The sequence below is a fragment of the Pongo abelii genome, chromosome 21 (genome assembly GCF_028885655.2).
Source record: "Pongo abelii isolate AG06213 chromosome 21, NHGRI_mPonAbe1-v2.0_pri, whole genome shotgun sequence".
NCBI lineage: Eukaryota > Metazoa > Chordata > Mammalia > Primates > Hominidae > Pongo > Pongo abelii.
In genome coordinates, this window is record NC_072006.2 from 63,356,167 (window position 1) to 63,413,665 (window position 57,499).

The following is a 57,499-nucleotide window of genomic DNA, read 5'->3' on the forward strand; positions in this document are numbered from 1 at the left end:
GCCCAGACTGGTCTCAAACTCCGGGACCCAAGCAATCCTCTTGTCCCAGCCTCCCAAAGTGCTGAGATTATAGGCTTGAGCCATCACACCCAACAGAGGATACTTTTTCTGGCTGTTCTGCACCACAGCCTCCTTGGACGGGTAGGAGTGTGTTCATTTATCATCTAGCACACAGGCTGCTGAAACAAGAGGAATAATGTTCAAACATGATCAAAAGGAGTATGCATCTCACACAGTGAAGCTGGGCTTGGAGCTATGTTTTAACTGAATGTGACTGAACATGGTCTTAATTTGTAAAAGAAGGGAGGTTTTGAGTTATTTAAAAGATGCATATGGGAAAAATTTTCAACTTTGTACACGTTGGGATTATGAACATGTGCACAGGTATAGGTGTGCATGAGCCCTTGAAAGTCAAAGCACAGGCCAGGAACAGTGGCTCACACCTGCAATCCCAGCACTTTGGGAGGCCAAGGCTGGTGGATAGCTTCAGTCCAGGAGTTTGCTTAAGTCAGGCAGTTTGAGACCAGCCTGGGCAACATGGGGAAACTCCATCTCCATAAAATAAATAAATAATTTTTTAAAGTTAAAATTAAAAATTAATAAAAAAGAAACTCAAAGGGTGGACTGCAGTGAGCATTTTATTGTTTTTGTCTGGTCAGCAGCCCAGATGCCTTTGGAGAAAAGTTACCCTCAACTCTAGCCATGCGATACGGAAGAGGGTGCCAATCAGATCACCTTGGACTTGGGCAAACAATCCAGGCCGATAACAGTTTTTTTTTTGTTTGTTTGTTGTTGTTGTTTTGTTTGTTTTTGAGACGCAGTCTCGCTGTGTCACCCAGGCTGGAGTGCCGTGGCACAATCTCGGCTCACTGCACCCTCTGTCTTCTCTGCCTCCTGGGTTCAAGCTATTCTCCTGCCTCAACCTCTCAAGTAGCTGGGATTACAGGCATGTGCCACCATGCCCAGCTAATTTTTGTATTTTTAGTAGAGACTGGGTTTCATTATGTTGGCCTGGCTGGTCTCGAACTCCTGACCTCAGGTGATCTACCTGCCTTGGCCTCCCATAAGTACTGGGATTACAGGCGTGAACCACCGTGCCCAGCCTGATGATAGGTTCTTATTGGTAGAAACATTTTAAATGACAAGACATAGAATATCTAACAAAAATGTCTTATGAATGAAAGAAACATAAGTGGCATTTATAAAACACTACTCACAACAAAAACAGAACACACTTTTTTTTTTTTTCAAATGCTTGTAGTACATATGCCAGGATAGTTCACATTCTAGGAAATAAAGCAAACCTCAACAATTTTTAAAGAATTGCAATTAAATAGAGTATGTTATCTGAACACAAAGGAATTAAAAACTAAAAACCAATAAAAAGAAGTCTGGATTATCCCGAAATATTTGGAAATTAACACACTTCATATAACCCATGAGTCAAAGTCAAAAGGGCAATTATAGATATTTTGCATTGAATTAAAATGAACAAACAACTTATCAAAAGTATAGGATGCAATTCAAGCAGTGCTTAGAGGAAAACTAATAGCATTTTATATATATGCTATCAAATTAATGACCTAAGCTACCACCTTAAGAAACTATAAAAAGAAGAGTAAACTAAACCCAAAGCAAGTAGAAATAAGCAAATAATAAAGAGAAAAGCAGAAACTCATGACAGTGAAAACAAAAATAATAAAGAAAATCAAACATAAAACTGGTTCCTCAGAAAGAGGAACAAAATTTATAAGCCTCTAGCCTGACCAGGAAAAAGAAGAAAACAGATTACTAATGTCAAGAATGAAAAATATTACATTATAGATCTTAGACATTAAAAGGATAAAGGAATATTTAATACAATATTATGACTATAAGTTTGATAAATTAGATGAAACGGGCAAATTCCTTGGAAAACGCAAACTCCCTAAGCTCACTAAAGAGAAAATAAATAACTTACGTATTCCTGTGTATATCAAAGAAATTGCATTTGTCATTTAAAATATTTCACTAGCCTGGCCAACATGGTGAAACTCCACCTCTACTAAAAATACAAAAATTAGCTGGGCGTGGTGGCGGACGCCTGTAATCCCAGCTACTCGGAATACTGAGGCAGGAGAATCATTTGAACCTGAGAGGTGGACGTTGCAGTGAGCGGAGATCACACCACTGTGCTCCAGCCTCGGGGACAGGGCAAGACTCCGTCTCAAAAAAAAAAAAAAATTTTCAACAAAAACACTCCAGACCTAGATCGCTTCAGTGGTGAATTCCAGTAAACATTTAGGGAAGCAATAATACAATTTCCCACAGATTCTTCCAGATAATTGAAAAGAAGAAATGTTTCCCAACTAATTTTATGAGGCCATTATACCAATACCCAAACCAGAAATAAACACTGCAAGAAAAAAAATCCTTTAGACCATTATCCCTCATAAACATAGGTAACAAAAATCCTCAACAAAATATTGGCAAACTGTGTTCAGCAACATATAAAAAGAATAATGCATCATGACAAAGTGGGGGAGTTATCCCGGAAATGCAAAATTGGTTCAACATTTAAGAATCAATGAATGTAATTCAATTGACCCAAGAAGAAAAACTATATAAACTTCTCAATAGAAGAAAAAAAAGATAATTGAACAATTCAGCATCAATTCATTATAAAAACGCTCCAAAACTAGGAACAGAAGGGAACTTTCACAATCAAACAAAGGGCAATTACACAAAACCTACAACTAATGTCATACTTCATGATTAAAGACTGAAAACTTTCTCCTAAAATCAAGAACAATGCAATGATGTTCACTCTCACCATTTATATTTAACATCATACTGAAGGCCCTAGTCAGTGGAATAAAGCAAGAACAAGAAAAAAAAAAAGTAATATAGATGGGTGATAAAGAAATAAAACTTGATTCAAAGGTGACATGATTGTCTATGTAGAAAATACAAAAGATTCTATTTTAAAATCTCCCAGAACTAGTAAAGGCATTTAGCAAGGTCATAGTCTGCAAGGCCGGTTCAGTTAATTGAATGTCTATAGACTAGCAATAAATAACTACAAAATGAAAAAATTGTAATACCATTTATAAGAACACTGAAAATAATGAAATATGTAGGCTAAAATCTAACAAAATATGTGCAAGATCAGCATACTGAGAAGTACCAAACACTGATGAAAGAAAGAAAATAGGATCTAAATAAATGGTGAGATAATCCATATTTTTGAATTGGCAGATTCAATATTATTAAGATATAGATTCCATCAAAATAACCTATAAGTTCAGTGCAATCCCAAACAAAATCCTAGAATTTTGTAGAAGTAAATAACCTGATTTTAAAACTTGTATGTAAAGGCAAGGGAACTAGAAGCGCCAAAATAACAGAACAAAGTTGAAAGACTCAAAATACCTGATGATTTCAAGAGTTACTTCAAAGTCACAATAATCAATACAGTTTGTTATTGCTGAAAGGATGGATACATAGATCAATGTATACATAGATTAATGGAATAGAATAGAATCCAAAGAAAGATCCACACCTATATGGCCAATTGATTTTTGACAAAGAGATGAAGGCAATTCAATGGAAAAATGATCGTCTTTTTGACAAATGATGCAGGAATAATTGGATATCCATATGAAAAAATAGGAAAGTTGACCCAGATGTTACACCATACTCAAAAATCAACTCAAAATGAATCATTGGTGTAAACATAAAAGCCAAAACTACAAAACTTCTAGGAGAAAACGTATGTCACTATGGGTTAGGCGAAGATTTCTAAGATAACATCAAAACACAATCCATAAAAGAAAAATATGAATAAATTGGACTTCATTAAAATTTTGAACCTCTGCTCTTTGAAAGTTACTACTAAAGAAAATGAAAAAAGAAACCACAGACTTGGAGAAAATATTTGCAAAGTGTGTGTATGGTAAAAGACATATCCAGAATATATAAAGATCTCTCAAATTCAGTATCACAAATTATCAGGGAAATGAAAATTAGAACCACAATGAGATACCACTTTACTCCTGCAAGAACAGCCATAATTAAAAAAAAAAAGTAGATGTGGTATGGTATGAATGTGGTGAAAGGGAACACTTTTACACTGCTGGTGGGAATGCAAACTAGTACAACCACTATGAAAACAGTATGGAGATTCCTTAAAGAACTAAAAGTAGAACTACCATTTGATTGAGCAATCCCACTACTGGGTATCTACCCAGAGGAAAATAAGTCATTATATGAAAAAGACATGGCCAGGCTCAATGACTCATGCCTGTAATCCCAGCACTTTGGGAGGCCAAGGCGGGTGGATCACTTGAGGTCAGGAGTTCAAGACCAGCCTGGCCAACACTGTGAAACCCAGTCTCTACTAAAAATACAAAAATTAGCCGGGCGTGGTGGCGGACACCTGTAATCCCCGCTACTCAGAAGGCTGAGGCAGGAGAATCGCTGGAACCCAGGAGGCGGAGGTTGCAGTGAGCCAAGATCACACCATTGCACTCCAGTCTAGGTGACAGAACAAGACTCTGTCTCAAAAAGAAAAAATAGAAAAAGACACTTGCACAGGCATGTTTATAGCAGCACAATTCATAATTGCAAAAATATGGAACCAGCCTAAATGCCCATCAACCAACAAAGTGGATAAGGAAAATGTGATATATACATACACACACACACACACACACACACACACGCACACCATGGAATTCTACTCAGCCATAAAAAGGATTGAAATAATGGCATTCACAGCAACCTGGATGGAATTGGAGACCATTATTCTAAGTGAGGTAACTCAGGAATGGAAAACCAAATATCGTACGTTCTCACTTATAAGTGGGAGCTAAGCTATGAGAACACAAAGGCATAAGAATGATACAATGGATGTCAGAGACTAGGGGCGGGTGAGGGATAAAAGACTATACATTGGGTACAGTGTATACTGCTCAGGTGATGGGTACACCAAAATCTCAGATATCACCACTAAAGTACTTATCTATGTAACCAAAAACCACCCCTTCCCCCAAAACTATTGAAATAAAATTTAAAAAATGAGAACAAACAAGCAAAGACCTCAATACAAAAATGGGCAAAATGTTTGAACAAGCATTTGAATTAAGAAAAAACAGCAAATATGCACATAAAATGATGCTCCATGGCTCAGTTTTGTTACTCTGTGCAAAAAAGAAAAAAAAAGAAAAAAAGATGCTCAATGCCATTAGTCGTTAGGGAATTGCAAATTAAAGCCACAGTATGATACAGCTATTGCAAAGACAAAACTAAAAAGCAAAAAAAATCGAGAAAAAACCTGATGATATCAAAGATGACAAGGATGTAGGGCAGCTGGAACTCTCATTTGCTGCTGTCGGGGATGCACAATGATACATCCACTTGAAAAAACAATCTGGGGCCAGTGCAGTGGCTCACACCACTATAATCCTAGCACTCTGGGGCGTGGAGGCAGGAGGATCACTTGAGTCCAGGAGTTCAAGACCAGTCTGGACAACATAGTACAACCTAGTGAGACCCTGTCTCTATTTTTAAAAAATTAAAAATAAACAAACATTTTGGCGGTTCCTATAAAGTTAAACCTGTATTTTCCATATGACTCAAAAAACCAAATTCTAGATATTCAAGAGGAATGAAATTCAATTCAAGAGGAATGAAAGCTTATGTTCACACATCAGTGTTTCTGTCTCAAAAAAAAAAAAAGATGTTACGTAACTCCTACTGGAACCACACAACACTACACAGGAAATAGTTAGCCTTAAAAAATTAAATCTATTAGCCAGGCGTGGTGGTATGTGCCTTTAGTTCCAGCTACTCATGTGAGGTTGAGGTGGGAAGATCACTTGAGCCCAGAAGATGGAGGTTACAGTGAGCTATGACAGTGTCACTGCACTCCAGCCTGGGCAACAGAATTAGATCCTATCTTAAAAGAAACAAAAATTCTGAATCTGACCGAGTTTCTAGATCAACATAGTGATTTCATGGAAATACAAGGGACAAAGGAACATGTTAAAACACACCATGGGAGCTAACACAAACATGCATATGTATGCATGTTTGTATGCATGTACGTGTATACGTCTATACATTATTTTATAGGCAGTCATGTGGTGCTTAATGATGGGGATGTATACTGAGAAACATGTCATTAGGCAATTTCATCATTGTGCAAACATCCTAGAGTGTACTTATGCAACCCTAGATGGTATAGCCTACTACATACCTAGGCTGCAAACCTGTAGGGCGTGTTACTGTAATGAACACTGTAGGCACAATGGTAAGTATCTGTGTATCTAAACATAGAAAAGATACAGTAAAAATACAGTATAAATGATTATATAAAATAGTACACCTGTGTAGGGTACTTACCATGAATGGAGTCTGCAGGACTGGAGGCTGCTCTGGCTGAGTCAGTGAGAGGGTGATGGGTGAATGTGAAGATCTAGGACATCACTGTTCACTACTGTAGACTTTATCAACACTGTACACATAGGCTACACGACATTCATTTTATAACATTTCTTTCTTCAATAATAAATTAACCTTAGCATACTGTAACTTTTTTGCTTTATAAACTTTAAAATTTTTTTAACTTTTTTTTTTTTTTGAGACAGAGTCTTGCTTTGTCATCCAGGCTAAGGTACAGTGGTGTGATCTCGGCTCACTGCAACCTCTGCCTCCCAGGTTCAAGTGATTCTCCTGCCTCAGCCTCCTGAGTAGCTGGGATTACAGGTGCCCGCCACCACGCCTGGGTAATTTTTTGTATTTTTAGTAGAGACGGGGCTTCACCATGTCGGCCAGGCTGGTCTTGAACTCCTGACCTCAGGTGGTTCGCCCTCCTAGACCTCACAAAGTGTTGAGATTTTACAGGCGTGAGCCACCGCGCCGGGACTTTTGTTTAACTTTTTGACTCTTTTGTAATACCACTTAGCTTAAAACACAAACACATCGTACAGCCATACAAAATATTTTCTTCCTTTGTATCTTTATTTTATAAGCGTTCTTCTCTTTTAATTTTTTTTAACTTCTTAAACTTTTTGTTAAAAACTAAGACACACTTTAAAATAAAGTAAAAACTAAGACTCACACATACACATTAGTCTAGGCCTATGCAGGGTCAGAATCATGAAAGTCACTGTCTTCCACCTCCATGTCTTGTCTCACTGGAAGGTCTTTGGGGTCAATAACAGGTATGGAGCTGGCATCTCCTATGATAACAATACCCTCTTCTGGAATATCTTTAGAAGAACCTGCCTGGGGCTGTTTTGCAGTTAACTTTGCTTTTTTTAATCAGTAGAAGGAGTACACTCTAAAATAATGATAAAAAAATATAGTATAGGCCATCATAGTGGCTCATGCCAGTAATCCCAGCACTTTGGGAGGCTGAGGCAGGAGAATTGCTCGAACCCAGAAGGTGGGGGTTGCAGTGAGCTGAGATGGTGCCACTGCACTCCAGCCTGAACAACAAGAGAGAAACTCCATCTCAAATAAATAAATAAATAAATAAATAAATAAATAAATAAATAAAACTTTAAAAAAGCATAGTAAATACATAAACGAGCAATGTTGTTTTTTATTATGATTAAGTATTATATATTGTATATGTTATAGTTTGATATGGATGGTGGTGCAGTAGGTTTGTTTATGCCAGCATCACCACAAATACGTGAGGAATGCCTTGTGCTACAACTTTCTGACAGCCACGAGGTCACTAGGCGAGAGGAACTTTTCAGCTCCATTATAATCCCATGGACTGTCATCTATGCAGTCCACCCATGACCAAAATGTCATGTGGCACATGACTGTAGTGTGCATATATATTTCTTTTCTAATTAAATGTGTATGAGTTCAGATACTGAAAGAGCTCTGTATCAATGAGCAGGCCTAGTGGTCACATCTTAGTTCCTAAATGCTGTTCGCCCCCAAACAAATCAGGGCTCCTACAGCATATACAAGATTTGATGATAGTAAACAACAATGTTCCTGGTTTTATGATTATACCAGAGGGCTGGTTCAGGGAGCCTAGAGCACTTTCTTGTACCAGAAAGTAAGGAAGTTCCAAAGAAGATGGAGACATATTTAGATGACACAGAAACTGGCTTGAAAGTCTTCCCACTTGGGATAATTTCAATATAAAAAAAATGGATAATTATAAAAATAATAATATGAGGCTGGGCATAGTGGCTCACGCTTGTAATCCCAGCACTTTAGGAGGCCAAGGCGGGTGGATCACCTGAGGTCAGGAGTTCAAGATCACCCTGGCAAACATGGTAAAACCTCGTCTCTACTAAAAATACAAAAATTAGCCAGGTGTGGTGGTGTGCACCTGTAGTCCCAGCTACTCAGGAGGCTGAAGCAGGAGAATTGCTTGAACCTGGGAGGCCAAGGTTGCAGCGAGCTGAGACTGCACCACTGTACTCCAGCCCAGGCAACAGAGTGAGACTCTGTTTCAAAAATAATAATAATAGTAATAATAATAATAATGACTCCTCACTGGTATAAACAGACAAGGGAGAACGGAGATCTTCTTGACAATAGAAAGCCAATGATGACATATAGAAGATATGATGAAATTAGAAAATTATTTTATGGCCCTTGTAATAATGAATTGAGGGAAGATGTATTGATGCACGCTAAAACCAGTGAATGAGGTCAGGACAGAGGAGCAAACCCTCCCGTATGTAACAAAAGTAAAAACTGGATAAAACAACAAAAAACCCCAACTATTTAAAGACACTGAAAATGTCCAAAACCAGGCAGAAACTGGAGGAGAGTTTAATATAAAACACAACTGGAAGTGGCAAAACTTGTACATTTGTAACTTTCTGACCTGAGCTTATTCCCTAATCCCTACAGCTACTAGCTGTGGAAATCTGTGGTGAAACCACAGCCTTAGTGTTTCAAGGAAGTATCAATCAGAGTTCAAGCGGAGAAACGCAGCTGGGATTTTTTTTTTAATTAATTAATTTTTTTTTTTTTGAGACCGAATCTTGCCGTGCCCAGGCCGGAGTACAGTGGCATGATCTTGGCTCACTGCAACCTCTGTCTCCTGGGTTCAAGCAATTCTCCTGTCTCAGCCTCGCAAGTAGCTGGGATTACAGGCGCATGCCACCATGCCTGGCTAATTTTTGTATTTTTAGTAGAGACAAGTTTTCACCATATTGGTCAGGCTGGTCTTGAACTCCTGACCTCAGGTGATCCACCCGCCTTGGCCTCCCACAGTGCTGGGATTACAGGCATGAGCTACCGCGCCCAGCCCGCAGCTGGGAATTTTAACAGGAAATACTGCCACTGAAAGACTCACTGAAGGAGCGAGACAACTTCTGAATGTAAACTTTGCCCGATTCCCTGGCTGGAAAACAAGCCACACAGGGGAAACCTCTCAGGGTCCTGGTGAAAAAGGAGGCAGAGACCAAGGAGAAATCTCTTGAAGAATAAGCTATGTAGGAGGTGAGATCTGTGAGTTTGCTTTCTGTTTCCTGTTCCTTCTGAGTCCATTCCCCGACCATACACAGACTGAATGAACAAGCACTAAAGTCTTACAGGCACGCAATTATCTTAAGACAGACCCGAAAGCCCGCAGAGCAGCTGGAAATTAGGCAGGAACCTGCACAAACAAGAAGCCACAGAGATGCTGAGTTTCATCACCAAGTTAAGCAGGGACAAGGCTGATCACAAAGTTAAGCAGGGACAAGGGAGACCCCCATGGCCCAGGCTGAAAAAGCAGCAGTGAGGAGCTTGAACAGGACAGAGGTATCAGGTGCTGAACACTACAGGGGAAAAAACACTTGGTAGTTTGGATCCAGGCAAGTTAATTGCCTGTTAGAACAACAACAAGACAATGACCCTCAGAAAAACACAACAAAATCCACAGTCCACATTGTACTACTTACAATGTCCAATTTTGAACCCAAAATTATCAAACATGCCCCCCCAAGACCCCGAAAACAAAACAGAACAACCACCACCAAAAAATACCCAGAAAACAAGACAGTCAATAAAAACCGAATGTGATTGAACTCAGGTGTTGGATTTAGCAGACAAAGGCTTCCAAGAAGATAGAAAGATGTTCAAATAATTAAAGGAAAATATGGTATAAATGAATAAGCTGATATAAAATCACAATAGAGAAATGGAAGCTATTTGGGGGGACATTCTAGAGCTCTGAAGTATAATAAATGAAATTAAAATTTTACTAGATGGGCTCAAAACCGTATTTGAGATGGCAGAAGGAAGATCAATGGAAATTACTGATCCAAAGGACATAAACATTGAAGAAAAATGTGGGAAATGTAGCACTGATTAGATATTTGATGATATTAAGAAATTATTCTTGGCCAGGCACAGTGACTCACGCTTGTAATCTCCGTACTTTGGGAGGCTGAGGTGGGAGGATCACTTGAGGTCAGGAGTTCAAGACCAGCCTGGACAACATGATGAATCCCCATCTCTACTAAAAATACAAAAATTAGCTGGGCATGGTGGTGGGCACTTGTAATCCCAGCTACTTGGGAGGCTGAGACAGGAGAATTGCCTGAACCCAGGAGGTGGAGGTTGCAGCAAACTGAGATCGTGCCACTGCACTTCAGCCTGGGCGACAGAGCGAGACTCCATCTCAGAAAACACAAAGAAATTATTCTCTTTGGTATCATAATATCATAGTTAATATAATATGTATCACTGTTAATATATATTATGTGTAATGTCTCATGGTATGTGTTTTAAATAGTTATTTGACATACATTAAGATGAAGATGTTTGATAGAAATTTGCTTCAAATAATTATGTAGGGAGGATTAGTAAGTACTAAATCAAACGCAGATGGCATAGATTAGCTGAATTGATAATTATTGAAGATTTATTATTATTACCAATTTTCTATATGTTTGAAATTTCCTACAATAAAAAATTAAACAAAATTAGCTCAAAAGCAAAAATGTCCAGAAGTAGACTTTAGGCAAGTTTGATACAGCAACTTAATAACATCATCAAGAACCTGCCCACCTCATTTGCCTCCTCTCCTGCTCTGCCCCTCCCCTCCCTGTCGCTCTCCCCTCTTTTTCTGCAGTATTGATATCACCTTCTGGCTCCATGTAACGTGCCCCCAGCAGTTCTAAAATCCCCTTTCAGTTTGGCAAAAGGTACAGTTGACCAGATGCAGTGGCTCACACCTGTAATCCCAGCCCTCTGGGAGGCTGAGGCGGGTGAATTGCTTGAGCTCAGGAGTTCAAGAACAGCCTGAGCAACAAGGCAAGGCCTCATCTCTACAAAAAAAAAAAAAAAAAAAAAATTAGCTGGGTGTGGTGGTGCACACTTGTGTTCCCAGCTACTGGGGAGGCTGAGGATGAAGTTAGCTGAGATTATGCCACTGCACTCCAGCCTGGGTGACAGAGCAAGACCCTGTCTGAAAAGAAAAAAAAAAAAGACTGTTCCAGTTTACCAAGGTAACAACCCTATGCCACTCTTCCCTGGGAAAGAGAGTGCCCTGTTGGCTCTCACAGAAGGAAAAGGAAACTTCCCTTTCTCAGGAGGCCCCAGTGTAATTCTCCTGCCAGGCCCCGATTGGGCTGCACACCCATCCTGAACCAGTCACTGCATTCCTGTTGATGGGATACATTGATGGGGGAGAGTGAGTTTCTAAAGGAAATGGGAGGCTATAGAAGGAGGGGAAATGGATGCTGGACAGCAATCCACAAGTAACCTTAAAAACTGCCCCCATGGCCGGATAGATTGGTCCAGAGAGGACATCTAACCTTTGCTGCCACAATCAAATTCCTTCCTTACCTGGACACTGGAGTTAGAGAATAATCAGCCTTACCTTTGTGTTATAGGCATGGGGGTATGTGGACTGGCTGAAGCCATCTTCCCTGGTGTGTAGACAAAGTCCGCCTGCCATTAGAGAAGAGGATGCCAACTAAGAGCAAGAAACTGAAGTAATACATACAGGACGAGGCAGGTTCCTAATTTCTTGTTTGAGTTTCTGGACCTATTCATGCATGAAGCTGGGTCAGCCCACAGACTTCCCAGATACATTAGCCAATATTTGGTTTTCTACTTTTTTTTTTTTTTTTTTCTCTTTTTGAGACGGAGTCTTACTCTGTCACCTGGGCTAGAGTGCAGTGGCGCCATCTCGGCTCACTGCCACCTCTGCCCTCCCGGGTTCATGTGATTCTCCTGCCTCAGCCTTCCCAGTAGCTGGGATTACAGGTGCACACCACCACACCCTGCTAATTTTTTGTATTTTTAGTAGAGACGGGGTTTCACTATGTTGGCCAGACTGGTCTTGAACTCTTGACCTCATGATCCACCCGCCTCGGCCTCCCAAAGTGCTGGGATTACAGGCGTAGGCCACAGCGCCCAGCCGATTTTCTACTTCTTATAGCTCAAAGAGCCTGAATGAATACATATGCACTGTGCAGTGCAAGCATGACTGTCTTAGGTCAGGTTCTTCCTAAAGCAGACCCTGAGATGACAATTCACATGCAAATAATTATTTACTCCCAGGAGAAGTTGATTAGTGAAGTGAGGTGTCATATCTTGCAAAATCCCACTTCATCATGATCCTCTAGGTATCTCTAGAGCATAAATTACACTTCAGAATTGGTCCTACGTTGAGGTTGGTTTTCATACTCCTGCATGTGTCAGTCATTGGCTAAGAACTCTGCCCCAAGGACATATAAACTTTCCAGCGTCTCTGCTCTTGGAGAGTTCTGGGAGGCGGCATCAGTAACCCAAGATAGACTGAAGATAGTTGCAAGTGCAAGCCGGTAGAAACAGAGACCTCAGAAGCTGGGAGATGCATGTGCCAAGCTGGTCAGGGGTTCTCAGAGAACCCGGCTGGAGCACCACAGTATCCACTACAGAAAGAAAAGCAAGGAAAGAGGCCAAACGGAGAGTCAGGAATTGCTGGGGGCTCCATGCCAACAAGTCTAAGAGATAAAAATGCCAGGGGGACCCAGGTGTCAGGGCACCCCACCGCTCCCCGCCCCCCACCGCCACTTCTGTGTTTGACCTCCAGGAGCGCTACTGGGTCCTCACAGTGAATGTCAGAGAAAAATCCACTCAGGCTCCTGGCAGAGGGATGGGAAAAGGAATCGTTTTGAAATATACCAGGGCATTCTGTTCTTTTTAACAAGGTCTGTCAACAGGAGAAACTGACCAGAGCCTAACCAGTTGGGCTTTTATCAGAACCTAACTGACCCAGGCAAAATAAAACAAAACGAAACAAAACAAAAAAACTCAAAACCTCGGTGGCCCCAGCCTTCCACACGGGAGAAGGGAAATCACCAACTCCAGCCCACTCTGGCTGTTCTATCCCCCCTAAGGAGGAGAGGGGGACTGAGAAGCACTTGTGAAACTCAGTCTGAGAACACAGGCTCATTGAGAGACTGAGACCTAGTCACAGGACTACAGAATGCTTCTCCTCTCCCTACACCTTACCAACACATTAATAAAGGCCTATTTACAACAGTTCCGTTTATCTAGTACATCATGTCCAGCAACCAAGAAAAAATTACAAGATATACTAAAAGGCAAAAAACCAAAACAAACAAACAAAAAAACACACGGTTTGAAGACACAGAGCAAGCATCGAAACCAGACTCATATGTGGTAAGGATGTTGGATGATCAGAACAGAAATCTAAAAGAGCCTAAGGCCACCAATGGACACAGTATACATCTTGCAAGAACAGATGGGCAATGTAAGCAGAGTTAGAAATTCTATGAAAGAATCAAAAAGAAATGCTAGAGATCAAAAACACTGTAACAGAAAAAAAGAATCCCTTTGAGGGTCTTATTAGTAGACTGGACACAACTGAGGAAAGAATCTTTGAGGCTGAGGATATCTCAAGAAAAGCCTCCAAAAATGAGGCCAGGCGCAGTGGCTCACACCTGTAATCCCAGCATTTTGGGAGGCCGAGGTGGGTGGATCATTTGAGTTTAGGAGTTCAAGACCAGCCTGACCAACATTGTGAAACCCTATCTCTACTAAAAATACAAAATTAGCTGGGTGTGGTGGCAGGCGCCTGTAACACCAGCCACTCAAGAGGCTGAGGCAGGAGAATCTCTTGAACCTGGGAAGTGGAGGTTGCAGTGAGCCAAGATTGTGCCACTGCACTCCAGCCTGGGCAACAAGAGCGAAACTCCATCTCAAAAACAAGCAAACAAACAAACAAACAAACCTCCAAAAATGAAAAGCAAATAGGAAAAAAGACTTAAAAAAAAATAGAGCAAAATATCCAAGAACAATGAGGCAACTACAAAGGGGTAACAGATGCATAGTGTAATACCAGAAGAAGAAAGAAAGAAAGGAACAGAAGAAATATTGGAATAATAATGACTGAGAGTTTCTACAAATTCATGATCCAAACCACAGACCCAAGAAACTCAGAGAACACCAAACAGGATAAATGCAAAAACAACAAAAACAATAACAACAACAACAACAAAAACCCACACCTAGACATACCATTTTCAAACTACAGAAAATCAAAGATAAAGAAAAAATCTGTAAGAAGTCTAAGGAAAAAAAATCTTGCTTCATAATTCTTACAAAGAATTACGTCCAGCTTCTCAGAAACCATGCAAGCAAAAAGAGAGTGGAGTGAAATATATAAAATGTTGAGAGAAAAAACTCTCCAACCTAGAATTCTGTACCCTGTGAAATTGTCCTTCAAAAGTCAAGGAGAAATGAAGAGTTTCTCAGACAAACATAAATTGAGGAAATTTGTTGCCAGTAGATCTGTCATGCAGAAAATGTTAAAAGAAGTTCTTTAGAGAAAAAGAAATTGATATAGGTCAGACTCTTGGATCTGCATAGGGAAAAGAAGAGCATCAGAGAAGAAATTAGTCAATGCAAAATAACAATTTCTATTTTTCTTATTCTTAGTTGATTTAAAAGATAGCACTTTCTTCAAAATAATACCAACAACTTACTTGATTATATGTATGCTTCTATATAGGCTAATGTATATATGCTTATATATGTTTGTGTGTGTGTATGCACAGACAGTGTCCCGAGTCCCTGGGTGCAGTCCTTCCAGAGGCCACTGTGACTCTGTCTGTCCTGCTCAGGGGAACTGGTTCATTTCCTCCCACCTGCCCTTTTGTTCTTTTTCACTCCAGGTCATAAGGTCCTGACCATTACAGGGACCCTCCTTTGCTCCAATCACGTGTGGCCTGGGAGCTGGGTCACAGAAAGCAAGGCACCATCTCTGGATGGGTCTCTTCAAGATACTGTGCCCTGAAGGGAGGTTTGGGCAAGGCGGCCCCTGGCGGTTTCTGTACCTGGGTGCTGAGCACAGGTGAAGGGAGGTTTGGGCAAGGCGGCCCCTGACAGTTTCTGCACCTGGGTGCTGAGCACAGGGGGCCCCTGGGGAGGGACCACCCAGCTCCTGCCTTCCCTGAGAACTGCCTGTTCCCCCAGTTGAAGGAATGGTGTCAGCGTTCCATGCCGTGGTCTCACCTGGCCATAGCAGATTGGATTGGGCTGGACACCTGCCCCAAGCCTGGGCAATCACGTTCTCTTTCCCAGGTATTGAAACTAGGACCAGAGACTGTAGTTGAGAGATGTTGATGGCTGCAGCAGAGAGGTGGTGCAGGGATGCAGCTGGGGAGTCAGACACCGCTGAGCTGCAGGGCTGTGGCTACAATGTGCTTGCTGAGAGACACAATACACAGCACTCAAGCTCGTCAATCAGAGCGCTGTAACAATGGTGGGTTCCTGGTAGCCATTTTGCATCTTTGGCAGCCCTCTCTTGCCCCAGGGCTACATTTTCTTGATCCAGGAATAGACCCGTCATCTAGGTTAGGTTATCAGAGTCTCTAACTCATGATATTGGACTCGAGGCTAGAATATTGCATGGGTTTTTGTTTGTTTGTTTGTTTTTTAGAGACAGGGTCTTGCTCCATCGCCCAGGCTGGAGTGCAGTGGCCTGATCATAGCTCCCTGCAGCCTCCAGCTCCTGGGCTCAAGCGATCCTCCCACCTCTGCCTCCGCCTCTCAAGTACCTAAGATGATAGGTGCAAGCCACTGTGCTACTGGCTTTCAGTCTTCACCTGAATAACTTATTAAATGGTGGGGCTTGAATATAGGCACTGTTGATACTTTCTGCTATGTAAACTGAAATGCATGGGACATTCTGTTGAGAGAGGGAGACGGCAGCAGATGCAGAATGAGGAGAGTCCTGACAGCATTCCACAGCCTGTGGCTGTTTTCCCTGCCCACCTGTCTTTGTTTCCACATAAAGGGAATTTATGATAAATCCTCTATTTTCTTTTTTTTTTTTTTTGACGGAGTCTCACTCTCACCCTGGCTGGAGTGCAGTGGTGCAATCTCGGCTCACTGCAAGCTCCACCTCCCGGGTTCATGCCATTCTCCTGCCTCAGCCTCCCAAGTAGCTGGGACTACGGGTGCCCGCCACCATGCCTGGCTAATTTTTTTGTATTTTTTTAGTAGAGATGGGGTTTCACCATGTTAGCCAGGATGGTCTTGAGCTCTTGACCTCGTGATTTGCCCGCCTTGGCCTCCCAAAGTGCTGGGATTACAGGCATGAGCCAAAATTGTCTATTTTCTTAGGTTACTATCTAGTTTCTTTTTTCTTTTTTCTTTTTTCCTTTTTTTTTTTTTTGAGACAGGGTCTCACTCTGTCACCCAGGCTGGAGTGCAATGGCGTGATCTCAGCTCACTGCATTCTCTACCTCCCAGGTTCAAATGATTCTCCTGCCTCAGCCTCCCGAGTAGCTGGGATTACAGGCACATGACACAACACCCGGCTAATATTTTGTACTTTTAGTAGAGACAGGGTTTCATCATGTTGGCCATGCTGGTTTCGAACACCTGACCTCAAGTGATCTGCCCGCCTCATCCTCCCAAAGTGCTGGGATTACAGGCGTGAGCCACCGCACCCAGCTTTTTTTTTTTTTTTTTTTTTTTGAGACAGAGTTTTGCTGTCGCCCAGGCTGGAGTGCAGTGGTGCGATCTCGGCTCACTGAAACCTCTACCTCCCAGGTTCAAGTAGTTCCCCTGCCTCAACCTCCCAAGTAGCTGGGATTACTGATGCGTGCCACCATGTCTGGCTAATTTTTGTATTTTTAGTAGAGACAGGGTTTCACCATGTTGGCCAAGCTGGTCTTGAACTCCTGACCTTGGGTAATCCACCTGCCTCAGCCTCCCAAAATGCTGGGATTACAGATGTGAGCCACCACGCCCAGCCTAGTTCTTGAATCCAAATTTCCTTACCAACCCAGCAAGGAAGTGATAAATTGAAAATTTCATTTAAAGGAGTCCCCAAGCCACTCAGTAGTATTTATCAATAGGATTAGGTAAATGTAACATAGTATGGAATTATTAATAATTAATTTCCACCAATAAAGCTGAATATAAAGGTAAGACACATTGAAATTCTATTACGAAGAGTGAAATAACTGAAAATGACACAAGTGAGATTGTTCTAAAAGTTTCTTAGACTCTTAGGATACATTTGCTCACTTGTTCAAGCTAGGTCAAGCAAAAAAAGTAATTAATTGGAAGGACAAAGGAATGGGACCTCATGGCAACAATGGTCAAAAATGCAGTCACTCATGAAGAATCAGTACCAAGTCAGAAGAGTGTACTGGTGTCTCTCAGGAACCACATGACCCCTCAGCCCTTCAGCTCAGCAGTGTCTGACTCTCCAGCTCCAGCCCTGCACCACCTCTCTGCTGCAGCCACCAACATCTCTGAACTACAGTCTTTGATCCCAGTTTCAATACTTAGGAAAGAGAACTTAATTACCCAGCCTTGGAGCAAGGGTCGACCCCAGTCCAATCTGCCATGGCCAGGTGAGATCAGGGCATGGAATGCTGACACAGAAGCGGGCACTCTCCCTTTAGAAAGCGCTGGGGGACAGGCAGTTCTCAAGGAAGGCAGGAGCTAGGTAGTCCTCCCTGAGGGGCCTGTGTACTCCAAACCCAGGTGCAGAAACTGTAAGGGGCCGCCTTGCTCAAACCTCCCTTCCGGGCACCCGTCCAGAGACACTGCCTTACTTTCTGCCTTACTTTCTGCCAGATGACGCTGACTCCCAGGCCACACCTGACTGGAGCAAAAGAGGGTCCCTGTAATGGTCAGGACCTTTTTCAATGGTGAGTCTTGAAATGCAAATGACCTGAAGTGAAACAGAAAAAGGGCAAGTGGGAGGCAATGAACCAGCACACCTCAGCAGGAAGGACAGAGTCATGGTGGCCTCTGGAAGGACTGGACCCAGGACCCAGGGACTCAGGACACTGTCTGACCCTCTGTCTTCTCCGCTCACTTTTGCTTCTCCCTATGGAATGCCCTCATCCTCTCCGCCTGGGACCTCGTATGCATCATGCCAGGAAGCACGGCAGGAGGCCCTTCGGATTGATGTTTGACCATCCCTACAACGAAGGCAAAAGCAGCCTTTCTCCAATTTGAGCTTGAAAAATCCTCCATGAGGACTCGTTAGGAAAATATACATAGATATATATGACAAAAAATTTAAAACAAACAAAAGTAGAAAAATTGTACTTTTAAAAAATGTTATGTACTCATCACTGGTTTTCAACAATTATCAAAAAACGGGCAATCATGTTTCATCTGTACATCCACCCTCCACTGGATTATTTTAAAGCAAATCCCAAATATTCTGTCACTTCCTCTGAAATACTTCTGACATATCGTAAGGAGTTTTAAAAACTTAATCATAATGCCAATATCATGCTAAAAAAATTAGCAAAAACTCCTTAATACCATCAGCATAGTCAACCAGTGTTCACATTTCTCTAATTGCCTTAAAAATTGAAAAACTGTACCACAGCAATTGGGCAAGAGAAAGAAGTAAAGGGCATCCAAATGGGAAAGGAAGAAGTCAAGTTAACCTTTTTCACAATCAACATGATCTTATACCTAAAATAACCCAAAGATTTCACCAAAAAAACCATTAGAACTGATAAACAAATTTGGTAAATTTGCAGGATACAAAATCAACATCCAAAAGTCAGTAGCACTTATATATGTCAATAGCGAACAATCTGTTAAAAAAAAAAATCAAGAAAGCAATCCCATTATAATAGCTACAAAGAATATTAAATACCTGGGAATCAATCTAACCAAAGAAGTGAAGGGTCTATACAAGGAAAACTATAAAACTCCAATGAAAAAAATAGAAAAGGACATATAAAAAAGTGAAAAGATATTCCATCCTCACAGATTGAAAGAATTAATACTATTGAAATGACAATACTATCCAAAGCAATTTACAGATTCAATGCAATCGCTATCAAAAATACCAATGACATTCACAGAAATAGAAAAAAAATCCTAAAATTTATATAGAACCGTTAAAGACTCTGTATTGCCAAAGCAATCCTAAGCCAAAAGAACAAAGTTGGAGGCATCACACTACCAACTTCAAAATATATTACAAAGCTATAGTAACCCAAACAGCATGGTACTGGCATAAAAACAGAAAAACATACCAATAGAACAGAATAGAGGACCCAGATATAAATCCACACATTCATATCCAATTCATCTTTGACAAAAGTACAAAGAACGTACAATGGAAAAAGGATAGTCTTTTCAACAAATGCTGCTGGAAAAACTGGATAAACTATATGCAGAAGAATGAAACTAAACCCCTATCACTCACCATACACAAAAATCAAATCAAAATGGATTAAGATTTGAATGTAACACCTGAAATTATGAAACTACTAGAAGAGAACATTTGGAAAATGCTCCAAGACATTGGTCTCGGGCAAGCAAAGATTTTTTTGTGTAAGACCTCACAAGTACGAACAACAAAAGCAAGTGAAAACAGACAGATGGGATTACATCAAGCTAAACAGCAAAGGAAACAATCAACAAAATGAAGAGACAACTCACAGAATGGCAGGAAATATTTGCAAACTACCTATTTGACAAGGGATTCATAATCAGAATATATAAGAAGCTCAAACAACAGCAAAAACAAAACAAAACAAAATACAATCTGATTTTAAAATGGGCAAAAGATTGGAATAGACATTTCTCAAAAGAAGCCATACAAATGTCTAACAGGTATATGAAAAAATGTTCAACATCACTAATCACCAGAGAAATGCAAATCAAAACCACAGTGCAGTATCATTTCACCCCAGTTAAAATGGCTTGTGTCAAAAGAAACAAACAGTAACAGATGCTGGTGAGGATGTGGAGAAAGGGGAACCCTCTGTCTTACACTGTTGATAGGAATGTCAACTGGTATAGCCCCTATGGGGGACACTATAAAACTTCCTCAAAAACCTAAAAATAAAACTACCAAGTGATCCAGCAATTCCACTACTGTGTATATATTCAAAGGAAAGAAAATCAATATACCAAAGCGACATCTATGCTGCCATGTTTATTGCAGCACTATTCACGATAGCCAAGATATGGAATCAACTGAAGTGCTCATCAACAGATGAATAAAGAGAAAGTAGTACACACACACAATAGAATATTATTCAGCCATTAAAAAAAAGCCAGGAGCGGTGGCTCACACTTGTAACTCCAGCACTTTGGGAGGCAGAGGCAGGAGAATCTCTTGGGGCAAGAGTTCAAGACCAGCCCGGACAACATAGGGAGACCCCATCTCTACTATATTTAAAAAAAAAAAAAAGCCAGGCATGATGGTGTGTGCCTGTAGTCCCAGCTACTCTGGAGGCTAAGGGGAGGATTACTTAAACCTGGGAGTTCAAGGCTGCAATGAGCCATGATTGCACCACTGCACTCCAGCCTGGGCAGCAGATCGAGAAAAGAAAAAGAAAGAAAAGATCCTGTCACTTGCAGCAACATGGATGGAACTGGAGGCTGTTCTGTAAAGTGAAACAAGCTAGGCACAGAAAGACACATATCACACATTCTCACTCATACGTGGGAGCTAAAAACGTGGCTCTCATGGAGAAACAGTAGAATGTTTGTTACCAGAGGCTGGAAGGGGAGCAGGGAGGCAGGAATAAAGGGGAAAAAAAGAATATAAATATATTTATAACCACTGAACTGCACACTTAAATATGGTAAAGAGGTATTGACCATTTTTGAATTAGGTTAATAAAAAGGAATAAGAACAAAAAATTTAAAAAATGATAAAGAGAGCAAACTACATATGTGTATTTTACCTCAATAAAAAGAAAAAAGAAAAAAAACTTGAAAAATTGGCTTCAAATCAGGATCCAAACAAGCTTCACTCATTGCATTTGGTGGCTGTGTCTCTGCAGACTCCTTCAATCTACAAATTCCTCCTCTTTTTTCCTCCTCTTTGTAGCTTTTTTTTTTTTTTTTTTTCCCAAGAAACCGAGCCATGTGCCATCTAGAGTTCCCCGCATTCCAGGCCTTGTGTGGCATCTCTGCAGGGTCTTTCCACAGGATCCTCTGTCTGACCTCGTTGGCTGGTAGATCTAGAGACCTCCTTTCCCACACTGGGGTGTGCAGGCGAGCTACCTCACAGGTGGCGGGCGCTCCCTCAGCATCAAGATGGGAGACAGCGAGCCTGCTGGCTTCTCTTTTCCTGAGCCTGGAGAAAGGTTTCAGGTGTCTCACCTGGCCATCATTTTAGGGCTTCCCATCAGGTTTCCACCTGAGGGCTTTGGCAGATATTGATCACCATTGCTGGGATCCATTTCTTCTTCAGTATCCATTATCTATCTATCATTCCTTCTGAATTTATTAGCTAGAATTCTTTCTAAAGTGAGTTGGCTCAGTTTTTCTGTAAAGGGCTAGATAGTAAATATTTTAGGCCTGATGAACCACATATAGTCTGTGGAATCTTTTTCTTTCTTTATTGCTCTTTAAAAATGTGAAAATCTTCCTAGACAGTAGGCATTACAAAAACAGGCTGCAAACCAGATTTGGTCCATGGACCATAGTTTGCCAACTTCTGTTATAAAAAGAAGAGAACTTTTCCTCATCCACTATCTGGTTTCCTTAAAGTGTTGGATAACTTGGACAAGAGAGGTGGGATTCTTTTCTTTTAGTTCTCAATTTCAGAATGATGGTTTGAGGCCGAGCTCATGCCTGTATTCCCAGAACGTTGGAAGGCTGAAGCAGGAAAATCACTTGTGTCCAGGAGTTTGAGGCCAGCCTGGGCAACCCTATCTCTACAAAAAATACAAAAATTAGCTAGGTGTGGTGGTATACATGCCTGTAGTTCCAGCTACTTGGAGAGGGGGCTGAGGTATGAGGATTGCTTGAGCCTGGGAGATCAAGGATGCTGCGAGCCATGATCACACCATTGCATTCACCCTGGGTGAAAGAGTGAGAATCTGTCTCAAAAATAAATAAATAGGCCGGGCACGGTGGCTCACGCCTATAATCCCAGCACTTTGGGAGGCTGAGGCGGGTGGATCACGAGGTCAGGAGATCGAGACCATCCTGGCTAACACGGTGAAACCCCATCTCTACTAAAAATACAAAAAAAAAAAAAAAAAATTAGCCAGGTGTGGTGGTGGGCACCTATAGTTCCAGCTACTCGGGAGGCTGAGGCAGGAGAGTTGCTTGAATCTGGGAGGCGGAGGTTGCAGTGAGCTGAGATTGCGCCACTGTACTCCAGCCTGGGCGACAGAGCAAGACTCCGTCTCAAAAAAATAAAAATAAAAATAAAAATGAAAAATAAATAAATGAAAATAACAGTCTGGCGCCCTTATATGCTCCAAAAGTGATTAATTGGACGCCTCGTGTCACCAGCTCACCTGTTCTCGGCTCACCGTTCCCTCCAGGCACTACTACAGCTGCCAACTTTGCTCAGGTGAGACTTAGCTGCTCCTGCATCCGCTGTACCTCTTACTTTTTCTTTCCTGTCCCAGGACTCCTAGGACACTGTGACATGTGACAGTTGCAGAAATCTGCAAGACACTCGCACCTGGGCTGCCTGGAAGAGTGGGGAAGATAATGCTCCCTAGGGCAGTCCTTGACCAATAGAAAACAAAAGCCAGGGGGAGGTAAACGTGTTCCCCTCTATCCTTAAGTGAGCAATTTTGAGGCATATTTTAGATGGTTCCACCAAAGGTCCTGCAAGAATATGGCCCACAGTCATAACCACCTCAGCACAGCACCCTTGTACTGGTTTCCCTCCTTTCCTATTCCTCCCTCCTGCCCCTGGGGTCACTTTGAAATTGAACTACCTAATGTTGTTCTGCCCAGCCACAGTGCTCCCAGCCACTGGTGAGGGATTTGCTCTGCTATCCACTCTGGTAGCAGCTTCGTGGTTCAGGGACAGCTTCATTCAGATGTTCCCCAAGCGATGCTGCAAATTCATCTTCAAGTGGGCAAAGCTTCTCAAAAATGTAGTGATTTTTGTGAGGTGTGGTGACATGCACCTGTAGTCCTATCTACTCAGGAGACTGAGACAGGAGGATCATTTGAGTCCAGGAGTTCAAGGTTGCAGTGAGCTATGATGGTGCCACTGCAGTCTAGCCTGGGCAACAGAGCAAGACTCCATCTCTAAATAATAATAATAATAATGATGATGATGATAATAATAATAATAATAATAATAATAATAATAAAGAAAGGCTGGGCGCAGTGGCTCATGCCTACAATCCTAGCACTTTGGGAGGCCGAGAAGGATGGATTGCCTGAGCATAGGAGTTCAAGTCTAGCCTGGGCAACACGGTGAAATCCCGTCTCTACTAAAAATACAAAAAAATTAGCCACACGTGGTGGCATGCACCTGTAGTCCCAGCTACTCAGGAGGCTGAGGCAGGAGAGTTGCTTGAACCTGGGAGGTGGAGGTTGCAGTGAGCCGAGATTGTGCCACTACACTTCAGCCTGGGCAACAGAGCGAGATAAGAAGAGGAAGAAGGAAGAAGAAGGAGGAAGAAGAAGAAGAAGAAGAGGAAGAGGAAGAGGAAGAGGAAGAGGAGAAAGAAGAGGAAGAAGAGGAAGAAGAGGAAGAAGAAGAAGAAAGAAGAGGAGGAAGAGGAAGAGGAAGACAAAGTCTTACATTCTATTTTGTCTGATATTAATATAGAAACTTGAACTCTCTTATGGTTACTGTTTGCATGGTATAATTTTTTCCATCCTTTTGCTTTCCACCTATTTGTGTCTTTAAATCTATGATGTTTCTATTATAGACAGCATATGGGTGGGGTCTTGCTTTTTCATCCAGTATGACTGTCTCTGTCTTTTGAGGTATCTAGTCTATTCACATTTAATAAAATTCCAGATATGGTTGGATTTATGCTGCCACTTTGCTATTTGTTTTATATTTATCTCCTGTCTCTTCTGGTCTGCTTTACTGCCTTATTTTATGTTAAATATGTTTTCATGAACTACATGGATTTATCTGTTGATTTTCTTTTTTACTATTTTTTTTTGAGTTTTTTCATTAGTGATTGCTCTAGGGATTACAATGCACATCTTAATTTAGCACAGTCTGTCAAATTTGGTTTTTTGTTTTTTTTTTAGATGGAATCTTGCTCTTTCGCCAGGCTGGAGTGCAGTGGCGCAATCTTGGCTCACTGCAACCTCCGCCTCCTGGGTTCAAGCGATTCTTGTGCCTCAGCCTCCCAAGTAGCTGGGACTACAGGCATGCGCCACCACGCCCAGCTAATTTTGTATTTTTAGTAGAGGTGGGATTTCACCATGTTGACCAGGATGGTCTCGATCTCTTGACCTCGTGATCCACCCGCCTTGGCCTCCCAAAGTGCTGGGATTACAGGTGTGACCCACCACACCTGGCCCAAATTTACTTAATTTCAGTAAAATATAGAAACCTCGGCCAGGTGCGGTGACTCAGGCCCGTAATCTCAGCACTTTGGGAGGCCGAGATGGGCGAATCACCTGAAGTCAGGAGTTCGAGACTAGCCTGGCCAACATGGCGAAACACTATCTCTACTAAAAATACAAAAATTAGCTGGGCGTGGTGGCGGGTGCCTATAATCCCAGCTACTGGGAAGGCTGAGGCAGGAGAGTCACTTGAATGATGGTTCAAACGAACGGCGGAGGTTGCAGCGAGCCAAGATCATGCCACTTCATTCCAGCTTGGGCAAAAGAGTAAAACTCTGTCTAAAAAAAAACAAAAAAAACCCCAAAAAAACGCTCGCTCCAATTTGTATTTGTCTCACCCCAACTGTACAGTGTTATGATGATGCTTTATTTAATATTACATATTTTTTAAAAGGCAAGAGAAGAACTAGAGTCTCTTTAGTCTCTTTATAGACTTTAATATTTACCATTTCTGATATTCTTCTTCTCTTGTGAATTGAAGTTACTATCTAGAGTAACTTTCAGCTTGAAGAATTTCCTTTAGTGTTTCTTGTAAGGCAGGTCATTAGCAACAAATGCTTTCAGTCTTTATCTGGGAATGTATTTATTTTATCTTTATTTTGATATTGCTGGATATAAAATTCTTTGTTGACAGTTTGCTTTATTCTAGCATTTGGAATATGTCCTTCCACTACCTTTGGCTTCCATTTTTTTCTGATGAGCAGTGAAGTCATTAATTACATTTCCCTTGTTGCTTTCAAGAATAAGAAAATACACAGGCCAAAATATCACAGATTCACACTGTTCTTACTTAAAGTTTAGTAATTTTAATTAATAAATGCTTCTCCGTTTGCTGTATGCCTTTGGTCTATTATTTCCAGAGGCCTGCAATGGTTATTTTTGACAGTTTTGTCCAGTATCAATGTGGCATTTAAGGGGCAAGATTTGTTGACCTTACTCCATTGTCATGTCAGACATGAGAAAATGGTTTGTTGGTTTTTTTTTTTTTTTCAGATGAAATTAGAGGCCACTGAGATGTATTAAGCACAGGAAGGAAATAATCTGTTTGCATTTTAAAAGACTGCTTTAGACACTCATATTACTTAATTATTGCTGCACAAAAAACTACCCCAAATTGATTTACTTACAACACACATTTATTATGTCATAGTTTCTGTAGGAATTTTGCCAGCAGTTTAGCTGGATGGTTCTGACTCTGGGTCTCTCATGAAGTTGTAAGTGGTATGTCAGCTGGGACTTGACTGAAAGTGGAGAATCCACCTCCAAGCCCACTTACTTAGCTGCTGTAGGAGCCCTCAGTTCCTCACCATGGGTTTCTCCATGGGGCTGTTCACAGTGTGGCATCTGGCCTCCTCCAAAGTGAGTGATCTGAGAGAGTGTGGCCAAAATGGAAGTCCCAGTGTCTTTTTATGACCTGGTGCATGAAGTCCCCCACTGTCACTGCCTTATTCTATTCATTAGAAGTGAATCACTAAGTTCAGCTCACACTCAAGAGGAAAGACATTAAGCTCCGCCTTTTGAAGAGAGGAGTATAAAAAAAGTCGTGGATATATTTTGTAAACCATCACACTGCTGTTTGGAGAATGGACTGTAATAGAGAACAGAAAGATGAGTCAGATCAGTCTGTGGCTACTGCAGCCACCCAGGTGAGAGCTGGTAAGAGCCTGAACTAAGACAGTGGCATAATGATGGAGACAAGCGGATAGATTTGAAGTAGATTTTGCAAGTGGATCTGATGCAGAATTTGCCTTGGGTTAAATAGGAATCATGCGGGAACAGAAGTTACAAATGATTTCCAGGTGTCTGGTATTTGTAACTAAGGACGTGGTGGCCCCATGTTCTGAGAGAAGAAAACAGACTCTGGCCTGGCCTCTCTCTCTCCCTTACTCTCTCTCTCTCTGGCCTGGCCTCTCTCTCTTTCTTTTTCTCTGGCCTGGCCTGTCTCTCTCTCTCCCTTACTCTCTCTCTGGCCTGCCCTTTCTTTCTCCCTTTCTCTCTCTCTCTCTGGTCTGGCCTCTCTCTCTCTCCCCTTACTGTCTCTCTCTCTCCTTTTGATGTCTGCACTCCAGCCATTTTCTTTACTGTCATTTGTTATTTTCTCCACTGTACCCTATTCTCTTTGTCCTCCAGATTGAAGTCACAAGTCTCAGCTTAAACATAATTTCCCTGGAAAGGACTTCTTCACCTCTTTCTGAGGTTGCTGCATTTTTTAAAAAAATTGTTAGAGATAGCTTCTCTTTTCTCCTTTTTTGCCGTTAGCACCAGATGAACTGTGTCTCTGATTCAGCTATATTCCAGCACATGACACCTAGTAGGCACTCAGTAAGTATTTCTTCAATGGATTAAGTGAAACCAACTTCTAATTTTCATAAAAATTCTCCACCAGAATTCTTCTTCTTCTTCTTTTTTGGTGGGGGGCAGGGGACAGAGTCTTGCTTTGTCACCCAGGCTGGAGTACAGTGGTGTGATCTCACTTCACTGCAACCTCTGCCTCCCAAGTTCAAGCGATTCTCCTGCCTCAGCCTCCCAAGTAGCTGGGACTACAGGCACCCGCCACCACACCTGGCTAATTTTTGTATTTTTAGAAGAGACAGGGTTTCACTAAACCCCAGGCTGGTCTCAAACTCCTGACCTCAAGTGATCCGCCTGTGTTGGCCTCCCAAAGTGCTGGGATTATAGGCATGAGCCACCGCACCCAGCCCAGAATTCTTCTTAAACAGGAAAATGACTTTAGAACTTAAATGACTTTAGGAGTATTTAAGCAACGCAAGCTAATCTGGACAATCTAGATAAGGCTTTGGAAAAAACAACAGATCCACAATATCTCAGGAGGGAAGACCTATAGACCCAACTACTTTTTTTTTGAGACAGAGTCTCGCTCTGTCACCCAGGCTGGAGTGCAGTGGCATGATCTGGGCTCACTGCAAGCTCCACCTCCCAGGTTCACGCCATTCTCCTGCCTCAGCCTCCCGAGTAGCTGGGACTACAGGTGCCTGCCACCATGCCCGGCTAATTTTTTTGTATTTTTAGTAGAGACGGGGTTTCACCGTGTTAGCCAGGATGGTCTCGATCTCTTGACCTCGTGATCCGCCTGCCTCAGCCTCCCAAAGTGCTGGGATTATAGGCCTGAGCCACTGCGCCTGGCTGACCCAATTACTTTCAAATCATTGTGACTTATAGACTGAATGTAATGCTTTCATTATGGGTTGTTTGTTAATCCATTTAACAATAAATGGATTAACCAACCTTTTGGTTGAAGGAGAAGTGAGTTGAATAATCCCCAATTCCGTAGGCACAATTAGTTATACATACATTAATTGGTCTGCTTTCAATTCCAGCACTATGTTTTAAAAAATCTAAGAGGAGAGGTAGTAGGAATTTAACAGCCATCTATTCTTTCCAACATTTTGAGAAAGCAAGTGAAAATGAACCCTGAAACAAGCCAACAGCAGGGGCACTCATTAACTTAATACACTTTAATCTTGTGAATAGAAGCTGGAGCTGGATCCTTTGAATCGGAGCTGCAGACTTCCACCTCCAACCGCCTGCAAGACATCTCCACATGGGTGTTCTGTTGGCACCTCTAACTCAGGACAACCCAATCTGAACTCATTATCATCCCATGCAGAAACCTGCCCTCCTCCTGGGTTCCCTGTCTCAGCCATGGGCCATCCCCAGGCACACAAGCTGGGGGTCACAGCGGCATCTTCCCTGACCCTGCTCCTGGCCCCCATCTCCCACCCCCAAGGCTGTGGTATCCTCTGGACTTGACCCTAACTTCATAGCAGTTAGCCGCAGCTCCTTCTCAGCACCCCCTCCGTTAATGCTCACTGGAGCCTCTTAATTTACATTCTCACCTTCTCACTTCCTTCTGTAAGGCCCCCTCAGCTAGGAGAAATGCCTTTGAAAATTCAGATATGTCCGTTCACCCGCTCAGAGCAAGAAAAAAAAATCCAAACGTTTCATCTTCCTCATAATGATGCATACTTGCTGAGCACCTACCATGTGCAAGCTCTCTGCTCCGTGCTTGGCATATCTTATTACATTCAATCCTTAGAGATGGCCCTCAGTTAATACAGACCTAACTCCCTCCCAAGATCTGGCCCTCCCTGCCTTGCCCACCTCATCTAGATTTCTCCTTGGCTTGCCAGGTGCTGCTCTCAGTGGCCTTTCTGTTCCAAGTACGCATGCCTGGCCTTTGCCCTGGCAGTTCTGCTCTCTGGAAATGCTCTCGCCTGGGTCTTAGCTAGCTTGCCCCTTTCATGACATGACTCAGTTCAAATGTAAGCTTCTCAGCGGCCATCTCTGATCTCCCCAAGAAGATTCTATTATCACAGAATACTAGCACTGATCACCTTCTGTCTTTATTTCATTTGTTCCCCCCACCCCCTCCCCCCATTCAGCTCCTTCAGTAGAATGTAGGCTCTACCAGAGCAAGGATCACGTCCAATTTGTTCATCAAGCTCCAGGGAGCAGCGCAGCGCTGTGCACTTAGGGGACACTCAATAAACATTTGTTGAATAAATGAAGACATATTCCCTGACAAGTTCTCCAAAAGTAGTCACTTATCAATCTTCTGGAGCTCTTTTCTCTAATATTCTTTCCTTACTGACATGGGCATTACCTTTCCTTTTTTTCTTTATAGACAGGGTCTCACTTTGTCACACAGGCTGAAATGCAATGGCACGACCATAGCAAACTGTAACCTCAAACTCCTGGGCTGAAGCAATCCTTCTGCCTCAGCCTCCCGAGCAGCTAGGACTACAGGCATGCATCACCATACCTGGCTGGGGGCGGGGGAAGGGGGGGTGGTGTCTCGCTATGTTGCCCAGGTTGGTCTCAAACTCTTGCCTCAAGCAGTCCTCCCACCTTGGCCTCCCAAAGTGCTGGGATTACAGGTGTGAGCCACGGCGCTCAGCCATGGGTGTTACCTTTCAAAGCATCCAGATTTGATGGCATTAATCTCCCTGTTTAAAATTTTCCGTGATTTGGACACAAAGATGGGAACAACAGACATGGGGTATTCCAAAAGGCAGAAGGTGTGGAGGGGGGTAAAGGCTGAAAAAGGTTGGCGAAAGGATTAGAAGCATCACGCAATATACCAATGTAACAAACCTGCACATGTACCGAATCTAAAATTAAAACAAAACAAAAACACAACAACCAAACAAAAACCTTTCCGTGATCATCAGGAGGCTGTCATATTCTCACCCCCTACTTCACGCTGGGAATCGTGCTGTGGGCTTTACAACAGCATCAGCTGCTCCCTTTGGCAACGACCAGAGAGATCCTTTCTCCAGAGATTTTTGTCGGCTCTGGGCACTTTTGCTTTGTGGGCCTATCTTCCATTTTTAAAAAAATTAAAAATGCTACTTTCCACTGCATTCAGTACTTTTTCTTTTCTTTTCTCTCTTTCTTTCGTTTTCTTTTCTTTTTTTTTTTTTTTTTTTTTTTTGACACAGTTTCACTCTGTTGCCTAGGCTGGAGTGCAGTGGTGTGATCTTGGCTCACTGCAACCTCCACCTCCTGGGTTCAAGCGGTTCTCGTGACTCAGCCTCTTGAGTAGCTGAGACTATAGGCGCCGGCCACCATGCCCAGCTAATTTTTGTATTATTAGTAGAGAAGGGGTTTTACCATGTTGACCAGGCTGGTCTCGAACTCCTGACCTCAGGTGATCCGCCCGCCTCGGCCTCCCAAAGTGTTGGGATTACAGGCGTGAACCACCGTGCCCTGCCCTTTTTATGTATGTATGCATGTATGTATGTATGTATGTATTTGAGATAGGGTCTCACTCTGTCGCTCAGGCTGGAGTGCAAAGGTGCGATCTTGGCTCACTGCAACCTCCACCTCCCGGGTTCAAGCGAGTCTCCTGCCTCAGTCTCCAGAGTACTTGGGATTACAGGCGCATGCCCCCACGCCCAGCTAATTTTTGTATTTTGAGTAGAGACGGGGTTTCACCATGTTGGCCAGGCTGGCCTCGAACTCCTGACCTCAAGTGATCCGTCAGCCTCGGTCTCCCAAAGTGCTGGGATTACAGGTGTGAGCCCCCACGCCTGGTGCCCGTTTAGTACTTTTTACCAAAACTAAAAGAAATTAAAACACTTTCGTGGGTCCTAGACACTTCCGGAAGAATTTGTTTCCAGCTGTCAGATGAGGAAACTGGCGCTCGCAGAGCCGGCGCAGCAGGGGCGGGGCTGTGCACAAATCCAGTGGGAAACCTCTCTCCGGAGCTAAGCCCCTGGTCCACCCCGGCATCTCTCCGGGATCGATTGGGGGCGTTCCTTCCGCCGGTCCCCTTTGTTCCCAGCGCCGAGCCTGCGGCCCAGCCCTTCCTCCAGGCCCCGCCCCTTCTTCCAGGCCCCGCCTCCCGCCCGGGCCGAGGCGCGCGGCCGCGCGTGCGCCCGCCTGCCTGTCCCCGCCTCGCGCATGCGCCGCGCTCGCTCGCGTTAGAGCATGGCGGGGGCCGCGCCGGGCGCCATCATGGACGAGGACTACTACGGGAGCGCGGCCGAGTGGGGCGACGAGGCTGACGGCGGCCAGGTGAGGCGGGGCACTGGGCTCACCCCAGAGAGGATCGTTCGTCTCCGCCGCCGGTGGGCCAGTCCCACTCCCGGCGAGGCCGCGCGGCGCGAGGCCGCAGGCGTGCGGGGGGGGGGTGTGCGCGCGCACGGCCCGCGCGGTCACCGTGTGGTTCAAGCACAGCCCGCCCCGCCCCCGCCCTCCCACCCGGGGTCCCGCGGCGCGGCCGTCGGGGTCCCCGCCTCCTCGCCTGCAGGACCGTGGGGTGGGGGTGAGGCGCCGGAGGCTCTGGCGCGGGGCGGCCCGAGGCCCCCAGTGCTCCCTCGCTCCGGCCAGGCCCGGCGCCGGCCTTGCGACCCCCACGGCGGGCGGGACACCAACGCTAAGGTGGAGGGTTGGCCCGCAGCTCACACACTTTTAAACAAAAATAAAGTGGAAAAACTTCACACCAGCATCATGAGGAAAAAGTAGAACTTAGGGCATTCCTACATGTGCTTTACTGTTTTATAAACTACTCTTCAGCACCTTGGGCTGATTTCATCTGTCTTTGGGCAAACTGATGGAAAGGATCTTCGGGCCTTGACTTTCCAGGGTTTGGGGTGGAAGCCCAGGAGGGATCACTCTGTTCCACCTTGAGGACAGGGACTGCAGAGCCAGGGCAGGCAGCTCTAGTCTGGCTAGTGTGTCCCCACCTTACTCTAAAAGACCTTACCTGCGGCGCATGATTGAAATGTAGCTTCTCACGTCCCTCCCCTGGAGACGGCCCAACAGTTGGTCTGGACGGGAGCCTGGGAACTTGCATTTTTTTTTTTTTTTTTTTTTTGCGGCGGAGTTTCGCTCTTGTTGCCCAGGCTGGAGTGTAATGGCGCCATCGCGGCTCACTGCAACGTCTGCCTCCCGGGTTCAAGCGATTCTCCTGTCTCAGCCTCCCGAATAGCTGGAATTACAGGCGCCCACCACCATGCCCAGCTAATTTTTAAAATTTTGAGTGGAGAAGGGGTTTCACCATGTTGGCCAGGCTGGTCTCAAACTCCTGACCTCAGATGATCCGCCCACCTCGGCCTCCCAAAGTGCTGGGATTACAGGCGTGAGCCACTGCTCGTGGCCCAGGAACTTGCATTTTTAACAAGAATCAAGATTGGGGATGTCTGGTGCATTTTGAACTGGTATTTTGAGGGAATAAAGGATGAAGTGGGGCTTACGTTGATGAACATGGGTGGTGGTGTGATGGCGGCTTCGGAGCCATGGTATGAAATGCCAAGGCAGGCGATGTGTTTCTGGAACTGAAAGAAGCCCTGTGAGGTTAGCTGCCTGGTGGAAGCAGTGGCAGGAGGTCAGTAGGGAGCAGGTTCTGAAGATCCTTGGAGAGCTGCTGAATGGTATGGCTTGTTCAGGAGTTTGGGGCAGGGAGTGACATGAGTAGATTTGCATGTTGTATCATTTCACAGTGTTGGAGGCTTAGGGTGGAGTGGATAGAGTCAGACTTAGCTAACTGAGAGCCTGGGCCATGTGTGTCATGCATTATCGCCTTCCACACAAGATTTTGAGTTGGGTGTTACTCTGCTTATCTGGTAAGTGAAGAAAATGAGACGAAAAGACTTAGTGACCTGCCCAAGGTCATGAAACTAATAAAGGAAGGAGAGGGGACCCAAACCCACATCCTTTGCCTCCATTGCCACTTCGTCAAATTGCTGACTACCAAAGTGGTCCAGATGAGAAGGTGTGAATTAGCTTAGTGGTGGGTTGGTGTTTGGGGCATCTAGTATATCACCTTAAGCCTTTTTTTTTCTTTTTTTTTTTTGTTTTTTTTTGAGACGGAGTCTCGCTTAGCTGCTCAGGCTGGAGTGCAGTGGCTTGATCTCAGCTTGCTGCAACCGCCGTCTCTTGGGTTCAAGCAATTCTCCCGTCTCAGCTTCCTGAGTAGCTGGGATTACAGGCATCCGCCATCATGTCTGGCTAATTTTTGTATTTTAGTAGAGACGGGGTTTCACCATGTTGGCCAGGCTGGTCTTGAACTCCTGACCTCAGGTGGTCCGCCCGCCCCGGTCTCCCAGAATGCTAGGATTACAGGCGTGAGCCACCGCACCCGGCCCTTTTTTTTTTTTTTTTTTTTTTCTTTGAGAAGGAGTCTCACTCTGTCACCCAGGCTGGAGTGCAGTGGTGCCATCTTGGCTCACTGCAGCCTCCACCTCCTGGGTTCAAGTGATTCTCCAAGTAGCTGGGATTACAGGCCAGTGCCACCACACCCAGCTAATTTTTGTATTTTTAGTAGAGATGCGATTTCACCATGTTGGCCAGGCTGGTCTCAAACTCCTGGCCTCAAGTAATCTGCCTGCCTCCGCCTCTCAAAGTGCTGAGATTACAGGTGTGAGCCACCGTGCCCAGCCTCACCTTGAGGCTTTGAGTCATAAAGTGTTAGAACTGGGGCATATAAGGGCCATCTAATCAGTACCTTCACTTTATAGACCAAGTGCGTGAGTTATTTGCCCAAGTTTATGCAGTCAGACCTAGACCCCACTGATGGGAGATTGGGGAGTCTCATGTTTGGGAAATTGTAATCATGATCCTAATTTGGCCCATTGACACCAGTGGGCTCTCATGGATGAGGGGGGTGGACCAGACGTTCATTTCATGTTTATTGTGTGACTCTGCTTGGAAGAGGGACAGAAAGTTAGGAAAGGTGTTAGGAGGGTGGCAAGAACTGGATTTTAAAAGATAGTCGGTGACCCAAATTCTGTTCGCCTGACGCCATGTTACATAGTGGGAGGTAGGAAGATGTGTAAGGAGGCCACTGTGATGTTCAGTCTGGATGGTGGAAACTAAGAGCTACAGACATGCAAATAGATGAGTCCTGCTGCAGATTGCAAATGGGGAGTGGTGAGAGGTCAGAACGGACAGGAGAAGTGGGAAGGGCACCCTTTTGCTAGAGCTGGGGTGTTTTTTCCTGAAGGAGATGGGAATCTTTAAGCAGGAGAGAGACGTCAGTTTGTGGCTTACAAAGATCACTGGGGCCACGGTGTGAAAGATGATTGAAAGGAAGGAATAAGACTGAGACGTTAGGGGAATGTTGCTACTGCAAGCATACAAAAATAAGGAAGAGCAGAGGCAAATGTGGAAAGAAGGACCACCTTGGATAGACAGATGGGAGATGGAACTGATGAGTCTTTGTGACAGGATGTGGGGGTGGGGTGAGGGAGAGAAGCTGAGGATTTTCAGGTTTGGGGAGTAACAGGTAGGTATATGATGGAATCCTTTACCGAAATATGGGTTGTAGGAAGATCTGTTTCCAGGGAAAAGATGTCAGTTTTGGACCTAAGGAGTTTGGATACTTGTGAGACATCTGACTGGAAATGAGAATGGAATGTTGGATACCTGAGTCTGGAGCTTAAGAGAGGAAAGACGGAGAGAGAGATCCAGGCTAATTCTAGGTTTGTGAGCAGGTAGATAGCATGACCCAAGAGGTGGTGGAAGAGGCAGGTGAGTGCCCAGGGTGGAAGCCCAAGAGAACAGACACATGGGAATGAAGCTCAGGGTGAAGTCCGGCCTCTGTCACGCCCTTAGGGGCTCCGCGTTCCCCACACAAATCTGGTCTGAGAGAAGACTCCACAGCCTTTACTGAGAAGTCATCGGGTTCTGTCTGCTCCCAAAGCACTGCTTTTAGGATCTTAGTCCAGATCAGGAGTGAGCAAACTTTTCTGAAAAAGGCTAGATAGCAAATATTTTAGGTTGTGCCTGTCTCTGTCTTAACTACTTATCTCTGTCCTTATAGGGGAAAGCAATCATAGACACTCCTTAAAAGAATGGGTGTGGTTGTGTTCTGTAAAAGTTTATTTGCAAAAATAGGAGAGGGCTGGATTTGGCTCTGGGTCATAGTTTGCTGACCCCTGGCCCAGCTCTTGCCCCATTATGTTAGAGTAGGTTGCATGGAGGTCTGTCTCTCCTATTAGTTTGTGAACTTCCTTGGTGGAAAAAGCCTTGTCTTGTCTTATATTTTCTTAGGTTCCTTGGTTGATGAGCACAGTGCAGACTGAATGTTCAAAAAGCATCTGCTTGTTAGTTAGGGTGGCAGTGTTAAAGTTGGACAGGGTTTGGGATCACAGTCCATCCTCACATGGTCATCAGCAGGTGAAGAAGCCTGCTTTGCCCTTAGATGGAGTGACAGGCCTGAGGTTGCTTCCACATAGAATTGGGACTGGAGTCCAGCCAGAAGTGTGGATGCAGGGCGAGTTAGTGATCTTTACTTTCTAATGGTGAGTGATGGCTCACGCTTTCAAGAATCAGGTGGTTACTCTCCAGTGGCATGTATGAAATCAGAACAGTGAAAACAATAATGATAATAGTTCACTATTTATTGCACTGTTACTAAATGTCAGGGATTATGCTGGGTTCTTCCAAAAATTAGCTCATGGAATCCTCACAACAGCCAAATGGGAATAGGCGTTATTATTATCTTCACTTAACAGAGGAGGAAATGGACACTCAGAGAGGTTGGGTAACTTGTGTGAGCATGGAACGCGGTTTGCCAGGGAGGAGTTGTACACAGCCACTCAGTGTGATCCTGGATCCCATTTTCCTAGCCACTCACTACCTGTCCATACCATTTCATGAAATTGTCATGAAAGTCAAATGAAATAATGTGTGTAGAATACTTTCAAAATGGGCAGCATTATACGATTTAAGGTGAGATTAGGGTATTTGTATTAATGAAAAAAAAAATCCTGGCTCTTGGCATTTACCAACAGCAGGAGGATGATTCTGGAGAAGGAGAGGATGATGCAGAGGTTCAGCAAGAATGCCTGCATAAATTTTCCACCCGGGATTATATCATGGAACCCTCCATCTTCAACACTCTGAAGAGGTATGTGAGAAAGGTGTCTGTATTGGGAGGAGGCTGGGGATAATTTAGAGAAAGTTTTGTAATACACCCAGAAGGTGCTATGTAAAGCAAGAGTAATGCGAACTGAACTAAAGGCTTCAAGGGGGGGTTCCCTCTGCCACTTTTTTTTTTTTTTTAAAAAGACAGAGTCTTGCTCTGTTGCAGTGGCACAATCACCGCTCACTGCAGCTTCAGCCTCCTGGAATCAAGCAGTTCTCCCACCTCAGCCTCGCAAGGTGGCCACCACAGGCGTCTGCCATCATGCCTGGCTATTTTTTGTTTTTTTTGTTTTTTTTGTTTTTGGGAGAGACAGGGCTCCTTACGTTGCCCAGGCTGGTCTTGAACTCCTAGGCTCAAGTGATTCTCCCACCTCTGCCTCCCAAAGTGCTGGGATTACAGGTGTGCACCACTGCACCCAGCCCCCTCCACCACTTTAAAAATGTTGAAACCTGATTCTCTTCCTCCTTCCTTACCTTCCTGTTGTCCATCATTCCATTCATTCGGGTGTAATTGCTGCTTTGTTACTTTCCCTAGGTATTTTCAGGCAGGAGGGTCTCCAGAGAATGTTATCCAGCTCTTATCTGAAAACTACACCGCTGTGGCCCAGACTGTGAACCTGCTGGCCGAGTGGCTCATTCAGACAGGTGCTTTGTGGGTGGCCCCTGTCCTGGCTAGTCACCCCCACCTTTTTAAAAATAGACTTTTGGGTCCTTATAACACTGATACGATGCCTTCTTTGATTTCCTGGTTTCTGAGACTTGTGTAAGAAAGAGCTGAACTTCTTACTCATTTTTATCTTTATCTTACTCATTTGTATCTGCTTGCCTCTTATCTTTGATTCAGTAATTGAGGTTTACTGGTAGCCTGCAAACGTGATTCTCATTGAGCTGTTTTCCCTACCATGTTGTAGAATTATAGGATTATACAGTGTGTGTTCAGTGTGTCATTTTCAAGACGTCTATTACAGCAAGCAGTAAATGACGGATAATTTAGGACTGGCTGTGATTATGGCTTTTAGCTAATATGATCAAAGTAGAGTCTTACTGTAAATCCACGGAGCCGGGTGTGGATGACATCACTGAAGTGCGTGCTGTCCGGAAGCTTGTGGACACACTGCTGTCCCGGTGATTAGATACAAGTGTGTCTCTTTTGGCTGCCATCTGCTCCCTCCTCACTGGGCAGGGATGTTTTTCCATCCCCCTACCTGTCTGCTGGGGCCATTTGTCTTTATCCTTAGTGAGGCTCTGCAGATGTGCTGTCCTTTCCATGAAGTTAGGGGTGGACCAGACTTGTGTGTTCTGTTCTGTGCTGCTTTTTGGTCTTATCATTGATAACTACTTGGAAGAGTTCCAAAACCTTACATTTATAAGTGGACAGAAGGAATTCTTTGGTATTTGATTCACATAGAGACTTTTGACCATTTGCTTTCTAAAGCCACACAGTGAATGGACAGCTTGCCATTGTCTAGTTGCTTTTATTCTCTTTCAGGTGTTGAGCCAGTGCAGGTTCAGGAAACTGTGGAAAATCACTTGAAGAGTTTGCTGATCAAACATTTTGACCCCCGCAAAGCAGATTCTATTTTTACTGAAGAAGGAGAGGTGAGAAATTGCTTTTCTTTGTCTAGTACCAGGCCCTAGGGTCTTTTGCAAATTCCCTGTGTACAGTGGAGTGTGGCATATCATGTAAGTAATGGCAGAGTTGAGGACTAAAATCAGAGTGTGAGACACAAGTTGCATCTAGTCAGAATTGCCCTTTAAACTCTGTACCCAGGGTCGTGACATGCTTGCACACAAGAGGCACACAGGTGCTGAGATCAAGAGAATGAACAGCAAGTTCCCACCATTTTGCCTCTCAGGCTGACTCCAGGGCACAGCCCTTGGAGTGTCGTGGTGGATTCGTTTGGTTCCTCCAAGAAGCAGTTGCCAAGACAGGGCCAGGCCTGCAGGAGATTATGGGGAAGCGACTATGAGGGAAGATGGGGTAGGGCTGGAGGAGGCTGGGGTAGCTGTGATGCAGTCTGACCCTTGAGGGCAAGAGAGAAGGAATGAGGATTAGTAGGAAGAATGTTAGGCTGCAGTGCAGTTTCCAGAACGTTCCAGCCATATCAGTGGGGAATCTTTAAGCCACAGGTGCCCATTCTGGGAGCCCACGTCTCCTGAACAGGCCTGCTTTTGAGGCCCTGCTGCATTCCATCTGTGGCTGGGAGCAGCCTTGGGGAGCTGGCCTTGGCACAAACAGGATGGCAGGTTCAGAGCACAGCCCTTGAGGCCATCCGTCACATAGGAGAGCTGAGAGAAATGTTTTTCTGGCCACTCCATGTGGTGATGGGCCAGACCACCTGTGCCATTTAAATGGCCTCGTTCTCTTTTGCTAAGGGCATACAGCTGGGGCAGCATGAGCTCCGTGTGTGTGCAAGGCAGCTCTATGCAGTTCTCGGTGTCTCCTAGGAAGCAACTTTCAGTACCCTCCTGTGTTGAGTCCGATCTTCTGAAAGCTGAGTGGGCATCTAGGGACCTTCCTGTCACTCAGCCGACTGTGTGGCCATGGCCAGCTCTGGGTCTGCCTCCCCCAGAACTAGATGCCCATGGGGAGTCCATCAGCACCAATCTCCTGTGATCATTTATACAACAGAATCTCCACTCAAGTAAAAGCGGGGCCTCCTCCTATCTTGCTGTTTGTGTATTTGTTGGCAGACCCCAGCGTGGCTGGAACAGATGATTGCACATACCACATGGCGGGACCTTTTTTATAAACTGGCTGAAGCCCATCCAGACTGTTTGATGCTGAACTTCACCGTTAAGGTAGGAAGAGTTCTAGAGTTAAAGAGAAAAGTGTTTATGAATGTTTATTTTTGGTTGTTGGTCTGTTTCCTTTGACAGTTCGTATTTGCTTTTTTTTCATAAATGTCTTTATTGTTTTATTTTCATAAGCCTTACACTGAGAAAGAGAAGTGTAAAATTTGTATCTGTGTTTTTGGGTCAGTGTTGACTGTGTTTTAGGATTTAGCAGGGACACAAGAATTCTCTTGTGCTTTGAGAGGAGCTTTAGGCGTGCCTGCTTGATCTTCCTCTTGCATATGAAGAAACGATGGAGAGGTGGTCAGCCCAGGGCACACACCTAGGTGATAGCAGGGTGAGGGCGGAGTGAAGGCCTGAGACCCACGACCAGCGCACACTTACTCCACCTCACCACGAACACTGACAAGCCAGCTTCCCGTGGAGGCGCGGTCACTGCGTGCTGCCCCTCTGACTTCTTGTTTTGTGTCCTAGCTTATTTCTGACGCAGGGTACCAGGGGGAGATCACCAGTGTGTCCACAGCATGCCAGCAGCTAGAAGTGTTCTCGAGAGTGCTCCGGACCTCTCTAGCTACAATTTTAGATGGAGGAGAAGAAAACCTTGAAAAAAATCTCCCTGAGTTTGCCGTAAGTTCTTTCTTTATGAACCTCAGATTAGAAGGAGGCTGCTTTGGGTCTTGGTTTTCAAGCATGAGATGCTTCTTCCCTGGAGAGAATCTCCATTTCTGAGGGCACCTTCCAGGATGCTCACTCCCGGGCCTGAGCCCGGTAGAGGCTTGGCTCTCGTCCGCCCATCTGTGCTAGAGTAGTAAACCCCACACCTTCTCTCCCTGCAATCTTTCAGAAGATGGTGTGCCACGGGGAGCACACGTACCTGTTTGCCCAGGCCATGATGTCCGTGCTGGCCCAGGAGGAGCAGGGGGGCTCCGCTGTGCGCAGGATCGCCCAGGAAGTGCAGCGCTTTGCCCAGGAGAAGTGAGAGGCCCTGTTTCTGCTCAACCCCTCCCTCCCTAGTGCTCCCCACAAAACCCTTCCCATGGCCCGTGTTCCACAGCCAAAGCTGCTAGCTCCTTCTGTTCAACATAGAGGTAAACTTGCTTTTGGCTGGGTGTGGTGGCTCACGCCTGTAATCCCATCACTTTGGGAGGCCGAGGCGGACGGATCACCTAAGATCAGGAGTTTGAGATCAGCTTGACCAACATGGAGAAACCCCGTCTCTACTAAACAAAAATACAAAATTAGCTGGGTGTGGTGGCGCATGCCTGTAATCCCAGCTACTTGGGAGGCTGAGGCAGGAGAATCACTTGAACCTGGGAGGTGGAGGTTGTGGTCAGCCAAGATTGCACCATTGCACTCCAGCCTGGGCAACAAGAGCGAAACTCTGTCTCAAAAAAAAAAAAAAAAAAAATTAAAAAAAAAACTTTCTTTTATCCAGCAGAACTGGAAAAGTTAGAGTTGTTTTTGGTATACTTGGAGAGCTGGCTTTCTAAAGTGCTGCTTTGAGGACTGTTTTGTAAAGCACTTGATTCTTCTTCACTTTGTTGGATTTATGGACCTGGGTTTTTACACTGGGATTCATAAGTAACAAATAAAGTTAGTCCTGAAATAGTTGCTCAGCAATCTCATAGTTACAGTGTCGCAAAATGAGCTCATATTAGCTTTATTTTCTGCTACCAATAGAGTGTTCATAAGTATTTAAAGTATGTGACTCCTTTATTATAGAGCCAGCAAGCTGTATTTGAATCACTTTTCCAGTGTTGTAAATGTTATTTTTGTGGGTCAGTCAGTATACTCGTGAATGACAGAAAAACAGATCCCAACAATGCAAAGTATTATAAAAGAACAGAAAAAAGAGGCTGCCTTGTTAGTAACGGGCTCTATGGTTTTTCTCATCAAGAGGTCACGACGCCAGTCAGATCACACTAGCCTTGGGCACAGCTGCCTCCTACCCCAGGGCCTGCCAGGCTCTCGGGGCCATGTTGTCCAAAGGAGCCCTGAACCCTGCCGACATCACCGTCCTGTTCAAGATGTTCACAAGCATGGACCCTCCTCCGGTTGAACTCGTAAGTTGCTTCTCAAGAACCCCCAATGCCAACTGGTAGGGTGACTTTGGAAAGTCTGTGCTTGTCTGATTCTCTGAAGGCTGTGAATGCAAATCCATCATTGTCCTGGCCCTTCCTCAGTCACACTCTCTGCCTGGAGCCTGTTAGGCCCCTGCTGTGTAGGGAACCCTGAGGGGAGGTGGATGAGCAGTGCCCTCACGCGTGCCATCCCGAACTGGGCATATGCTTCTCCTCAGATCCGCGTTCCAGCCTTCCTGGACCTGTTCATGCAGTCACTCTTTAAACCAGGGGCTCGGATCAACCAGGACCACAAGCACAAATACATCCACATCTTGGCGTATGCAGCAAGCGTGGTTGAGACCTGGAAGAAGGTACCATCGGTTCTGGGAATTTGTGGATTTTTGAGGAGACAGATATCCTCCTCTGCTTTGATATAATTTTGGAGTTTTGGCTGCAAGAAATCTTGATCCTCCCTAGTGTGAGGCACGTCTTTTCTTGTGCTTCTGCGTAGAGAAAGTGCTAAAAGTCTCCAGAAAATGTGTGTAATGTCTCCAATGCTCAGCACATCGTAAATTGAAATGTGACTAAAGAAATGAAACTGATTTCCTTAAGACATGGACAAACACTAGTCTCATTGCTTTTCAGTTTCTGTACACTGTGTGACTGAAGTTTGACAATTAAATTGACCCCCAACTTAAGGAGAAATAGGGAAAGTGATTTGCAAGGAGAAGTGGCCGACACCAGAACACCCCGACAGCAGGGATATCTGCCCTGTCAGGCTCACCAGCTTGTGTGTGTGTTTTCAGAACAAGCGAGTGAGCATCAATAAAGATGAGCTGAAGTCAACGTCAAAAGCTGTCGAAACCGTTCACAATTTGTGTTGCAACGAGAACAAAGGGGCCTCTGAACTAGTGGCAGAATTGAGCACACTTTATCAGTGTATTAGGTAAGCAAAACGAAACTTAGTTCTTAAATCAGTCCTTTGGGGAGGAGGTGGTTTGAGTTTTCATATTGAAAGCTCAAATAACAAAAGCTTCAGCGATACTTGTTCATTTTATTTATTTTTTCATTTTTAAACAGTATGTAGGGAACTTTAAACAGCTTTAGCAGCATGAGTAATTTTCAGGTGTTTATTTGCCAGAAGTCTGTTGAGTACAAATTAGACTAAGTAAAAGATAGCCAGAGTTAACAAAAATTGATTTGAAGGGTCTATTTATAGGTAAAGTTATGCCCACAAAGTATTGCTTAGATAGAAATGATTTGTGATTATGCCAATCATATAAATAGACGTGTCGTAGAAATAGTGTGTCCTCTTAGGCATGTCTTTCCCCTAATAATTTATACTAGGGATGAAGAAAGAGTTTGCTAAATAAAGGTAAACTTCAACCCAGTCCACCAAACTCACTGAGTATCGCTCATTAATGATCTTTTCCTTTCAATAAGTGGCTTAAAGTGAGCAGAGAATTGAACTCTGCTTCTCGCACCGCATGTTGAGTGGCTGCTGATCCATTCACACTATTTACTAATAAGCAGAGCTTAGGCCGGGCACAGTGGCTCTCGCCTGGAATCCCAGCAATCTGGAAGGCCAAGGCAAGAAGATCGCTTGAGCCCAGGAGTTTGAGACCAGCCTGAGCAGCATGGTGGACCCTCTCTCTACAAAAAATTAGCTAGACATGGTGGCAGTCACCTGTAGTCCCAGGTACTCGGGAGGCTGCAGTGAGCCGTGATTGTGCCATTGTACTCCAGCCTGGATGACAGAGTGAGACTCTGTCTCAAAAAAAAAAAAAAAAAAAGGGTTGAGGGGCGTATTGAAGGGTGAATGATGGAGTCATTTGAGTTTGTTTTTAACCTTCCTTTAATGCTTTTCTAGCATATTTTGTGTTTTAAATTGTTTTTTAAAGGAAGCATTCTGCCTTAACTGTAGGTTTCCAGTGGTAGCAATGGGTGTGCTGAAGTGGGTGGATTGGACTGTATCAGAACCAAGGTACTTTCAGCTGCAGACTGACCATACCCCCGTCCACCTGGCGTTGCTGGATGAGGTAAGAGGGCGGAGGGCTGTTCACGGCGTACACAGTGTCTGTCTCATGCTGTTTACGTTGGCATTAACATTGCATCTATTTAGTGAGTTTAGAGGATACTCTTTTCAAAAATAGTTATTTCTGTCCTAAGTGAGGATTTTCCTCTTAAGGACCTAGCTTCACTGACTGCAGAAATTTCTTAACCTCAGTCAAGTGTTACTGGAAGCTGATGGCTCTGGCTTAGGTGTCAGGACCTTCTTCCTCAGTGATAAGCTCTTTGGTGGCTGTGACAGTGCCCAGTTTCTCTGTGTGCTGAGCGTGACCACACTGCTCAGCGAAGCTCCCTCTGGCCTGTTTGTAGATCAGCACCTGCCACCAGCTCCTGCACCCCCAGGTCCTGCAGCTGCTTGTTAAGCTTTTTGAGACTGAGCACTCCCAGCTGGACGTGATGGAGCAGGTGAGCAGTGCCCGTGGGGCTCGCCAGGGGGCTGGGGAGGACCCCCTCTAACCAGCTCCCTGTCCCCCTTCTTCTGTAGCTTGAGTTGAAGAAGACACTGCTGGACAGGATGGTTCACCTGCTGAGTCGAGGTTATGTACTTCCTGTTGTCAGTTACATCCGAAAGTGTCTGGAGAAGCTGGACACTGACATTTCACTCATTCGCTATTTTGTCACTGAGGTCAGCAATGCACTGTTGGTTTCGTGTTTCATACTGTTGACACTAGCACTGCCCTTTTTGGCTTAATTTAGTTCATTTTGTACCTAACTGAGAACTGTGCTTTCTGATGTAGTGATGGCAATGACAGATACTCGTTTACCAAAAAGCACCTTCTGCCTGCGGCAGCTGCACGACGCACTTTACCTCCATTACCACCCTGGGCATCTGAATCTTGGAGATGGGTGGTGTCACCAGGGAAGCCGGTGGGGGCGGGGAAGGATTGTTTTCCACACTGATGGCCATTTCACCCGGATGTCGGTGGATGCCCCGCACTAGTGTGCGGAAGAAGTCACCCTGTGCTCCCCCACACAGGTGCTGGACGTCATTGCTCCTCCTTATACCTCTGACTTCGTGCAACTTTTCCTCCCCATCCTGGAGAATGACAGCATCGCAGGTACCATCAAAACGGAAGGCGAGCATGACCCTGTGACGGAGTTTATAGGTGAGGCCCACTGCCTAGCCCTTTACTACAATAGAAAATGTCAGCTGGGCGCGGTGGCTCATGCCTGTAATCCCAGCACTTTGGGAGGCCAAGGTGGGTGGATCACCTGAGGTGGGGAGTTCAAGACCAGCCTGACCAACATGGAGAAACCCCATCTCTACTAAAAATACAACATTAGCTGGGCATGGTGGCATGTGCCTGTAATCCCAGCTACTCGGGAGGCTGAGGCAGGAGAATCGCTTAACCTGGGAGGCGGAGGTTGCAGTGAGCCAAGATCGCGCCATTGCACTCTATCCTGGGCAACAAGAGCAAAACTCCATCTCAAAAAAAAAAAAAAAAAAAGAAAATGTCATGTTCTACTTCCTGTTTCTAACACAGTCACTGTTTTCCTCTTTAAAGCTCACTGCAAATCTAACTTCATCATGGTGAACTAATTTAGAGCATCCTCCAGAGCTGAAGCAGAACATTCCAGAACCAGTTGTGGAAAAAACCCTTTCAAGAAGCTGTTTTAAGAGGCTCGGGCAGCGTCTTGAAAGTGGGCACCGCTGGGAGGAGGTGGATGACTTCTTTACAAAGGAAAATGGTAGCAGCTTCAGTGAGAAACTGCTCTTACGAACAGTCCCTTCTCTGCTGTCAATCCAATACTGCTCCCAAATCCTGTTTTCAGTGTTCATTTCCCTCAAGGCAGGCGCTGGGCTCCCATGACCCCTCAGGACAGATCCGGCCGTCAGCCGCGGGCCGCTGGGAACTCTACTCGGGGAACTCGTTTCAAAGCTGACCTCAGTTTTCTCACAAGAACCCAGTTAGTTGATGTTTTATTGTAATTGTCTTAATTTGCTAAGAACAAGTAATAAGTAAATTTTTAAAAAGCCTTTCTGCTGGGTTGGATTAGGTCCTGATGTGACATTGTTTTTGTGTGTGAATAAGGCACGGTCAGCCGCAGTCTTGTGTGGAGCCAGATACTTTATTCATCACTTGGGCGATTTGAAACTGCCATCTCCCTCCCTCCCTCCCCCACCCTTGATTCTAAAGTGACATAAGACTGGTGATAAGTCTGAACTGTTTCACCTCTTAAATGCCATATTATTGCCCACAGTTGCCAAATACCAAATATCAAGTCCTCTACTGAAGAAAACTGAGGTCCCATCGTTTCCTGTGTCACAGATCACTTCTTCACCAGGCGGTTGACTGCAGTCATTGTGAGGCAGAGCCATCCTGTGCAAGTGTTATAAGTCATCCCAGTTTCAACTCTCAGGAACACTCTCAGCCAGTACCACGTTGTCCTCGCCATCCAATATTGATAGCCACCCCCGTTCCTGCCAGCCAGCCTGGCGCACATAACCATAGGATCCCCTCTGGTCATGGCTCACCATGCCTTTTCTTAAACTGCTCTAGTGACATGGCCTTAAACGATGGGGTCCCCAAATGTACAGTGCTCCTCGATGGCAAGGTTGTATCTGGCGCCCTTCCCATCCTTATAGGTGCTGGTCACGATCCTCAGCCAGCCTCTCTCGCCCTGTGCGAAGTGGGATCGCGCGTCAGCCCATCTGCAGCCGTCTCCCGCTCCCCTTGCTGCTGTCAGCACCCTGCCCCCTGCTTTCTGCCTCCATCTCAGGCCAGCCTTGGGGGATCCAGACAACCCACTCAGCTGCCCCTCAGCTTTCCCATAACCCCTGTTCTGAAATACCTTTTGTGAAAGATTTCACTTGGTTAATGTTTAACATGAGGGCCCTCTATGCCAAAAGTGAATTCATCTAACAAAACATGTTGACTCTAGACTGGTGACTCCCACCTACTACTACCCCCGTTAGTAGTCACCCAGTAAAAAAGATGATATTTCATCACCTGCACGTGAACCGCTTTCCCCCTAGTTCTTAATAATGAATTTCTGTGTCTTAAATTATTAATGGCTAAGACTAGGTCTGGCAGTTAATTTCTCTCTCCTGGATTTTTGGCCCAACTCGAGTATTTTTGAAAAACCTACACAATATTTTAGGGGAGCCCAAAAACCATGATAGGAAAAAGAATGAGCTGGTTGTAAAGGAAGAGGGTGGCAGAGCTCCTCTCCAGCAGTGCTCACAGGGACTTCCCCAGGGCACCAGGCACCATCTGGAGACAGTTTTGATCACACTGGGATTGCGGGGAGTCACCTAGTGGGTGCAGGGGCCAGGGCTGCTGCTGAACACCCAAAGTGCACAGGATGGCGGCAGCCACGCATGACACAGAAGGGTCTGGCCCCAAAAGCCACTTGCGCGGTGGCTGAGACAGCTGGAGCAAGGGCCTCTGTCAAGGCCCCAGTTTTTAGCTAAAAGTCAACAGAACCATTCAAGCGAGAGGAGTACCAGGATGTTTTTTTCTAGGAATGACCTTAAGAAAATGAAGACATCTTACCCATGGTTCACCCCATGAATTCCGGACAATCCAGTACTCAGTCCCATCGCTGATGCCCCACCCAGCCACAGAAACGACATGGTTTATATAGGTGGTGTCCTGGTATTCAGCATAGATACCTCCGGTGTAGTTAGCCAATCTTTCTGTTGCCATTATTCCACAGCTGAGAGCAAGCAGTTAAAGAATTACCACTTTAAATTGAGACAATTTACCGTCATTAGAAATAATCTGATATGGCCAGGCGCAGTGGCTCATTCCTGTAATTCCAGCACTTTGGGAGGCCAAGGCAGGTGGATCACTTGAGTCCAGGAGTTCAAGACCAGCCTGGGCAAGATAGCGAAACCCCACCTCTACAGAAAATACAAAAGTTAGCTGGGTGCGGTGGTGTGCGCCAGTAGTCCCAGCTACTCGGTGGAGGGGGCCGAGGCAGGAGGATCGCTTGAGCCTGGGCGGTCAAGGCTACAGTGAGCTAAGATCATACCACTGCACTCCAGCCTGGGTGACAGAGTGAGACTGTGTTTCAAAAAAAAAAAAAAAAAAAAATCTGATATGACAAAAAAGTGTAAACCTGACTCAGATAGTGTATATCTGACGGTTCTGGAAAACTTCTGTTGTTATTCATAGTGTCTTCCCCGCTGAAACTGCCCCCTCAGTACAGCTTGGGGGAGCGTCTCATCCGCGTTCCGCACAACCATCCATAAGGGCAGACTTGCTGTCAGCTCAGTGTTAACTCTGAGAAAACTGAAGTTCGTAGAGGGGAAATGATGTGGCTGTCTCGAGCCCACTGAATACAACCAGCCAAAGGGAAGTGGCGAAAGACGGAGACGTCTACATGAGTACTTACATGAGCCCACGCTGGCGCTGTCACCGCGGATCTCTCCTCACCTGCGGGACCTTTCCTCACCTGCAAACCTCTACTCGCCCGTGGGACCTCTCCTCACCTGATGGGACCATTTGCGTAGATTTCTGCCATCATCTTCTCCCTCCCAGAGAGGGAGCCATAGTCTCCCACCCTCCAGAGGGTGTAGTTGCGGATGGCGTGGCACTCTTTGAATTCATTGCATGTCCCACATTGGTTAAACTTGTCACACTCTGGGGAAGAGCAAGAAAAGTCAGCATGAGGCCGTCTCCTCATCAACCCACTGACAAAGAAGCCCGCCAAGCCCACTCTCTACTCTCATCATGCAGCCTACCACTCAGCAGCTAAGAACGGAAATCATCTTGCTATTAGGTGCTGCTTAATGACGCTCTTCTTTCAGCTGCCAGGGAGTTATGAAAAGCCCTTTCCCAGGCCTTGGCAGAGAAGAAAAGAGACAGACATTAATTAGCACATAGTAGGCACCCAGGAGTTCGCCTTTTTCCCTCTAATGGCTGGAGAAGGACCTTTCCACAATACTTTCTAGCTGAAAATGGAGCAAAATCAAATGATTAGCACTTAATAAAATGTCTCTATTGCTGGCTGGTGAATAAATAGGCTAATACATTGGTTAACAACAACCACAAAAAAGCATTTTCTTCTGTGCCCACGCTGAGGGGACCAAAAAAAAAATTCTGGTTATTTCGACTTAAGAGGTTATCAAGAATTAGGCTTAAAAAATAAAGAGGGCCAGGCGCCTGTAATCCCAGCACTTCGGGAGGCCAAGGCAGGAGGATGGCTTGATGCCAGGAGTCCGAGACCAGCCTGGACAACAGAGTGAGACCTCATCTCTACAGAAAAAAAAATTTAAAAATTAATTTAAAAAGAAGAAAAAGTACAGCTCTCGGTTTTGCAAGGCTCAGAGTCGCTGTGTTCCCACTTTTCACTCCATCCACACGGCGGCCCTCGGCCTGCCACTCGCTGCTTTGGCGCGACCTGTCTGTCATAGTTACACATCTGTCCGGATTCCTCCCCCAGGAACGTGAGCACCTTGAGGCTCAGACACTGGTTCAATTTGTTCCTTGCACACCAAGTGCCCAGTGCCCAGTACTATGGGAAAATGGTGGATTTGTGGCCACACTTTTGCTAACACTACAAAGACGACTATTTATCGTGATCAGGTTTTTTTCTTCTTTTCTTTTCTCTTTTTTTTTTTTCTTTTTGGAGACAGAGTCTCACTCTGTCACCCCGGCTGGAGTTCAGTGGTACGATCCTGGCTCACTGCAACCTCCGCCTCCTGGGTTCAAGTGATTCTCCTGCCTCAGCCTCCTGAGTAGCTGGGATTACAGGCGCATGCCACCACGCTTTGCTATTTTTTTATATTTTTAGTAGGGACAGGGTTTCACCATGTTGGCCAGGCTGGTCTCGAACTCCTGGTCTCAAGTCATCCGCCCGCCTCAGCCTCCCAAAGTGCTGGGATGACAGGTGTGAGCCATCGCGGTCACCAGTCACACAATCAGGTTTCTGATGAGCTCCATCTGCGCCTGTCAGGCTGGGTGGGTTGGAGGGGCCTGGCCTTGGCTGGGCGAGAGCAGTTTGGTGTGGAGTGGGGTGGGCGTGGCCCTGGAGACCACCTGATACCTGCTTCCTGCTTCCAGAGCCATCTGACAGCCCTTCCCTCTGCCCCTTCATCTGTCCCCCTTCTCGAAGGACTCACTAAACCAGTCCAGGAGAATTCTTTCTGGCTGAACGATAAGGCCTGAGAGGCAAGGCAAGGGAGCACCGTTCGCAGAGGGTGGTGCCCGAGGACCTTCTGCCACTTCAGAGTGCACAGGGCGCTGGGGCCAACCTATATAGCCTGGGGCAGGGGTGGAGGCAGCAAAGCAAGCGGCTGCTGGGCTTTCCCAGCTCTCTGCTCTGGCTGTGAGGGAGATCTGAGTCAGGTGGCTTAAAACTATCAGTTATGGCCGGGCGCGGTGGTTCACGCCTGTAATCCCAGCACTTTGGGAGGCCAAGGCAGGCGGATCACGAGGTCAGGAGATCGAGACCATCCTGGCTAACACGGTGAAACCCTGTCTCTACTAAAAATACAAAAAATTAGCCGGGCACGGTCGTGGGCACCTGTAGTCCCAGCTACTCGGGAGGCTGAGGCAGGAGAGTGGCGTGAACCCGGGAGGCGGAGCTTGCAGTGAGCCAAGATCGCGCCACTGCAGTCCTGCCTGGGCGAAAGAGCGAGACTCCATCTCAAAAAAACAAACAAAAAAAAACTACCAGTTATGGCCGGGTGCAGTAGCTCATGCCTGTAATCCCACCACTTTGGGAGGCCGAGGTGGGTGGATCACTTGAGGTTGGGAGTTTAAGACGAGCCTGACCAACATGGAGAAACCCCGTCTCTACTAAAAATACAAAATTAGCTGGACGTGGTGGTGCATGCCTGTAATCCCAGCTACTTGGGAGGCTGAGGCAGGAGAGGCGGAGGTTGCAGTGAGCAGAGATCGTGCCACTGCACTCCAACCTGGGCAACAAGAGTGAAAATCCGTCTCAAAAACAAACAAACAAACAAACAAAACCTACCAATTATGGGATTAGGGTCTGGACTTTTCTTTCCTTCTGTTTCCAATGGGAGCAGCCTGAAAGGAATGTGCCAGCTCTAGGGATTCCAGGCTAGCTTGGGTCTGCTCATCCACACAGCACCCCCTTGGCCATAGCCGCACCCGAATGTGGGGGATCTGGGCCCTGGGTCACCAGAACAGGAACCAAGCCAATGGCTGCTTCCAGTTTGGGGCAGCACCTCCCCACCTGCTCTCCACCAAAGCTCCTGGACAATGAACTCTCCCTCCACAAGGCCCCCTACACCTCTCCCCTACAAAGGCCCAAAAAGCCACCGAAATGCCAGCATGTCAGAACCCAAACACTACATTCAGGCCCAGCCAAAGGGGCACAGGAGCAAGACACTCTTCCACAAGGCTGGAGACATGGGGACAGGGCTGTGGTTTTTTTTTTTGTTTTTTTTTTTGAGACGTAGTCTTGCTCTGTCACCCAGGCTAGAGTGCAGTGGCGCGATCTTGGCTCACTGCAACCTCTGCCTACCAGGTCAAGCAATGCTCCTGCCTCAGCTGCCCGAGTAGCTGGGATTACAGGCGTGCACCACCACACCTGGCTAATTTTTGTGCTTTTGGTAGGGACGGGATTTCACCGTGTTGGCCAGGCTGGTCTTGAACTCCTCCAGTGATCTGCCCGTCTTGGCCTCCCAAAGTGCTGAGATTACAGGCACGAGCCACTGCGCGTGGCCAAGGATGCTCTTCAGACCACTCCTGCAGCAGGCTTTTTCGTTGGGCTTCTCAACAGGGACTACGGGGTCCAGTTTTCTGATCCCCAGCTCAAGCGGGTGCAAGGTAGCAGAGGGGGCTGCTGCAGGGAGAGGCTGGAACCGGCGCTGGGAACACTACCCCTCATGGTCAAGAACACTAGTGCCCCTGGGGGCTGCAACCTCTGCCCTCCCGCAGCTCCCCAGCCACCAGCCAATGTGAGGAGCACGGGGTCAGGCTGGGTCCTCAGCCACGAATGCCTGTGGAAGAGGGAGTGGAGGGCAGGACGGTGGAGTGGGGGCACGGGCAGCACCCTACCCTGGTCCTTGGCCTGGTAGTTGTTGCAGGTCTCATCGGGGACGCCGTGCTGGTGGGCGTAGTCCCACACGGACAGGTCATTACCCCCTTCACAGGAGCCAGCATTACCACAGTCGATGACGTTCTGCACGGACAGGAGGGTGGAGGGCCATGCTCCCTTCCTCTTGATGTTGATCCGATCTGCAACAGTCAGCACCCGCCGGTCAGCACTCACCTACCCTCCACCCACTTCCCCGAATGGACCTGGACGCCTCCGGCGGGATGCAGGCGCTGCCCAGCCTGGCCTGCCTTCAGCTCTGCCCAGCTGCCTATGTCTCCCTCTCCCTGCTGACCTCTTCATGGAGGTCTCCGCTCAGACTTCGCTCTGCAGAGAGGCCTTCCCTGGCCTTCTTTGGGCACTGTCCTGTCTGCCACACCTCCTACTAAAAATGCCATGAGAGCAGGGCTAGGGCCAGGCAGTCACCAGCATCTGGCCCTGCAGACACCTGAGAAGTGCCTGCTGAATGAAGGGCTGATTGGACAGAGACTCAGCCACCCATGGCAAGTGGGCCACACCCCAAAGCCAGCCAGGAGAGACCGTCCCTGCCCTCGTGGACAGGGGGCCAAGGTGTCAGCTCTGTGAACGAGTATAGCCCAGGGAGCCGCATGAGCCCCAGTGAGGGGCCAGATGCGGTCTCGAGGGCTGGGGAAGGCCAGCAGGGACGCAGCCCCGAAGGCACTGGGGGATGCAGAGGGCTCCCAGCGGCCGGTTGACCACGCCCTCACTGTCCAGGTGCCTGGGCTCTAAATCCCAAGGTGCAGCCAGGGACACCTGAGGGTGGTCACCGAGGGACCTGCTTTCCTTCCCATGCACACGCGCAATAAAACAGATCCTAGAAGGAAACCCAGGCCCTTGTTCAGGGTCATCTCACTCTCTGCCCTCCCAGGACAATGACTTCACAGCCACACACCCCTGCACCAGCCTCAGGCCTCATCTCCTGATCCCACCTTCAAGTCAGAAATCTTCCTGCAGCCTCACCTGCCCCTCCCCCAGGGCACAATGAGCAGGGGGCCCCTCTGCCCATTGGCAGCCCCCTCTGGGCCTGCACATCCCCTCCATCTCCTGTCACCTTCCAGACTCTCCCACACTGCCGCACAGTCTGCTTCACCACCTGGCCTCTTCCCGGTCGCCCAGCCAGGGGCCTTCTGGAACTGGCCCTGCTCTGGTGACTTTGCTTCACACATCACTGAAAAGTCCCAAAGCAGACCTCCATCCTGCCGGCACGCAGCCTGCCCATGCTCTGCACCCCAAACACTCTTCCTGGAGCAGCCAGTGGCTGGTTCGTCCCCTCCCACCTGACTGACCCACCCTAGGTTCCATCCTGTTTCCTCCCAGGGACTTGGCTCCCTCCAGCTTTCCTTCTCCCCGCTCCCTTGTCAGCCATGCCCCCTCTAAGCAGATCTGCACACCCCAGACTTGCCTTTCTCACAACAACAGAGTAAGCCCCCGGCCCCTCCAACTCACTATCACAGTTTTCTGCTTTACTCAATGGTTTGAGACAGTGCCCCGACCCCTACTGCCCCGCTCCTCTTCAGCCCTTTCTCTCTTGCTAAAGGTCACTTCTCCACTGTCATCTGAGCTGACCACTCCCTGGCAGCAGTCAGCACAGCGGTCGCTCCATCCTTCTGGAAGCACCTCCTGCCTGGGCTTCTGGAGTTCCACTTGGCAGTGCAGGGCGTCCCATGGCCTGCCCCGAGCCCTACCCTTCTATGTCCAACCCAACCCAGCGACAGCAGTCCTGGCCCAGAGGCAGAGCTCAGATGGATGAGCAGTTTCGGTTCTGGCCTCTCCGTCTACTCCTGCCTGAAGCATCTGGACCCGGCCTAACCAGCTCACTGAGGTGTGCACAAGCTTCTCCCACAGCCAAACTCAATCCTTCATCCCACCAGCCCCATCTGGGAACGGGCTTATTACTCACACCCAACTGTGGGCTAACACAAGTGTCCTGAATACGTTTAACGCAGACAAAGCCAAGCTAGGGTGTGCAAGAGGTTGGGTGTTTCAAACGCATTTTCCACTCACGGTGTTTTCAACTTACGATGGGGTTGTCAGGACACGACCCCACTGTTAAGTCAAGGAGCATCTGTAACCGTGCAAAGTATACAGCACCATGAAGAAAAATAAATCGGGGAGATAATTCAGGAAGTGGGGTGTCATATGCATAGGGTGGCTGAGGTGACATCCATAGGAGGGAGGGAAGGAGCCATGGGACCTCAGGGAGAGAGGAGGTGCCTGGTGGGAGAAGCTACCTCACCGCTCCACCCTCAGCAGGAGCAGGGGAGCAAGTGGGGACTGGGAGGGAGCCCGATGGTGAAGGCTCTTGAAGGCCAGAGGGTTCTGTCTTTTATCTGAGTGGAATCCTGAGAGGGTTTCAAGTCAAAGAACATGCTCTGATGGGTTTTCAGAGGCTCACTGTGGCCGCAGGGGCAGAGGCCAGGAGACCAGTGAGGGCAGTCGGCAGTGGGGCGGTGTGGCTTAGACCTGGAGGAGGCGGTGGGCGGTGCACGATTTCTGCAACTGCTTCGAGGGTAGAACCGACAAGACTTGTGGGTGGATTATATGAGGGCAGAAAACAGAGGAGTCGGGTACCAGTCCAGGCTGTTGCCTGCATAGCAGGAAGGACAGCCAGGGAGGACTGGGGAAGAAATGGGCTGTCGGGTGACAGTGGTGGAAAGAGCCATCCAGACCTGAAGGTCTGAGGCTGGAGGCGTCAGGTGACCAGGCCAGCGGGCGAGTGGGCAGGCGGATGTCAAGCTGAGTTCAGGTGAAGGCTTGGTCCTGGGGAAGCTGACACTCAGAACTCTGGGGAGGAGACAGCTGGGGAGAGGGAAAGGAGTGGCCAGGGAGGTGGGGGCGGGCAGTGTGGTGCAGGAGAGGGAAGCATCCTGGGGAGACGTGATCAGGAGAATGCTTCACGGTGGGCTCCAGGTGGCAGTGGAAAGGACAGTGCCGGTGGAGTGGCAGAGGTGGGACTGAGGCTGGAGTGGCTTCAAGGGTAGAGAAGAGGAAGTGGAGGGACTCCAGATACTTCCCCAGGGAGCCCAGAATTGGGGCGGGGTGGGGCCGGGGGCTTTGTGTTCCTTTTTTCCAGGTGGGAAAGCTTCCCTGAGTGGGAAGGGACGGGCTCAGTGAGGGGACAAGACGTTTGATCCTGGGGGAGAGGAGGGAAGACAAATGGAGGACCTGCTGCCTTGGCTGGCAGATGGCCAGGGCCCCGTGGAAGTCCCCTTCTGGTGGCTTCTAGTCGTCAGTGAAAGAGGAAGCAAAGGCCTGGGCCTGGGTGCGCTGAGAAGGAGGTTTCAGGAGAAAGTGGGGTGAAGCAGTCATCCGCCCGGAGAGAGTCCCCTGGGGAAGTGCAGCAGGGCTGACCCCTGGCCAGGGTCCTGCACCCATCTGAAAGCCATCTCCTTCCTACCCGCAGTCCTTCACAGACGTACATCTTGTCACCTGACTCCCTCTCAAAGAGTTCAAGGCTTCCCACAGGCACCTGGTGACCTTTCTATCCTCCCGTCACCCTCACCCCACCCTCACAGGCTCTTTCACTTCCTCAGCTGGTGCCAGGCCTGGACACTTCCCCTAGACTCTGCCCAGTCCTCTGCCTCTAGCCCCACCCACACCCTGCAGCCTGCCCAAGGTCTCCCAGACCTTCCAGCTCCATCCACATCAAAGGGACCTTTGAACGGTCAGAAGTGTGTTCCAGCCCCCGGGGGAGACGCCACACATGCCACAGCTTCAGCTGGCTGGCTCTGGGGTCCAGACCCTACCCCCAGAGCGAGAACCCCTCATTCACAAGACTGAGCCCATCAGACATCCTGGCACAAAGCCCAGGCTTCCGGGCTCAAATCTCAGCTGTCACTCACACTATGCTCAAGCCTCCCCATCTCTCTGCAAGAAGCCTGCTTCCTCACCTGCAAACTGAAAGCAATCACGGCATTGAGGAGGCGTCAGTGAGATGGAGCGCACACAAACGCGTGTCCCCCAGCCTTGGCCCACAGCAGCAGCCACACTGTAGTCTATCCTTTTCACATGGGTGTACAGCAGGCCTGACCCAGGAGGACCAAGCTCAGGGAAGAGGCAACAGCACCACAGTGCTCATGGGCCAAACTCCCAGGCCACGCAAGTCCCATCTCCAGGGGAAATCCAGGCTCCTGGACCCTGTGCTGTGACCGGAGAGGGGATAGCAGAGTCCCTTCCAAATGCTGTGGGGTGGGCCTGGGGCTAGTTTGCAGCTGTCCCTTCTCCCACATTCTCTCCCAAAGCAGGGTGCAGCAGCCTCGTTGATAGGGAGGGCCTCAGCTTCCCCTTCCTCTTTGCTGAGAGCCTTCCTACCCTACTCCCACCAAAAGCCTAAGATAGAAACCCACCACGCTGGAGGTAGTGACCAGGTTAGGCCACGGGCTGTAGCCAACTAGCCTCACCCAATATTCCAAGCTCAGGACAGGCTTTCATCTGTGCTGAGAAGCAGTTTCCTTCTGTAACCTCAAATACAGCCTGGGGACTCAGTGATTTTGCATTTCTGTTTCTATCCCAATGGCTGAGGTCACAAGCTTTGGGGGAGAGAGGGCACCTGGCAGCCACTCGTCACTGGGATTCAGTCCTAGTCCTGCTTATCACCCAAAAGCCCCAGAATGACCCAGCTTGGGTCACCTCAGCAGAGGGCAAAGGCCCGCGCTCCTCGGCCTTAGCACCCCAGCCCAGGCTGACCTGGCCTTGAATCACAGGCCCCTGGAACCGCGGGCTGAGCTGCCTGGGCCTATAAAGAGGCAGCCGGGATGGGCTTTCCTGGCCCACAGTCAAAGGGCGGCCACTCACCCGCCATAGCGCTGGTGCTGGCGTGGGCCCAGCAGGAGCCGCAGTATTGGGGGATGTGCTGGTTCCGGGTGATGCTGGCATAGTTGACACCATCCACATTGCGCCAGTCCCAGCTCTTGGGCAGATCCGCTGGGGACAGGTACTCATGAGGCCGGGGGTATGTGCTGAGAAGAGATCATCCCCACCCAGATCGGTGCTGGGGCCCCCGGGGCCATGGGCCCAGGAAGCCCTCGGTAGGGCCCTCCCGCCTTTCCCAACACCTGAGGGCATGGGAGTGGGGCCACAATCACCAGAGGTGAGCCAGGTGTGGGCCCACCTCACGCTAGGAGGCTCCAGCACTCTCAGAATGTGAAGGAGGCAGGGCACCCCCGAAAGGAGGGAACCGGGGTGCTCCGCCAGCCATGCCGCGCCGTAAGGGCCACCCCCAGAGGCCGAGGAGGTGGGGCTGGCCTGGTTTTCTGGCCAGGTGGGGCTTGTCCAACCCCACAAACATCAGGGCTCACCCTGGATGTGGAAGAGAAGGAGCGACCCCCAAAACGAAGCGGCTGGATCTGACCTTCCAAGGCCTGTTGGCGAGGCAGGGCCCCCAGGAGGCAGAGCGCGCGCCTGGCCCGGGCGATGGGCCTCCCGTCCCCCCAGGGCTGCCTCCCCGCCGATGCCCACCTGCGCCCAAGCAGAGCCAGCCCGTCCTCCCGCAGAGGCCGGTAGCAGGTCTGTCCCGGGCGGAAGTAGAGGCCGCCCTGCGCCGCGCCCGCCAGCAGCACGAGCAGCAGAAGCGGCCGCCACCCTGGCCCGCGCCTCGCCATGGCCCCGCGCCGGCTCCCGGGTCCCGCTCCGGATCCCGCTCCGAGTCCCAGATCCCGCGCCGGGTCCCAGATCCCGCGCCGGCTCCTGCTCTGGATCCCGCCCCGGCCTCGGCCCAGCACCCGGCCGACCCCGCACTTTGGGCCCCTGCCCCGCCCGGCCCTTAAGACTGCGGCAGCCAGGCCCGGACACTCCCCCGGGGCGGGGCTGTCCCATCGCGGCTCCTGCCCCGCCCGGTGACCCCTGCCCTCCCCGCCCGGCTCCGCGCCCCGCTCCCTCCCTGGCTCCGGGGCGCCTGAACTCGCGGGCCAGGCGCGAGGTCGCCGGGCAGACCCCAAGCCTGACCCCGCCGCCGGCCGCCGCCCTGAGCGCGGGACTGTCCAGCTGGACTCATTTGCCGGGGTTCCTGGCTTCGGGGTGGGGGGCCGCAGGCTCATGGGCCCCCTTGGCCCTGCATTCCTGGGGCCCTGAGCCCTGGGGAGAGGCCCCCAGCCTCACATCTGGGCCCAGGCCTCCCCTAGGAAGGGATCCTGGGATGCGGCCACCGCCCCCAAAGAAGGGTCCCCGCGCCTGGCTTTCTAAACCCCTTTTCCCGAAGGCCCAGGCCCTTTCGGAGGGACGGTTCCCTTTTGCAGAGAAGGAAGGAGGGATCCTTCTAGAAAATGCCCCAAAGGAAAATTCCACTTGGCGCACACATCAGGAGTTCTACAATGTGACTTCCAAAGATGCCTTGAAAAGGTTTTCTGCTAACGAAAACTCTTCTTAGTCAAATGAGG

General features: G+C 47.1%; 2 protein-coding genes across 4 annotated transcripts; one reads left to right on the forward strand and one right to left on the reverse strand.

Annotated features, from left to right (window-relative positions):
* Positions 1-31,175: 31,175 nt before the first annotated feature.
* Positions 31,176-45,068, forward strand: NELFCD (negative elongation factor complex member C/D). 2 transcript variants are annotated; one of them, NM_001131207.1, is given in 15 exon segments: positions 31,205-31,305; positions 36,027-36,142; positions 36,695-36,804; positions 37,649-37,758; positions 38,854-38,961; positions 39,430-39,582; positions 39,800-39,930; positions 40,853-41,018; positions 41,255-41,389; positions 41,825-41,964; positions 42,943-43,057; positions 43,398-43,493; positions 43,573-43,713; positions 44,065-44,194; positions 44,594-45,068. In NM_001131207.1, coding segments are annotated over 15 exon segments (1,773 nt in total). In that variant the 5' UTR covers positions 31,205-31,218; the 3' UTR covers positions 44,629-45,068.
* Positions 45,069-45,139: 71 nt separating this feature from the next.
* Positions 45,140-56,881, reverse strand: CTSZ (cathepsin Z). Of its 2 annotated transcripts, none has more exons than XM_024238606.3 (6): positions 56,583-56,881; positions 55,920-56,083; positions 51,068-51,247; positions 47,527-47,677; positions 46,586-46,748; positions 45,140-45,409 (listed from the first exon to the last, which is right to left on the reverse strand). In XM_024238606.3, exons 1-6 carry the CDS (start codon positions 56,723-56,725, stop codon positions 45,389-45,391), a joined length of 822 nt encoding a protein of 273 aa, XP_024094374.2. In that variant the 5' UTR covers positions 56,726-56,881; the 3' UTR covers positions 45,140-45,388. The 2 variants fall into 2 exon arrangements, with proteins under 2 accessions (XP_024094374.2, XP_024094373.2); XM_024238605.3 differs by having other exon boundaries at positions 45,140-45,710; positions 56,583-56,876.
* Positions 56,882-57,499: the final 618 nt, after the last annotated feature.

What these genes read in the sequence shown, in the direction of transcription:
- NELFCD (XM_054541384.1), top strand. Translation starts at nt 31,219, where the DNA reads ATGGCGGGGGCCGCGCCGGGCGCCATCATGGACGAGGACTACTACGGG. An exon ending in TGCTGAACTTCACCGTTAAG is followed by an intron (nt 38,962 to 39,429) that starts GTAGGAAGAGTT and finishes TTTGTGTCCTAG; the next exon opens with CTTATTTCTGACGCAGGGTA. An exon ending in TGGTTGAGACCTGGAAGAAG is followed by an intron (nt 41,390 to 41,824) that starts GTACCATCGGTT and finishes GTGTGTTTTCAG; the next exon opens with AACAAGCGAGTGAGCATCAA.
- CTSZ (XM_024238605.3), bottom strand. Translation starts at nt 56,725, where the DNA reads ATGGCGAGGCGCGGGCCAGGGTGGCGGCCGCTTCTGCTGCTCGTGCTG. An exon ending in CTGGCTCTGCTTGGGCGCAG is followed by an intron (nt 56,084 to 56,582) that starts GTGGGCATCGGC and finishes ATCTCTTCTCAG; the next exon opens with CACATACCCCCGGCCTCATG. An exon ending in TACGCAAATGGTCCCATCAG is followed by an intron (nt 46,749 to 47,526) that starts GTGAGGAGAGGT and finishes GCTTGCTCTCAG; the next exon opens with CTGTGGAATAATGGCAACAG.